Genomic DNA, 72089 nt, shown 5'->3' on the forward strand with positions numbered 1-72089 from the left:
AACGTGAGAGAAGAAGGGGACGACAGAGGATGAGATGGTTGGATGGCATCACCAACTCAATGGACATGAGTCTGAGTAATCTCCAGGTGTTGGTGATGGACAGGGAGGCCTGGCGTGCTGCAGTCCACGGCGTCACAAAGAGTCAGACACAACTAAGCGACTGAACTGAACTGAACTGAATCTAGGAGAATCCATATGGATTTTACAGATTTGTTATAAAAATATTTGGAGACCAGACATTGAACTAAATATGTATATACAGTGTGAAATGATCAAAGAAAAAATGAGAACGAGTTCTTGTGTGTACTCCCTAATATTTACAAAGCACTCACTGTGTACTACGCACTGTTGTAGGTGTTGGGAAAATGAAAGTTATCTGAATATTTCTCTGCTGGTGTTTAAGATGGGAGAGCTTACTGGTAAGATCATGGGGTGAGAAAATATGCTGTTTAGGCTCAAATCCTGGTTCTACCATTTCCTAGCTGTGTGACTTTGGGCCAAGATACTTTAATTTCCTTTTGCTTCAGTCTGCATATATATGTGTAAAATAGGAATGAAATGGTACCTATGTTAATGGGAAGTTTGTGAGGCTAAATGGGTTGATATATGCAAAGTGCTTAGAACAGTGTCTGGGATACTGTGTATGCTATATAAGCATTTTTCTTTTCCCGAATAGAGTAGATACTGCCCTCAGGAAGCTCCCAGTCTAGTTTGTATCACCTTCTTTCCCCCTTCCTCAGTCACCACAGTTATTCAGATGACTGCGGAAGCAAAAAAAGATAACTGTTCCTCCCCAAAGGCCTTTCACATGCTTGTATTACACATGACCTTCCCCTAGGTGCTGGAGTGCTGGAGTACAGCACTATTTTTCATTAGTTATACTCTGAACATCACAAACTTGAGGAATTGGGACACAGTGTGCCAATTTTATGTTAAAAAAAATTTTTTTTACAATGATCAATGTGGATTGAAGGAATTAATTTCTTTTTTGGAATTATATCTTTGAGTGAAGACATTTTGTTTTCCCAGAGAACCAAGAAATTTGAATTTCTCCAGATAATCTAAAACTCTCCTGATGCAATTAAAAATGCTTTTTTTTTAAAAAAAGTTTTTGTTTTAAAATATTTATTTGTTAGACTGTGCAGGATCTCAGTTGCTGTATGCGGGATCTTTAATCTTTGTCTTGGCCTATGGGATCTTTAGTTGCAGCATGTTTAGTTTAGGCATGCAGGATCTAGTTCCCTGAGCAGAGGTTGAAGCCTGGGCCCCAGCATTGAGAGATCCAAGTCTTAGCCACTGGACTACCAAAGAAGTCCCTAAAATTCTTCTTACCTGAGTACTCATGGCTGGCACCAAATATTTTTTCTCCTAAGGCCATGTTTCCTAATACCACATCTGTCCTATCCAAATATCTAAATAAATTAGGCTCAAGAACATACAAAATCAAACGTTATTGTTGATATTATTGTTCCTATCATTCCTGTTATACAGTAATAGAGACAGAGTACTAAGAAGAAAAATAGCTAACATCTTCTGTGTAATTACCATGATCTAGGCATTATATTCTAGATCCCATCCCATTTGCCTTTTTCAGAGTTCATATGCTAGATATGATTCCTCCTTCAGCTAACTTCTTAGGTTGGCCATTCCTATAATACAAGTGTGGTGTAAATTTAGACATAGCAGTAAAGCAGGGTGCAGGCCTGAGGCTTTGATTTTTCACCAAAGATCTTTATTTCCCCAACCCAGAATTCCAGCAGAAAAATTTTCTGCATTGCTTCCTTGTCCCATGGACAGAGTTTTTCTGGTTTCTGTACTGCAGCCTTTCCTGGTTGGACGTTGTGGTCCTGCCTTGAACCTTCCCAGGGTCAAGTCTCCTATCACAGCATGTTAAAACTCCTACCTTTAGCAGCTGGGACCTATTTCTGGTCCAGTAATTCCCCCACCCCTTCCCCTCCTAGCCCCATAGTGTATTCTATGAGTCTATCACTCAAGCTTTAAGCTTTATCTTTGCTTCTGGCACTAAAAAGTTTCTCCTATCCTTTGAATTCAGTATTTACTGTACTACTAACTTTTAAAAATTAGGCTTTATTTTTTAAGTGCTGTTTTAGACTATAAGGGAAATTGAGAATATAATACAAAATGTTCCCTACACTCCTGCATGCAGTTTTCTTTATTATTAACATCTTACAGTATGTTTGCTAAATATAATGAAGCAACATTGATACATTATTATTAACTAAAGTCTATAGTTTATTCAGATCTTCCTAGTTTTTACCTAATTTCCTCTTCTTGTCCCAGAATTCCATCCAGGATGCCATATTACATTTATTTGTCATGTCTCCATAGACTCCCCTTGGCTGTGACATTTTCTCAAACTTCCTTGCTTTTGATGACCTTGGCGGTCTCAGGAGTACTGTTCAGGTGTTTTGTAGGATGCCTCACTATTGGAATTTGTCTAGTGTTTTTCTTTGATTAGAATGGGGTTATGGATTTGGGGGAGAAAGATCGGAAAGGTTCAGTGCTATTTTCATCATATCATAAAAAGGCACATGCTATCAATGTGATTTATGGTCAACATGATGTTGACCTTGATTAGCTGGTTTAAACAGTGTTTGTCAGTGTCATCACTGTAGAGTTAGTCTTCCCCCCACCTTTCCTTTGGAAGGAAGTTACTATGTATGGTCCACACTTAAGGAGTGGAGAGTGATGCTTCCCTTTATTATTGGTTTTTTGTTTTTTTTTTTAACAGTTATATGTAACCAAGGGGTTTTGTGTTGGCTCTGTCAAAATGATGCTTACAGAAATTGAGTCCTTTCTCAGGATTTTATGTTCTCTTTAATACAGTTGACACTGGTTGCTATCTTACCTTATTTCTTCAGCGTCTCACACGAACAGTTACTACTTTCTTCTTTGACTTTTCTCTTCCTTTACTTGAAACACCACACTCTCTGAGTTGCCTTTTACCACTTTGGTTAGGCTCTCTCAATTTCCTTTGTCAGTTTTTCCTCCTCTCCCCATTTCTACTCACTGAAATTCCTTCATCCTACACCCTCTTATCTTCACTCTCTCCCAGCCACCTCACCTCTTGGGCTCTGAGCCATCCTGGTCACTACTATGGCTGACTTTACCATCTATGGGTTGATGGAGCCCATGTATTTATTTGCTACCAAGATTTATCTTTTGAGCCTCTCCCCCAACTCATTCTTTCCCCTTTCTTCTCTCTATCTACCTCTTCATTTATCCACATATACATCTATCCATCTATCTAATATCTCTGTCTATCCATCTATGTTCTACTGGACATCTCCATCGGGTGTCTCATATTTCACAAACTAAATCCATTATCCTCTCCTACAAACCTGGGAAATTTTAAGTGTAGCTGAACTCAGGGGACTCAGGACATTGTCGTTAGGAAGAGTCATGTTTGCTTCATCCTTTGGTTCTGCTTTCCTCAGCGCTGGCATCATTCTTAGACTATTTCTACCATAAGAACGACATGGTTCCTAGTAGATCATAGAAAGAGGTCCCCCTCTTCCCAATAGTTCTATTAAAAGTCCTGATATTGTGAGGATTTCCCTGGTGGTGCACTGGATAAGAATCTGCTTGCCAATGCAGGGGACACAGGTTCAATCCCTGGTCTGGGAAGATTCCACATGTTGCAGAGCAACTAAGCCCACACTCTAGAGTCTAAGAGCTGCAAGTACTGAGCTGGCATGCTGCAACTACTGAAGCCCATGCATCTAGGGCCTGTGCTCCACAACAAAAAAAAGCCACTTCAATGAGAAGCTCATGCACCACAATGAAGAGTAGCCCTCAGTCTCCGCAACTAGAGAAAACCTGCATGCAGCAATGAAGACTGGCACAACCAAAACCAAATAAATTTTTTAAAAAAGAAACCACCCAAGACCACTCAACTAGGTAATGTGAAAATTTGGAAGTTTTCAAATCTAGGAATATTTGCCTTAAAAGCAACTGCAGACTTGTTGCCTCATGAGGCCCCCAAGGCATTATCCTGTTTGGCTTTGAACCATTTGGTGTGAAGGTAAGTGTGAAAGTGTGTGAAGCAGGGATGGAAAGGGGAAATCAAATGGAAAGGAATCCACACTGCAGAGCACAGGAGAGCACATAAACAGTGAGGGAAAATATACTGAGAAGGGAGATTTGTCCCCAGGAAGAGACTGGGGAAGGCATGTGACAGGAAGTTGGATCCTGGAGGGCTAGAGGTGGAATTTGGGATTATGATGTCAACCATCATCAGGGAAATGTTTGACTCATCTTCCCTCACCCTCTTGGCATTGTTCCCAGGCCCTATATCCTTTTGCTGGCTCTGACAGGTTTTTCAGAATAGGACAAAGAACCGGAAAATAGCAAGAGCAAAAATAAAGTAGCCCCCACCTTACACTGAGGTAGTGGGAGTTACAAAGGTCTCTCTGCTGCATAGATCTTAGAATAAAGAACATTTCTCCCACACAGAACCAGTGTTAAGATAAGGGTGAGGTTCTCACAGTCCTCAGAACTCATGAGTCCTAATGAACTCATGATGTTCTGGAAATAGCACCAGTAACAATGCATCTCAATTCAGATAACATTTATTGCACCCCTTCTTTGAAGCAGGAGCTGCGAAAGTGCTGTATGTGACTTCCCCTGCCCTTGGGAAATTGTCAGTTATGTGATAATTTAGATATTTTGGAGCATCAGCCTCTTATCTTGGCCACTATTTCTACAGAAAGGTGAATTCTCAGTCACAGTACACAGGGTGTGGGCCATGTGTGGAACATACTGACCTTTCTTCCTCTGGTTCCCTTTGCTCACTCTCCCATTTACTGTCATTCCTTTAACTGAGTGCAGCCACTTGGCCTTCTAGTTCCTGCCAAGAAGGAAATTCAGGAGCTTGGCCTATCCACTGCACTGAATTGAAGCCCTGAGTCTGACTCTTAAATAGTTATTTGTCTATAAGGCAGTCACGTAGCATCTCTGAAGCTAAGGAGTAAGTTACAACCTTGGTTACCTCCCACAGTTTTGGGGGAATGTTAAATGATATATGTGCTTCATAAACAGTTAAGCATTACATAATGCAAAAAACTGAGCTGATCCTCAGAGAGTTAACTAGTTGGATGGGACCATAGAGATACCCTCTTGCCACCCAATATTTACTATGTGCGAGGCTTTCTTCTAAGCATTTCACATGTAGCGACTTGTTTAATCTGCAGAGCAGCCCAGTGGGGTAGTACTATTATTATCCTCATTTTACACCTGAGGAGCAGAGAAGTTAAATGACTGGTCCAGGGTCCCATTGTAAGTGACAGAGCTGAATTCAAAGTCAGGCAGCAGCAGGTAATCACCAAACCAAGCTCCCTCCTGTGTGCTCTATTACCACCCTCTCTATACTCCTCTGGGAGCACTCAGCAGGGTTATGATTGCTTGCTTTAGTGATAAATAAGTGACTAGAAGGCAGAAACCATACCTCATCATACACACACACGCACCACAGTGCCTGCCACATGGTTGGGGCTCAGTACATACCCGTTGAATGAATAAATGTCCTCAGGAGAGACACATAGCAAGTCTGATTCGATCTACTATGTTTTTCTTTAATCTTTTCTTGGCTAACTATGTTTGTTTTTTTCAACCATTACTAGTAGGAGGTTCTTTGGCATTTTTCACTTGCCCTGATTGCCCGCCTTTGCACTTGCTCAACTCAGCAACGAATCATCTAAACTGGTAGGAAGTGAACACACTGTCCTTGGGAGAATATTCTGACCAGCACCAGGTCCAGTATGACTATCCTTTCCTGCTGTCAGTAGGTATTCCTTATCCTGGACTCTCTCAGGAGCCCACTCCTGCCCCTCAACTATTTGTTTGCCTGGGCAGGTTCTTGACTACGAATACAACCAAGTACCCAGAGTGAACCTTGGGCCTTTAGTGATGATCTAGGCGGGTGAGAGGAATCCACTAAATTCTGCCTCTGCTCTCCTCCCTTCACCTTTCCTTTCCTGGGAGGAGCTGGAAGGAAGGGAAAGGGATTCCCTAAGTTCTTAAAGGAGAAATGAGGTTATGGCTGGTGAAGAAGTTGAGGGAGGCAACTGCATCTTCTAATCTGGAATCCAGAGTTTGTTAATTTTGTTTCATGGCCTGACTACAATGAGTTTTCTCGTAAGACAAAAAATGTATCAGCATCACTGGCCTCATCTATTGGACTATATTTAAGGGGATGATGGGACAAGATGTTTGAACCTGGACATATTTTGATAAATCCTGTATTACAGTGGGCAAACATATTTGCGCTGTGTCTGTTGGGTTCCTCAATTTGGAAAAGTACAGAGTCTGGTTCTCATCACAGACTAAAAAAACTGACGAAAAGTGAGATTCGATTATTGGATAAACCAGCACAATAAATTCTCTATTCCAAACTAGGGCTTTTATTTTTAGTTGTTTTGGTTAGAGATTACTCTAGGGAACCAAGTGCCCCGCTGGACACTCAGAACTCTGTTCTTTGGGTCGGGGTCAAAGCCACCAGTTTCCAGAGACATTCTCCTTAAGCGACGGCAACTCTTCCCCTGGAAGATGGGGCCGCGCCGGCGGGAGCGCGCTCCAGGAATAGACGGCGGGTGGAAGAGGAGGAAGGCGGCCTGGGGAAGCGCGCGAGGCCTCACGTGCGCGCTCCCGCCCGCCAGCCCGCGCGCTCTCGCGCCCACGCGCCCGCTCACCCGCCCGCCTGCACTCCCGGGAAGTCTCGCGATGTCGTAGCCGGGTGCTCCCGCTGCGGGAGGCTCTGGCTGTTGCTGTGGTTGCCTGAGTTGCTGCTGCGGCGGTCGCGGCAGTGCTGGTGGAGGTGTCGGCCCTTGGGCGGATGTTGACATTGTGTTGTTGTTATTGCTGACGGTAATGGCGGCGGTGGTGCCGACGGCCAGGACCCCATCTCCTCTGTAGCCGAAGCCGAGACTGCACAGAACGAACTCCGCGGCCTCAGAGCCCGCGGCAGCGACTCCCCTCAGCCTTCGCCGCCTCGCCAGCCCGTATCTCGGCCTCAGTCTCTGGACAAGCCCTTTCGGGCCGGGGGGTCTCGGAGTCTCAGGATGGCGGATTTCGACGAGATCTATGAGGAGGAGGAGGACGAGGAGCGGGCCCTGGAAGAGCAGCTGCTCAAGTACTCGCCGGACCCGGTGGTGGTCCGCGGCTCCGGTCACGTCACCGTGTAAGGCCCGGTGGAGGGCGAGGGCGAGGACGGGAGGTGCAGGGCTGGGGTGGGCCCTTTACTCTGAGGGGGCCTTCTCTCCCCGGTGTCCGTCGGATGTCTGAGGCCTTCGGGAAGAGTAGGCGACCAGGAAGTGAGAACTTGCTTTATTTTCATTTGTTTCTGTCTCCGGAGTGGGGACAAACGGTGCCCTCCGTCCCCCCCCAACCCTGTTAGCAGGCCCCACGGGCCTGGGCGCTCTGACGGATCTCAGGAGGAAGGTTGTTCTTTAGGGTCTGCCCTTCCGGCCACCCCTTCAGCTTTGGGGTGGAAATACACGTATTTCTCAGGTGCCTCCTCCGGTTTTCTCATCCATTTACCCTGTGGTTCTCTTTCCTCGTTTGTGCCTTTGAGCCTAGTGACATATGGCTCAGAGGCCGGATCTGGGCCGGGTGAGACCCTGGCGACTATCGGTAATGAGTGGTTCCCTGTCGTCGTGTCTGTTTCACGCATACCCACAAGTCTTCCCAGTTTCTTGCCGAGTCAGTTTCTGCGGAACTAATGCAAGTTCCTGAAATCGTATATGATAAAAAAAAATGTATGGATGAACATATGTATTTAAGATGCACAATCAATGATGTATGTTTACACATAATTTTAAAAAAATCTACGTGATGGGCACACACTGCTCAGGTTACTGAGGGTTCTCTGTAATCTAAGTCCTTTCTTGGGGCACGAACTCTGAGATGGCTTCTTCATTTGATAAGGGTTCCTGTAAGTTCATTTGGCAACATTTTAAAAGTCTGATATTATTCAAACAATAAGGAAGGAGCACTTTCTGAAAGGTCATGACTAATAAAGGAATGTGGAGACTTCAACCAAATAATGAGCTGTCCGGAAGCAGGAAGTTTTGTAATGTTTGTCTGAGAAGTTCAGAGTTTTGTACAAGTTGAAGAATTTATGCCTTTTCATTTTAGATCTCTGTTCAAATCCTAGGTCAAACTTCATGCTTGTCAGACATCTCACCACATCACCTTTTTAGTAAAATACAGAGGGCCAGTAAGTTTGAAATTGCCTGGAACACTTTATATTTTATTTTTGGATCAGGGTGAGTGAGATGTGCAGTGAATAACTTTTAGTGAAATAGTAGGACTTCTCATATAAGACTGTCAGCAAAATCCTTGCACTTCTCAAAACATGATGTGACCAGCCATATTGTTGTTTGGGTGTGCTTATGTAATGCTTTGATTTCTTTAGCACCTGTTAGTTTATATTCTGGTGACTTAGTATAAAAACACTGCATTATCTCTGTCACAATGCCATGAGAAGACAACAAAATTTATCACCATATTAACAGTTACTTAGTATTTTAAGTGTCATCACTAGCTTAATTAAGACATATAGCCAAATACTATGGGATAGTAAATCTTTTTAGCATATATCACAGAAATGTTTACATCTCAGAGCCTGCCATTTGTTTTTTTGACTATTTGAACCTTAATACATTCTTTTAAACCTAAGGAGTGCTTAAAGATTGGTTTTCAAACTTTATCATGGTATCTGTCCACCCTTCCCCTTAAATTCCTCATATCAAAGAAAAGCTGGCAAAATTTTATTTTAAAAGGTGCAGCTGTAGTTATAATGTTTCCTCTGTTTGAGTAAAAGAAAAGCTAAGTACATTGTTGGGCATGATGGAAAAGTCAGAGAGCTCAGAACCAAATAGGTGATTAGTAAATTTGATTTTAGTTGGCTACTTACAGAGGTTAACAGAGTGGGAGAGAATTATTAGTGGTTCCCAGTCTTAATTGCCCATTAGAATCACTTGGGGAGTTTTTATCTTTGCCCCAGTGAAAGCCAAGTATCTGAGTGAGGTCCTAGTTTGTTTAAAAAGTTCCACAAGTGACTCAAGAGGTACCCAGCATTAAAAACCGCTATGCCAGAGTATTAAGAGAAACTAAATGCCCCCAATAAACAGTATGCCTTTCTACATAGAAGTTAATTTTTCTGTGCTCTCTCTCAACAACTTCACTTTCTTTCCTGTTGCTTTGGTTTCTAGGCTCTGGGTTCAAATCTACCCTTTGCCACTTCTTGGGTAAATTATTTATCTGTGACTCTTCATTTAAGATGGGGCTAGTTGTAGTTCCTAATTGTTAAAATTAAGGATTAATTGAGACAGTACATGCAAAGAATTCATCACATTGTGTGGTACTGTGCTCAATAAATATAGCCTTTGTTAATTATCATCCACACATATAGTGTTCCTCTTTGAGAAACATAGATATAAAGCACAGTACTAAGAAATCCAAACTGCCGTTCTCAAACTTAATAGTGATTCGCTTTAGTCTTATTTTTCCATTTCTAGGTGATTTGTATGAGGGTAAATTGTGTGAAATATTTCAAGGAGAATTAATAAGAATCTTCTGCTTTGAAGACCTAATCCTGTTTTATGGTGACATAGATAAGTACGGTTAATAGTAGTACAAAACTTTTTGTATATGACGGTCATGCATCATTCACAGGCATACTATGCCAGTAGGAGCCATTTAATACATATAATGGTTTTTGAAATTGGTGTTTGTGGGTTGCTATAACTGTTGAGCATGTTCAGTTTTTCTTGCCTGCAAGTGTAGATGGGAAGAGCTATTAAAACAGTTAAAAGATTACTGGTTAAGCTTATCACTGCAGCTGCCTTATCTGCTCCTCCTCTATTTAAACTAAGGAGCTGCTCAGAGCTGTTTTCCCTTACCAGTTTGGAAGTCAATATAGTGTAATGTGGGCTTCCCTGGTGGCTCAGACGGTAAAGCGTCTGTCTGCAATGCAGGAAACCCAGGTTCGATCCCTGGGTTGGGAAGATCCCCTGGAGAAGGAAATGGCAGCCCACTCCAGTATTCTTGCCTGGAAAATCCCATGGATGGCGGAGCCTGGTAGGCCACCGTCCATGGGGTTGCAAAGAGCCGGACACGACTGAGCGACTTCACTTTCACTTTTCACTTTCATAGTGTAATGTATAGAATTATCTGTAATCCACATCAATCTGAAACTATATAGATCCATTCATGTGTGTTTTTCACAGATTTCACGTTTGACTAGACGCTTACAATTGATTATTTCTACTCTTTCCCCCTTTATGATATAATACATCATATTATAATATTGCTGTTATTTTAGAAGTCATTGTATTCTTGTATGACATAATGCGGCATGTCACTATAGTGATGTGAGAAAGTAAATCATCTTTCATTTTGTACTATACAGGCAGGGCTTGGTTAGTTTTGTGGCATAATCAGATTTTGGGGATATAGGTATTTAAAATGTATAATTTGCCTAAATGAAGTTTGCTTTAATGTAGTTTCTAGTATTTTCATATTGACCACAAGTCAGGCTTAAACTGTATACTTCCATTAAAATCAGTATTCTTTCTTGATATTTTTCTAGATGAGTATAATAATTTCCTTCATTTTTAGATTTGCATGTAGTAATATGGAACAAGGTGGCAGCTCCAATAGGAAAAATCTTATACAAAACAGTATTTTGAGGAAAAGTGGTATTTGAAGGAAGAGAGGGAAATGATAAGTTCCTGTTTCTGCATAACTTTTATGTACATGTACTTTAAAAGACTTGAACTCACACTTCAGTTAAAAGATTTTTCTGTGTGTGTGTGTACTTCTCAGTTTATTATATAATGAAGATGAAGGAAAGTTGATTAATTTATTATGTGTTAATTGGCAAAATTGGTTAATATTTTTTAAAATTATGACATTCTCTTCCCCTTAGAATAAATTTTTGTAACGATCATTTGTTAAAGAGTTTGATTTTTCACAGTGATGATAGCAATGTGTTTAATGTAAAAATCAGAATTTAAAACTAGGTTTTAAGCCAGTATTTCCTGTCTAATCTGTCATCATAACTTACATTATCAGTTCCTGTCTCATTTCATGCCCTCCCATATAAGAATCAAACTTGGAGCCTCTCTAGGGAATGTATAATTTTTGACTTCTAACATAAGCCTTGTCATAGAACCAGCTTATTTTCCTGAGGTTTGTTTCTAATGTTATTTGTCTAATTTCACTAAAGTACTGTGTCCTTGGGTACTTTGCTCTGAGGTATAGCCTTTCTACCATGACCACAAAAATTCCTCATCCTTTACCAGTTTTTATCGATGGCTGTGAGACATCACTGTCTTTATCATTCATCTCAGGTAAGCTGTGGAAAATTGAAAGATTTAGAAATGTGACTTGAAAAAATATGGAAACACTTTGGAATACAATAGGACCTTTGCATAGGAGACATCACAGAACATCTCAGTATATATTGACCTTTCAGATAGTAAAGTTAAAAAAAATTCTGTCTTGAAATGTACTGGACCAAGATTGCTACTGGATGCTGTGGTAAGCAATAGGAGACCTGAATATGATTTGCTCAAATAACAGATTCACTTCAGTTAAATAATTTTGTAAACTTTCGTAACTCTCTCACCTCCTTACCTCCACTCAGCATAATTATTTCATTTTTAAAGATTAAATTTTTTGTTTGGAGACTTTTATTAAGGTTCTTCATGATATTTCTCCACAAAGCTGGATAGTTCTCTGAAGGCAGGAATTATGCTTATTGGTTTTAATTTCTCCACTACTTAATATGGTGTCTGGAATAGTGAAGTGAAGTGAAAGTCACTCAGTCGTGTCTGACTCTTTGCCATCCTATGGACTATACAGTCCATGGACTTCTCCAGGCCAGAATACTGGAGTGGTAGCCCTTCCCTTCTCCAAGGGATCTTCCCAACCCAGGGATCGAACCGGGGTCTCCTGCATTGCAGGTGGATTCTTTACCACCTGAGCCACAGGGGAAGCCCAACAATACTGGAGTGGGTAGCCTATCCCTTCTCCAGTGGGTCTTCCTGACCCAGGAATCGAATCTGGGTCTCCTGGATTGCAGGTGGATTCTTTACCACCTGAGCTATCAGGGAAGCTCTGTCTGGAATATGATGGGTTTTGAAATGTTCTCTAAATAATTGAGGTAATTGCATGCATCTTTGGTTCTTGTCAAACTTGTCAAAAGAAGAACTGTTTTCTTCTTTTTTTTTGTACCTCTGAATGAAGGCAAACTATTTTACAATAGAACTCTTATAATCACATTCATAAGATAAATGGCTTATCATTTTTTACTTTATTTTTTTATTTTTGGCTGTACTTTCAGGATCTTAGTTCCCTGGCCAAAGATTGAACCCTGGCAGTGAAAGCACAGAGTCTTAACCACTGGACCTCCAGGAAGTTCCCTGGCTTGTCTTTTTCTGAAAAGCAAATTTGGTGATTGTGAGAAAATTGTCTATTTAAAGTAGATATTATTTTCCTAGAGATTTTTCTTGCTCCTTATAATTTGAGAGGAAATTACTTTGATTTAGAACATAGCATTGAGCATATTTCTGACACTATAAAGAAAAAAGTGCTCAATATCTTAACTGGACCAAGTGCTAAAACTTCTCAGTGAGTAAACTTACTTGAAGAAATGAGAAATATGGTAGTAAGCTTGTTTCAAAATTTTCCTATAATTTGAAATTCACATGATCAGTTCAGTCACTCAGTCGTGTCGACTCTTTGGGACCCCATGGACTGCAGCATGCCAGGGTTCCCTGTCCATCACCAACTCCCAGAGCTTACTCAAACTCATATCCATTGAGTCTGTCATGCCATCCAACCGTCTCATCCTCTGTCGTCCCCTTCTCCTCCTGCCTTCAATTTTTCTTAGCACCAGGGTCTTTTCCAGTGAGTCAGTTCTTCGCATCAGTTGGCCAAAGTATTGGAGTTTCGGCTTCAGCATCAGTCCCTCCAATGAATATTCAGGACTTATTTCCTTTAGGATGTACTGATTGGATCTCCTTGTAGTCCAAGGGTCTCTCAAGAGGCTTCTCCAATACCACAGTTCAAAAGCATCAATTCTCCGGCGATCAGCTTTCTTTATAGTCCAACTCTCACATCCATACATGACAATTGGAAAGCCCATAGCTTTGACTAGATGGACCTTTGTTGGCAAAATAACGTCTCTGCTTTGTAATATGTTGTCTAGGTTGGTCATAGCTTTTCTTCCAAGGAGCAAACATCTTTTAATTTCATGGCTGCTGTCACCATCTGCAGTGATTTTGGAGCCCAAAAAGATAAAGTCTGTCACTCTTTCCATTGTTTCCCCGTCTATTTGCCATGAAGTGATGGGACCAGAGGCCATGATCTTAGTTTTCTGAATGTTGAGCTTTAAGCCAACTTTTTCACTCTCCTCTTTCACTTTCATCAAGAGGCTCTTTAGTTCTTCTTCGCTTTCTGCCATAAGGGTGCTGTCATCTGCATATTTGGTATTTCTTCTGGCAATCTTGATTCCAGCTTGTGCTTCATCCAGCCCGCCATTTTGCATGATGTACTCTGCATATAAGTTAAATAAGCAAGATGACAATATACAGCCTTGATGTACTCCTTTCCCAACTTGGAACCAGTCTGTTGTTCCATGTCCATTTCTAACTGTTGCTTCTTTACCTGCATACAGATTTCTCAAGAGGCAGGTCAGGTGGTCTGGTATTCCCATCTCTTGAAGAATTTTCCACCGTTTGTTGTGATCCACACAGTCAAAGGCTTTGGCATAGTCAATAAAGCAGAAGTAGATGTTTTTTGAAACTCTAGCTTTTTTGATCCCACGAATGTTGGCAATTTTATGTCTGGTTCCTCTGCGTTTTCTAAATCCAGCTTGAATATCTGGAATTTCACGGCTCAGGTACTGTTGAAGCTTGGCTTGGAGAATTTTGAGCATTATTTTGCTAGTGTGTGAAATGAGTGCAACTGTGTGGTAGTTTGAACATTCTTTGTCATTACCATTCTTTGGGATTGAAATGAAAACTAACGTTTTCCAGTCCTGTGGCCACTGCTGAGTTTTCCAAATTTGCTGGCATATAGAGTGCAGCACTTGCACAGCATAATCTTTTAGGATTTGAAATAGCTCAACATGAATTCCATCACCTCCACTAGCTTTGTTCATAGTGATGCTTCCTAAGGCCCATTTGACTTCACATTCTAGGATGTCTGGCCTTAGGTGAGTGATCACACCATCATGGTTATCTGGGTCATGAAGATCTTTTTTGTATAGATCTTCTGTGTATTCTTGCCACCCCTTTATATCTTCTGCATCTGTTAGATCCATACTATTTCTGTCCTTTATTGTGCCCATCTTTGTGTGAAATGTTCCTTTGGTATCTCTAATTTTCTTGAAGAGATCTCTAGTCTTTCTTATTCTATTGTTTTCCTCTATTTCTTTGCACTGATCGCTGAGGAAGGCTTTCTTATCTCTCCTTGCTATTCTTTGGAACTCTGCATTTGGGTATATCTTTCTTTTTCCCCTTTGCCTGTTGCTTCTCTTTTCTCAGGTATTTGTAAGGCCTCATCAGACAACCATTTTGCGTTTTTGCATTTCTTTTTCTTGGGGATGGTCTTGATCAAAATTTTACTGTAATTTGAAATTATATGATATTCCAGTCCAAACAGTTCAGTGTGGGATTTCTGCCTGCCAACAGATGTGAAATTAATTATCTAGTACTTAAAATTTTATGTGTTTAGCTAAGTGGAATATAGGAACTAAATGGTGGAAAGTAAATGATAAGAGATTATTTATGATGGTAATCAGAAGCTGTTATTATTCTAAATAACATTATTCTAAAGAATAATATTTTTGAGAGCTGCTCTTGAATCCCAACTTGAGTTTATATTCCTAACAGGTTAAACGCCCAGGATATTAGATCAACTGTATACTCAGAAGGGAATCTTTTTTTCTTTTTTTAATAATTTTTATTTGTTTTATTTTTGGTGTTGGGTCTTTGTTGCTCTGGGCTAGCTTTCTCTAGTTGTGATGAGCAGGGGCTATACTTTATTGCAGAGACTGGTCTCTAGGGCTCAGTAGTTGTGGTGCACGGGCTTAGTTGCTCCATGGCTTGTGGGATCTTCCCAGGTTAGGGATCGAACCAGTGTCCCCTGCATTGGCAGGTGGTTTCTTATCCATTGTACCCCCAGGAAAGTTCAGAATGGAATCTTTTAAGTCTTTAGTATCTATGGCTTAGCTTTTTAATCTACTATAAAGCTACTTAAGATATGATTCTCAATGAAATTAAGCTTTAAAATATGACAGCAACAGATGCTTTTAAGTACCTTACTCTGGTGTCTTCTGTGTAAGATTTGTTGGTGACTTTTCATAATTTGTTTCAGAATCCATTTGTAAAATCAGATGTTATACCAGTATTTCCATGTTCATACAGTCTAGCTTAGTCTCAGTACACTATTTCTTAAACTTGCCGGATTATTAGAATCAGTTGCCCAAATATCAGAATCACTAAGGACATTTTAAAAGATACACATTTCAGGCATCCGCAATCAGAATCTTTAGGGGAAGAGTCTACGAATTTTTATTTTTGATAGGAGCTTGGGTGATTCTTAGACACGTTTGGAAAGCAAGAGATGGTTCTGTGAAAAGAGTGGTCTCTGATGTCAAACAGATTGATTTCAGTTCTCAGAAACTTCTGAACTGTAACCATTAACCTTTCTTAACTTTAGTTTTCTCATCTGCAAAAGGGATATCTATCTCAGGGATTAGGTGTGACAGTCAGAAATAATTTATCTGATTACCTGAACCCATAATAGACATTTGGCAAATTATTGCCATATATTTTTATATTTATCCCTTCATGCGTAGTTTTTGGTTAATCTTTATCATTGTCTTGAAAATCAGTCTGAAATATGCTCTCCTGCTTTAAGATCCTGTCAGAATTATCTGATTGAGTAGAGGAAACTTTTAATCAAAAGAAAATATTGACAGATTGGTACATAGTGATGTTCTTAGAGGCCACTAAGGTATTTTAAAGTTTGAGGATCTTTTCTAAATGGCACTTTCTTTTGAATTTCGCATATGAGAGCTTTTGCTTTCTGTTTATGTTCTTCTTTTCTTTCTAATTGATCAGCTGTAGGTTAGAAATGAGACAACCAACCTTATAAGACCATTGTATAAAGTAAGAGAAGTTGGTTCTGAGTGCTGGATTTAGATGCTTGAATTTTAATACTTGGGTTTTGAGATTCTTACCTCCTCAGAGTATTTTTCAGTTAATCCTTCATTATCAACTGGCTTGTTGAGGTTTTCTGATAAGTAATTTAACAAGTATTTATTAAATTTTATGCTCAGTATTATGTGAGGCTCTGAGTTTATAGTTATGAATGAAACATACATAGTTCCTCTGCCCTTCTGGAGCTTACAGCGAACAGATAAATTATGACTGAGAAAGTCACTGCGAAGGAGACATTAGCATCTGTGGCAGGAAATAATGTGATATAGAGAACCCTTCTGAGAAGGTAACATTTAGGAAGAGTGAAAGAGTCCTGTGAAGAGCCCCGCACGTCTGGAGAACAGCAAAGTAAGTTTGGCTTGCCTGAGGAACTGAAAGGATGCTACTACTGTATCGTGGTTAGAACATAGGAAACAAAGGATATAGTTCCTTGAAATGAGATTGGCAAGCTCAATAGGGACCAAAAAGGATTATAGAGAGATTAGGGTGAAACTGGGGAGAATAGTTAGGAGCTGTTGAAACAGTAAAGATGAGATGATAGTGGCTTGGTTTAGGGTGATGAACTTTGGATAAAGGAGGTATTACAATTCTGGCTGTAAGCCATCAAATTTAGCAACTTTTCTATGAGGTATGGAAGAACATTGCATCGGTCACTTTTGCCATCTCATTTCCCAGTTGTGTTATTTTTTGTTTTCTTTTGGTCTTTGTTTTGGCTTTGTGGAGGGTGAGGTCAAAAATCGGTGGCTGCCCTTACTATTTATTTACTTGAGACTGTCGTGATGACATACCTGCATTTCCTGTTCTGCTGCCACAGAGCAGCTAAGTATGACAAGAGAACAGTGGCTACTCCACAAGATTGTGGCTTTCCCACAAGATCGTAGCTTTTGAAGTGAGGACCTTTGTACCCTTTAGCTACAAGATGTGTGGAGTTTGACAGTGATCTGTTCATTAGATTTGAGGAAAAGACTGCTTTTTACATTTTTACTCTTAAAGCTGAATTGTCTACGTAAGGACTGAAATTTCCTCAAAGATCTGGAGAAATGATTTTCTTCTTCTTGACGCTCTTTTCCATTCTATATCTAGTAAGTGCAGTTTACCTAGCATAGAATTGGTTGGACTATTGTTTTAACTTACTTTTGTTTTTTGATTGATAAGTGGATATGTGTCTGTTTATCTCTGTCTGCCTCATCTGTCTGTCTATCTGTATGCTTCCTGCAAGAGTAACTGGTTTTATTCTCTTTCGTCATGCATTGTAATTACAGTGGAGTCCTTGATTAGTCCAGTGAAGGAGTTCCTATGTATCCAGCCTTCTTTCTCTGCCCTTTCTAAACTTTCCAATTATAAATGTTGGAGGTGGGAGGGAAGCTCATGAGGGAGGGAATATATGTATGCATATAGCTGATACACATTATTATATACCAGAAACTAATACAACATTGTAAAGCAATTATATTCCAATTAATAAATTTAAAAATATTTTAAAAATTGTAAATATTACTTGAAGTTGATATTTTGGTAGTCTGTACTCTAAACCAGTTCAACTATATATTGCTTCTTAAATGGACATAGTTTATCATCATGTTGCTCATAATGTTTATATAAATACGAAGCATATTCTAGACTGTATACAGATTAGATATATAAAATCTTTTTTCCTTAATCTGATGCAGATAATGTAAAGTAGTTGAATTAGATTAGTTGAATCCCTATATTATCAGAAGTTAATACCATGAAGTTTAATTACTATATATTTACAAAACTTGCAATGCTTAACAACATATGTAATTGTCTGTTGAAAATATAACCTTAATAGTTGAAAATTAGTAAAATTCTATTTGACCACCTCATGTGAAGGGTTGACTCATTGGAAAAGACCCTAATACTGGGTAGGATTGGGGGCGGGAGGAGAAGGGGACGACAGAGGATGAGATGGTTGGATGGCATCACCGACTCGATGGACATGGGTTTGGGTAGACTCCGGGAGTTGGTGATGGACAGAGAGGCCTGGCGTGCTGCAATTCATGGGGTCGCAAAGAGTCGGACACAACTGAGCAACTGAACTGAACTGAATACTAGAATATTATAAAACTGTATTGTGATGAGGTGTATGATAGAGTGTTTGTGGTACATGATTTAAGTAAATTTTTGATTTCACTAGTTTATGAATGAGATTATACTTTCACAGAGCTGGTTGAACTCAAATGTATAGAATTTTGTCACACAGTTAAAATTTTTAGAGTTATATTTTGAGACTCATATATTTATGTTTCCAACTCCAGGGGTTCTGTATCTTCTGTGTACACTTGCAGTTTTATCCTTCCATGAACCACATTGATATTTAGATGTGTATTAAGGCAGCCAGATGAACTTAAAGCATGATTTTTATGTATTAAAATCTGTTAATTTTTTCTTTGATTATGACTTCACCTCCCAAAATAGCTAAAAAGTTGACTCCATTGAACTCAGAGTTCAGAATTAGAAAATAAGTGCTGTCTTCACTTGCCATTTGTATAACCTACATGTTCAGATTGAACCTGAAATTTCTGGTTTATATCTCACACGCTAGCAACGTAATGCTCAAAATTCACCAAGCCAGGTTTCAACAGTACGTGAACTGTGAACTTCCAGATGTTCAAGCTGGATTTAGAAAAGGCAGAGGAACCAGAAATCAAGTTGCCAACATCCGCTGGATCATCAAAAAAGCAAGAGAGTTCCAGAAAAACATCTATTTCTGCTTTATTGACTATGCCAAAGCCTTTGACTGTGTGGATCACAACAAACGGCACAAAATTCTTCAAGAGATGGGAATACCAGACCATCTGACCTGTCTCCTGAGAAATCTATATGCAGGTCAAGAAGCAACAGTTAGAACTGGACATGGAACAACAGACTGGTTCAGAATTGGGAAAGGAGTACATCAAGGCTGTATATTGTCACCCTGCTTATTTAACTTATATGCAGAATACATCATGAGAAACACTGCACTGGATGAAGCACAAGCTGGAATCAAGATTGCCGGGAGAAATATCAATAAACTCAGATAGGCAGATGACACTTCACTTATGGCAAAAAGCAAAGAATAACTAAAGAGCCTCTTGATGAAAGTGAAAGAGGAGAGTGAAAAAGTTGGATTAAAGCTCAACATTCAGAAAACTAAGATCATGGCCTCTGGTCCCATCACTTCATGGCAAATAGATGTGAAACAGTGGAAACAGTGACAGATTTTATCTTTTGGGGCTCCAAGATCACTGCAGATGGTGACTGCAGCCATGAAATTAAAAGACATTTGCTCCTTGGAAGAAAAGCTATGACCAACCTAGACAACATATTATAAAGCAGAGACATTACTTTGCCAGCAAAGGTCCATCTAGTCAAAGCTGTGGGTTTTCCAATAGTCATGTATGGATGTGAGAGTTGGACTATAAAGAAAGCTGAGTGCCGAAGAATTGATGCTTTTTTTTTTTGAAAAGCAATTTTAACTGAAGAATTTGGAGGGAAAGTCTCATAATAGTAAAAATACTAGAGTATTAAAAAACGCCTTGGTGCAGCGCAGCATCTGGCCGGGATGCGCACAGGGTGCAGCGATGTCCCCTACAGAGGGCTTCGGGCAGGGTCAGGGTGACAGCGAGAGTGAAGCTTCTGTAAGGATGCTTTTTAACTGTGGTGTTGGAGAAGACTCTTGAGAGTCCCTTGGACTTCAGGGAGATCCAACCAGTCCATCCTAAAGGAAATCAGTCTTGAATATTCATCGGAAGGACTGATGCTGAAGCTGAAACTCCAATACTTTGGCCACCTGATGCAAAGAACTGACTCATTGGAAAAGACCCTGATGCTGGGAAAGACTGAAGACAGGAGAAGGGGACGACAGAGGATGAGATGGTTGGATGGCATCACCAACTCAACGAACATGAGTTTGAGTAAGCTCTGGGAGTTGGTGATGGACAGGGAAGTCTGGCGTGCTGCAGTCCATGGGGTTGCAAAGAGACATGATTGAGCCACTGAACTGAACTGATGTTCATATGTGTTATCATTTTGACAGGAAGATAAAATTCTTCTGAGTCTATAGGTTTCTATGGGTTGAGTGTCTCAGAGTCCAAAATATCCAAACTGAATTTGTATTCTTCCCCCCCAATCAGCTTTCAAGTGCAGCCTTCCCCTTCTCAGTTGATGGCAGACCTGGTATCCTGTTTGCTTCGAGTAAAAAAAGTCTTTGACACATCCTTGATTTCCCTATTTTTCTTTTACTGCATGTTATCTGTCAAGAAGTAAATCTCTTGACTCTGTCTTAAAAAAAATATCCAAAATCTGACCACTTTTTGCCATCTCTGTGCTCCTGGTGTGAGTTTTCATTGTCTCTCTTCTGCCTTATATTTCATACTTTTCTTCACCCTGCTCCCACCTTTGCCTCTGAGCCTTTACAATCTTTTTGGTATATTGGCCACAGTGATTCTTTTAAAACACGAATCAGATCATATCTCTTTTCTGTCAGAGTTCCCCATCTTCAGAATTAAAGCTCCTTTTAATGGCCTGTAAGACCCTACCTGATGTGGCCCATCATTATTTTTCTGACTTCTGCCGTTCTTCACTTGTTTACCCTAGTCTAGTCACACAAGCCTCCTTTGTATTCTCTGAATTATTCTAAGCACACTTCTGGCTTAGGGCTTTGCACAGTTTGGTTCCACTTTCTGGAATATCTCTCCACCCCAGATACTCAAATGGCTAGCTCCTTCACCTTCTTCAACTCTTTCACAGTTATCTTAATGAGTCTTGTCCTCCTTTCTACTTAAAACTCATCAACTTCCCCTTACTCTGTGCTTCCCTTTTTTCATAGTGCTTCTTCTGTCAGAATGTGAGATGAGCCACACTTGGTAAAGAGTGCAAACTTTAGCAAAGAGGAAAACTCTCAAACTTTGTTGACAGGAATAAAGTTTTAAAACTTTGTTCCATTGTTTTGTAGTAGTTGTTCTACCTATAAAATGTGAATCCAGAAAACCTTGCTATTTTTTTTCCTTAAACATTTTGAAATTGCATTTGACCTTTGGGCATAAGTGACCCTGAGAACAGGTTGTTTTATGTGAGGCAAATAAACCCAGAAAATTTGCTTTCTTGAGATAATATATCTAGTTGATATCTGAACCAAGGTTAGAATTCAGGCATTCTGTCTCTCCATTGTGTTGCTCTTACATTTTCACCACAGTAACTTCTTTGTGCCTTTCAACCTTTATCTTACCTGCGTGGATTCCTGGCCTGACGTTTGCCCATATTAGCTCCAACTGTTTAATTTTTCCTAGCTTTCCTGAGGGGCTTCTCTGGTGGCTCGGAAGGTAAAAGAATCTGCCTGCAGTGCGGGAGACCAGGGTTCAATCCCTGAGTTGGGAAGACACCTAGAGAAGGGCATGGCTACCCACTCCAGTATTCTTGCCTGGAGAATTCCTTGGACAGAGAAGCTTGGTGGGCTTCCTGAACCCAGCACTTCTCTGTGTACCTTGTTTCCTCCACATTACCCCTGACCTTGAAGAGGATGGCAGAAAGTTGAAATATTTTTGACAGTTAACGTTAGTTAGTTTTATCATTGACTGTCTTATTTGCTAAAAAGCTGTTTGAAGAGGGTGTTTGTGAAGTCATTGTGATCTGAACATTCTCTAGTTTATCATTATCTATAAAAAGTGAAAGTGAAGTCGCTTAGTCTTGTCTGACTCTTTGTGACCCCATGGACTGTAGCCTACCAGGCTCCTCCATCCATGGAATTTTCAAGGCGAGAATACTGGAGTGGGTTGCCATTTCCTTCTCCAGGGGATCTTCCCGACCCAGAGATCGAACCCAGATCTCCCACATTGTAGGCAGACGCTTTACTTTCTGAGCCACCAGGGAAGCCCCTATCATTATCTATAGTGGACATTAAATGATAATATTGTCAACTTTATTAGAAGGGTAATAACCGTAATAAAAACATAGCATACATTTGCATTGTTTTATAATAATAAAAGCAGTTAAACATATGGAGTTTATGCAATGCATTGTTGGTGGTTTATGTATGTGAACTCATTTAGTGAGTCAGAGGTTGTTATTATCCTTGATGTATAAATAGGGAAACTGAGGCTCAGAAAAAGTAACTAACTTGCTCAAAGTGACACTTCTGGAAAAGGCAGTGTCAAGATTTCAGTCCAGGCAGTCTGGCTCCAGAGTCTTGTTTGCTTAATTGCTTTTATTGAACCAGAGCAGCAAACTCAAGTGTTCTCTATATAATTCGTCAACAGAAATGCTTATAGGAAAATTCTATATATTTGGGGATTTTAGATACAAATGTGAAAAGCTCAAAACCAGATTTTTTTCCCCTAGAGCCATATGATAATGTTAACATTTATTGTGTGTTATTTTTTAATGCATTTTTGTAGTTTATCAGCATTTTAAAATTTATTTTTTAAATATTTATTTGGCTGCGCTGGGTGTTGTAGCTTTTGGGATCTTTAGTTGCAGCATGCGGAATCTTATAGTTGCAGCATGCAAACTCTTAGTTATGATGTGTGGAGTCTAGTTCCCTGACCAAATATTGAACCTCAGGCCCCCTGCATTGGGAGCGTAGAGTCTTAGCCACTGGACCACCAGGGAAGTCCCGCGTGTTATTTTTAATTTTATAATTTCTGTTTGATGGAAAAAGCTTTTTTCCCTCCAGTTCTTAAATATTTTCTCAATTTAGAGTTTCTGGTTCAAGGAGATAAACATTTTCTTTGCTTACAGAGAAAGTTATTATAGGCATTGTCCAGTAGTAGAAATTACCCAGGCTTGGGTTCAGGAGAATAAGGCTCTAGCCTAGATCTTACATGTTAATTAGTTATGATATCCAAGTTATTTGCATTCTATGCATTAATTTCTTCATTTGTAAAATTAAATATTTGGACCAAATGATGGTCGTGGTCCCTTTTAGCTCTCAGAATCTAAACATGTCAGTTGCATGTATATTTCCTTAGGCAAGGTTAAAAATAAAAAACTCCTTTATCTACTTTTCTTCAGGTTTAATACTTTTCCTAATTCTAATGAAAAGCATAAAGATTATTAAAAATTTAAAAGTAATATTTCCCAGTGAAGCAGAAAGTGAATAATCTGTTATCACTAAGTGGAAAAGGTCATTTAATATTTTGATATATTTGTTCCTTATAAAATATTTGGTTTAAAGTACATATATGTAATTATTGAAGTTTTAGAGAATATGAAATTGTGAAACTGAAATACCACCCGTAATATTATTGCGTAAGGTTAATCACTATTTTGATAAACTTTTTCTGTTTTTATGTTTATATAATTATTTTTGTTAAAAAATTGAGACCATACTTATAAAGTACTTTGTATTCTGCATTCTTCATTTAATATATTGGGAACATTTGCCAATGTTATTACAGGTTCTTACATGGTCTGAAGTATTAGGCTCTATTAGATTTCCAAGAACAGAAACACTCAGGGGTCCTTACGTAGTGCAAATTTTTTGTAAGAGTGCATGGAGACTAAAGAAGACAGGAAACCTTGTGATTGTATAGCCAGACTTCAAGGAGACTGGAATATTATTGTTTTGGGTAATTGAGTGCAGCTCTGGTGATGAAGTTACTGTGTCATTTTTCTCAGCAGCATGTGTCCTTTCGTCTAGTGGTCTGTCACAGCGACTTACCTTTCAGTTCTAGCTTCTGCTGTTGCCATGAACTGGCAGACCTCTTTTTCCTTTTATGTTAACAGTTATTGTTTACTGTTGGCTTCAGCCTATTTTTTTTTTTTAATTTGTTTTAACCTCTACTTACTCATAACTTTACTATATCTAGGCTTCCGTTTCAGCTTCTTGTTACCATCTGTTGTTTCTTTCTCAGATACCTCAAGAAAGAGGATCAGATTGAATTAGTTAATGTTGTCTAGGTTGGGTAGCCCTGGCCATCCCACAGCCCAGGAATAAAGCAGATGCCCATTTGTGATCTAATTCACCAGAGTTTAGGGAGATCCTAATTAGGCATGCAGACTAACAGGCTATTCTCTAGTGTGAATGGTTTTGAGCTGTGTAGTGTCTTTCAAATTAGTGTATCATAATTAATTTCATACAATTGTAGTCTTTCTACTGTTTTAAAACTTTCACTGTTAAAAGTAGCACTGCACTCAGAAATAAGGAAAATAAACACAGCACAAAACAAAATTGAAGTCAAATTGTTATACTTCCTTTATTTAAAAGGCAAAATTCACTTTGAGTTCAAAACATGTTTTAATTTAAAATAACAGTGCATCACTGGATTCTAAGAGACATTAATATGAGGAGATACAAGGAACACAGAAGAATTAAAAATCAAAGTTAAAAAAAAAGGATGAGATTATGTGGGCTAGAACTATAGAAAAGGTAGAAATGCATCCAGGAAAGCTGTTGATTGCTGCTAAGTCGCTTCAGTCGTGTCCGACTCTGTGCAACCCCATAGACAGCAGCCCACCAGGCTCCGCCGTCCCTGGGATTCTCCAGGCAAGAATACTGGAGTGGGTTGCCATTTCCTTCTCCAGTGCATGAAAGGGAAAAGTGAAAGTGAAGTCGCCCAGTCGTGTCCAACTGTTAGCGACCCCATGGACTGTAGCCTACCAGGCTCCTCCATCCATGGGATTCTCCAGGCAAGAGTACTGGAGTAGGGTGCCATTGCCTTCTCCAAGCTGTTGATTAGTGAACCCCAAACTCCTTTTTTACTTATGATAACATACCTAGTTAATACCAAATAAAAGATTCAAATAGAAGAAATTATGTTGATGTTATTATATGTTATAAAATACTTTTAATATATTTGCTTATATATCTACTGAAAAATAGATCCTATTTTAAGAAACAACAAATGAAACAAAATGTGTTTAGATCTCCCTCACCAAAATAACACTGCAGGGACTTCTCTGGTGGTCCAGTGGTTAAGACTCTGGGCTCCCAACACAGGTGGCCCAGATTTGATCCCTCCTCAGGGAACTAGATCCCACATGCCACAACTAAGACCCAAGGCAGCCAAATAGATAAATATTTAAAACAAAAAAACCAACAGAAAAACACTGCATAATACTTGGTTATTCATGAACATATCTGTGCCACTGTAAGGAATTTTTTTAAGACCCTTTGTGTGTGTGTGCACTCAGTTGTGTCTGACTCTTTGCAACCCCATAGACGGGTAGTCCAGGCTCCTCTGTCTGTGTACTATCAAATTGTGTGCTTGAAGGGTTTATGATTTTGTAAGATTTTCTCCTTTACATTCTAGATCAAATGCTATGTGTATGTTTTTGTATTTTTTGCTTAACAGTGTATTATATATGCTTTCCATATTATTAGTTTGCAACTTCATTTTTAATAGTTGCCTAGTATTCTATTATGTTGAGATACTGTAGGAGTTTACTTTACATTCCCAGTATTTTATTTTGTTTATTTTTCTCTATTGTGAATAAAGTTTCAGGAAACTCAATTATGCATATATTTTTATTCACATTTCAGATTACTTTTTAGGCAAGATCCCTGAAAGGAAAAATTACTGTACCAAAAGTATAAATATTTTTAATGCCAAATTAATTTCTGGAATGGTTATAATAATTTATAGTTCACTGACAGTACATGGATATTTTCCATCTTAAGACCTTCTTGCCAACATAAAATGTTTTTTAGTTTTATCTCATCTATTAGTCTTTGTAGCTAACTAAATTAAGACGCCACCCATCTTGAATTATATCTTAAAATTATTAAGTGCTGCTTCCAGTTTTTTGGATTAATAAAATGTTAGGTTATTAGGTTGAATTCAGCTTCCTACCCATTATTCTTCTTTCAAGCATATTGAATTATTATTTTAAGAAATTTGACCTTTTTATTACTGTCCATGGCCAATTATACTTTGACTTAGAATAAAGTAGATTATTATTATTATATTATTATATTTAAAAACCTCAAACTTGAAGGAACATAATGGATAAAAGGAGTAATTTCTAATGCTGTCAAGTTAAACTGAAACATATGTCACTTTCATTGCTAACAAACACTACCTCCTGCCAAACTTAAAAAAAGCAAAAAACCCACCCCCTCTCCCCCAACCCTGCTGCTGATCTAGAACTAAGGTAGTATCAAAACTAAGTAACTTATGTCACATAAAAATCATTAAAGATGGTATTTTGTAGTTATCAAACATGAAGTATGTGGCTTTTCTTATCCATTTAATAAAAAAGGATGGTTTCATTAAAACTTTATCTGACAATGTTGCTTTGGTTGGTGTAGAATAGATTAAAAAAGCAAAAGCTTTGGCAGAAATAGAAGATATAGCAAAGAAAGTATTTGCTGTATTCTATACCAAATAAGACATTCCATACTCTGGTAATCAAGCTGTTTGCTAGGAGAAAGCGTGGTCTATAAGTAGGACTCAACTAGAGTGTTTTCAACTAATCTGTTGAGAGCAATCTCATCAGTAGAGAAATTAGATTGCATCCTGGATTGTAGTGGTTTGAATAATGAATGGGAGGTGAGATAAAGAGATGAATGTGGAAGACTTTTTCAAGACACTGGATGAGGAAGGAAAAGAAATGGATGCCATTATATGTTGAGGGAGAGGAAAATAGGAGTTCAGATTCTCAGGCTGAGTAGACTTAGGCAGTTTTGTAAGCTTCGTGTAAGGAGCCCCAAAAGAGGGAGAAATGAGTGGATTGCAGAGGAGACTGAAGGAGATGCACTGTAGCAAATGATTAGCTTGCCTCCATTGAGAAGGATGATAAAGTTACTGAAGACATAGGTTAATCTAAACATGAAAGGGAGAGAATGCAAAGCAGTTTTTTATTTCATTGGTCTTTTTTTCTTTGATTGGAGTTAAGGAACTATGGTTATCTGCGAAAAGAGAAAAAGTGGGTTGTGAGGATAAGGCTGAGCATACAGAGGGGTAGTTGTGAAGTATGGAAAAGGAAGCTGATTATGAATGATTTAAGATTGTTACAGCATTAATCCAACTGAAGTTAGATGTAATTATGTTTTTTTTTCCCCCCTAATGTAGCTCCAGGCAGTGGAAATTGAAGTGAAGAATGTAAACATTTCAATTGGATTGACAAAAGACCCTCTAGAGGTGCAGAAAATAAAGGGTTTTTTTTGAGTATGGTTAAATGATTGACTGTGTATTTCTGGCAGGTAAAGGGAAAGTAGAGTCATAGGGAGCAGATTTAGAATGGAAAAACAAGGAGGAGTAGTGAGGAGTGGGCTATAACCAGACATGAGGAAACAAATTTAATGAAAGTGGGAGAAATGAAATGATTGATGGTTTAGTGGTAAGAGGAGAAATTCACAGTTCCGAATTTCAAGATATACTTCTAAATGTTGATGTTGGTTGCTGAATTAAATAGAAGTGAATTTCCTCAGAATAGATAAGGTCAGTTAATAGTTAGATTTTGGTGCTGAATATTGAATTATTGGTGATAAAGACAGGAGTTGTAGAAAGAAAAAACTATGACATAATTGTCTGTGTCCTTAGAGAGTGTGAAGTTGTGCAGAAAAGAACATAGCAGACTTGAGACTGCTATCTTGAAAAAGCCTTGTTTGCTGTATTGGTTTTTGGTTGGTGTCTGAGAACTTGTACTTTGGAAGTGTTCCCAGTATGCCCAGAATTGATAAGAATGGCTCACTGTGCCTAAACTGTTTGTACAAATAACGTGGTTTATACTGAACGTCTGCTTTCCTTCTGGGTGTCTGGAATTTTTGGTACATGCTAAGTAGAGGGGCCCTATGTCACCAGTCCTTGGTAAAAGCTTGGGTACTGACTCTCTAATGAGCTTTCCTGGTAGACAACCTTATATATATGTTGTGAAAACTAGTTCCTGGAGGAACTAAGCACATCCTGTATTCTTCATTGAGAAGAGATTCTTGCAGGCTTGTCTCTGGTTTCCTCTAAGACTTCACCCCATATGCCTCTTCCCTTTGCTGATTTTGCTTCGTACCCTTTTGCTGTAGTAAATCTAGCTCTGAGTACAACAGTATGTTGAGTCCCTTGAGTCTTCCTAGTGTATCATCAAACCGGAAGGTGATCTTGGGGATCCTCAACACAGAGGGAGTGACCTGGAATACTGAAAATGATTGTTGGGGCTTGGAATAATTTGAGAATCATGTGCATCAGAAGAGAGAACAGTGGAGTGGAAGTTTGCAGTGAGGAGTTAGTGAAATGTAAACCATTTTTCTGGCTTAGAAATTAATTTATTTAGCAAATATTTATTGAATATTTATCAGGCATTGGGCCAGACATTTAGAATATAAAGATAGTTAAGATATCATGCCTACCTATAACCATCTCACTGATTATCAAGGTAGGGTATTAGGCTTATGACATTATTATAATGAGACATGATAATTGGCTATGCAAGAGAGAATATAGTCAAGTATTATGAGAACATGGAAGATGGAGTCTGGAAGATGGACTCCAGGGAATGAGTTGTAGTTGAGAATTTCTAAGGAGAGATTGTCATTTCATAGGAGAAAATATACCTATTTAAGGTATCCAAGTAGCAAATCAATGATTAAAGTTTCCAAAGTTAAATATTAAAAGAAGTTTGGAAAGGGAAGGATCTATCATGAAGAGAGGTTCTGAACTAGATGAAGATGAGAGTGCCGGGTAGCAGATTAGAGTCGCTTACTCTGAGTTTTGGCTGTAGATTAGGAACGAGGTGACAGTGTTCTGAAAGTAGGTCGGGTATGAATAAAAGAAGCCTATTTCAAGATTCCACTTAGACTTAGGTGTAAAGTTTCAGTCCCTTTACAGACCTTTACCAGGTATATTATAAGAACTTCCAAGAACTTTCAAAATTACCTCAATTTATATAAAAGTAAGAATTGGAGGAATTTCCTGGCAGGCCAGTGGTTAGAAGTCTGTACTTTCACTGCCAAGGGCCTAGGTTCAATACTGGTCAGGGAACTAAAATCCACTACATCCTCCACCCCGACACACATGCAAAAGCTAAAAATCGGTCTCATAAATGCTTCTTCCTTAAAAAACTTTTAAAAAGCTATGCAAGCCTTCCTTTGTAGGACTTTATGATCATGAAATCTTACATAGAAGCTGCTCGATAGTTTGATTTGAATGAATTCTCTTTTTCTCCAAGTTCTAGTAGATTGTAAACTTGTAATATGTAAGAGTAAAATAGGCTAAGTTTGATGTGTTTTATCTTCTTGCCATTCTTTGAAAACAGTTTAAATCTTTTATCACTTCTAAAGGAATGATTATTTTAACAGTGATTCGGGACAAAATCTTTCAGGTAATAGGAATAGATGTAGATGTAGCTCAACTCAGTTCAGTTGCTTAGTTGTGTCCCAACTCTTTGCGACCTCATAGACTGCAACACAACAGGCTTTCCTGTCCATCACCAACTCCCAGAGCTTACTCAAACTCATGTCCATTGAGTTAGTGATGCCATCCAGCCATCTCATTCTCTGTCGTCCCCTTCCCCTCCTGCCTTCAGTCTTTCCCAGCAACAGGGTCTTTTCCAGTGAGTCAGTTCTTCGCATCAGGTAGCCAAAGTATTGGAGTTTCAGCTTCAACATCAGTTCTTCCAATGAATATTCAGTACTGAATTCCTTTAGGATGGACTGGTTTGATCTCCTTGTAGTCCAAGGGACTCTCAAGAGTCTTCTCCAACACCACAGTTAAAAAGCATCAATTCTTCAGTGCTCAGCTTTCTTTATAGTCCAAATCTCACATTGATACATGACCACTGGAAAAACCAAAGCTTTGACTAGATGGCCCTTTGTTGGCAAAGTAATGTCTCTGTTTTTTAATATGCTGTCTAGGATGGTCATAACTTTTCTTCCAAGGAGCAAGCATCTTTTCATTCATAGCTGCAGTCACCATCTGCAGTCATTTTGGAGCCCCAAAAAATAGTCAGCCAGTGTTTTCCACTGTTTCCCCATCTATTTGCCATGAATTGATGGGACTGGATGCCATGATCTTAGTTTTTTGAATGTTGAATTTTAAGCCAACTTTTTCACTCTCCTCTTTCACTTTCATCAAGAGGCTCTTCAGTTATTCTTCGCTTTCTGCCATAAGTGAAGTGTCATCTGCCTATCTGAGTTTATTGATATTTCTCCCGGCAATCTTGATTCCAGCTTGTGCTTCATCCAGTGCAGTGTTTCTCATGATGTACTCTGCATATAAGTTAAATAAGCAGGGTGACAACATACAGCCTTGACGTACTCCTTTCCCAATTCTGAACCAGTCTGTTGTTCCATGTCCAGTTCTAACTGTTGCTTCTTGACCTGCATACAGATTTCTCAGGAGACAGGTCAGGTGGTCTGGTATTCCCATCTCTTGAAGAATTTTGTGCCGTTTGTTGTGACCCACAGAGTCAAAGGCTTTGGCATAGTCAATAAAGCAGAGGTAGATGTCTTTCTGGAACTCTCTTGCTTTTTTGATGATCCAGCGGATGTTCGCAATTTGATCTCTGGTTCCTCTGCCTTTTCTAAAACCAGCTTGAACATCTGGAAGTTCATGGTTCACGTACTGTTGAAGCCTGGCTTGGAGGATTTTGAGCATTATGTCGGTAGTGTGTGAGATGAGTACAATTGTGTGGTAGTTTGAACATTCTTTGGCATTGCCATTCTTTGGGATTGGAATGAAAACTGACCTTTTCCAGTCCTGTGGCTACTGCTGAGTTTTCCAATTTTGCTGGCATATTGAGTGCAGCACTTTAACAGCATCATTTTTAAGGATTGGAAATAGCTCAACTGGAATTCCATCACCTCCACCTAGATGTAGCACATGTCTACATTTTCTTTCAGACATCTAGTGGACTGATAGGTAATAAGTATTGAATGGTAATTAAGACAGTTGTTGGTAACACTTTGTCAGTCTTTACTTTCTTCTTTGTTTCTTCTCTCTTTCCTTGTACTTACCCTTTCCAACTTTTCCCTGCATTTTTCCTTCTTCTTTTATTGCTTATGGATGCAAAAAGTGAAGTCTTTCAGTTGTGTCCAACTCTTTGTGACCCCATGGATTGTAGACTACCAGGTTCCTCAGTCCATGGAATTTTCCAGGCAAGAGTACTGGAGTGGGTTGCCATTTCCTTTTCCAGGGGATCTTCCCGACCCAGGGATCAAACCCAGGTCTCCCACATTGCAGGCAGACGCTTTACCGTCTGAGCCACCAGGGAAGCTGGATACGAAGGACACTTGTTAAAATCCACAGCTACTGCCTGTCTCCAACAACAACATTGAAAGCTAGGGAAAAAGTCATCTATTGAAATAATATGCTTTGAAGTTAGTTTTTAAATTAAAGCAACCATTTTCTTTTCTTTTTCTTATATAGTGCTGGTTATTCAGCCTCTTTTTTTTTTTGAAAGTAAAGCAAGACTCACTTCAGGTAGAACAGCTGATAGCATTTGTTGTCAATAATTCCAGCTTTCAGATGAAAATTAGAATTTTTGGAAAACTTATATCTGCCACTGTGAGCTTGACAACTTCCCAAAACTTTTGATGAGATTGGTAGTTATAGTGTGATGATTCTGATATCACACAATGACGTGTATCAACATTTGGAAATCTGCATCACTCAATCTACCAGTGTTTTCCAAGGTACAGATATATGAACTTACAGAATCAGTTATGGGTAAAAAAAAAAAAGCTAGTAAAAAAATGATATACAGTGGATTTTAATTTAACAGAGTATTAAAAGTTCATTGATAAAATTTTTTTCTGCCTTGCAAAAAATTCTTAATAAGCTACCACTTGTCAATTGTTGTTAAAATAGCAAAGAATATACATAATTTTCCAACCACATATCTGGTGAAACTCAATTTTCTTTATAAACATTAACCAAAAGAGCATGGGGGATTACCTGGTGGCTCAAGTGGTAAAGAATCCATCTGCCAATGCAAGAGACATGAGTTCCATCTCTGAGTTGGGAAGATCCCCTGCAGTAGGAAATAGCAACCCACTTCAGTATTCTTGCCTGGAAAATTTCTGTGGACAGGAGAGCCTGGCAGGCTGCAGTCCATGGGGTTGCAAAGAGTCAGACATGACTGAGCTCTCTTGCACCCAAAAGAGCATGTTACTACTGACTGAATGCAGAAAGAGATGTAAAAATTCACCTGTCTCCCATTGTTGGACATTAAAGAGATGTGTGAAGATCTCATTAAATTAAAGTTTCTTGCTTTGAAAAATATTTCACATAAACACATTTTCATTAGCATATAGTGGACTCATTTATGAAAAAATATTTTAAATGTTTTAGGGGTTTCATTTCTAATGTATAATCCAAAATAGTGATAAATATAAATTGCATAAACTTAAGTTCAGTGAAGTCCTCAAGGGTTTAAGAGAGCAAAGAGGTCCTGACACCAAATGTTTAAATATGGCAGAGCACAAATGGAAAGGGTGCCTGGTTATCATGGCTCCATCTGCCTGTAATCATGAAGTACTTGATTCAAATGTAAATGTCTTTTTAAAACTGTTAAAGGGAAAGCAAATTGCTGTTGGGATTCACTCCTGTGGGCTGGGGAGACGCCAGGCTCTTCAACAGCAGTATCTTTTTGACACTGTTTACAGGTATTCTTGTTCAGAAGGTGGGAAACCACAAGTGAGGCAAAATGGAAACATCATTGGCACGAAGTTAAAGTCTGGTGGCAGAGCTAAGCACTCCCATCTATTGTGAACACGTCATTCTTTTGGGGGCGAGATGAAGAAAGAAGAAGGGTTACTATCTGTTCTTAAGACACATCAGAAGTATTACTGAAGAGGGGAGTGCCTAAGGAAAGTCCTTGTAACTGCTAGTTCTTACTCAGAAGAATAACTACTAGCCTGACTTAAAAGGAACCTTGACTTACAGGAACAGCAGGGCAATTAGCTGGTAGTGCTCCCTGGGTAAAGCATCAACACCCAGCCACTCAGGCCTATTGTAAGGAGTATGAGTCTTGGGAAAGAAAGGAAATTGATGTTTATACTCATGCTGGACTGCTCCCTCCAACATAGCATATTACCCGGCAAACTATTGGTATGTGATAAAATAATGTTTTAAATATTTAAATACATTAAATATTAATGGCTGAAGATGGTAGGGGAAGACACTTATCTTTAGGAGACTAGGAGGTATCTGGTTGTTGCTTTTCTAAAAAAATTTTAAAACCAGTTGGAAGGAGATGGTTAATTGGAATAAACATGATTGAAATGAAACCTGTTGATTGAAGGAGAAAGTCATCAGGCAAAAGGAGATGACACAAGAGATGGAAATGTATAATTTAGGAGCCAATATTCAGTAAACATTTGTTGAATTATATCTCCTCTAAGAGAAATAGATGAAAAGGAAGTCCATTATGTAGAGACCTCAGAACTATCAGCAAGCACTATACACCTTTTTCTCGTCCCAGGACCTTTGCAGTTGGAGGTGAATTATCTATAGGGGCAATTTCAAGTAGAACCACATTGTTCTGAGGCCCCCATATTAAAAATAGATTTAGCTCAGAGTCTTGGAAAGAGACTATCATCAATACCAGAGTTATATTAAATAGTAATGGTTTATGTTTAGTGTGAAGAGAACTTTGTCTTGGACCTAAGTAATTGTATTGTAGTTTTTTTCATAAATAGTATCCATTGTTTATAAAGACATATTGATGTTATTTCAATGCTATTAAATAATTTTTGAAAGTACTTTAAGATGATGATAGAATGGTCTCCAATGCCACCATCTAGATGTTGTGGAGAAGTCTAGGTCATGATGCAAATGACAACCTGACCCACAGAAGTGCTGTGATTGACTTGCACACTATTTTAAAGGTGGGAGATTTTGCATAGAGGTCTGGTTTTCTAGCTCCTCCTAGAAGAAGAAAGTCATACAGACTGGTAAAGGTAGGCCTGCATTCTAGCGTGACAGTAGTCAGCTGTATCTCACTTGTTACATTCACACACTACCTGGCCAGTCTCCACTGCCCCTTACTGCCTTAACACAGACTACTTACTTGATTTCTCTCTGTGGCTTCACTGTTGGTTGAGTCAGAAACCCTGGCCAGCTCTTTCATACAGAATATCCCAGGGGATCCCTCTTATCAGTGCCAGCTATTTAAGATGCAGTCTTGTGTATTCAAGGGTTGCTAAGACAGTGAATTTTAAGCATTTTCATCACAGGAGAAAAAAAAAATATGTGCGGTGATGGACATGAACTAGTGAACTTAACTGTGGTAATCATTTCACAGTGTATGCATGTATCAAATCATTTGGTTGATAAAACTAATACAGTTTTATATGCCAAGTAAATCTCAGTAAAACTGGAAAAAAGATTTGGCTCCAGAATCCAGTAAAAATTATCATATATAAGCATCTTAATTTTATTTCCAGGGTGCAGTCTGCTGTTACCAATGTGTCTGAGTGTTTTTTTCCGTATGCAAAGAAATAGTCAAGTGCCCAGTCAACCTTCATGATCTATGCAAACATTTAAAAGCTTAAAGATGTTAAAATGTACTACCTTGGTTTCATCTTTTTGGAAATATGTGTAGCAAATGTCTTGGTATTTAAAAGTTAAAGTAGCCATGTTGTTCCAAATATTTTTAACATTCTCTAGGTGTAATAGTAGTGTAGATATACTGGTCTTAGAAAATGTTATTTGCATTCTTAGACAAGTTACTACTTTGTTGAGTATTAACAAAATGCTCTTGACCTAAAGAGTAATTAATAGCAGAGATTTTAGCTTTCTGTTACTTAATTGGAAGAATCTTAGTAATTTTGACAAAGTTGGACAGTTGTGTTTTCCGTTTCGTTAATACTTGGCTCACAAAGATAACTCCAAAAAAAATGATGTATATACATGTTCTCAACCTCTTATATAAAAGTTTTGATTCAGCTGCACAATTGCTTTTTGCATTTCATAAATTGCTAATTATAATGTCTTAAGCTTCTGTTGTTATTTTGTGTATAAAGTTATAAAGTTATGCTCTTATTTGCTTGACCTTTTATTAAGCTAAATGATCTATTTTTTGCAACAGTGACATATAATAACATATTTTTCTTTCTTTTTTTTTTTTTTAAATAGATTTGGACTGAGCAACAAATTTGAATCAGAATTCCCCTCTTCATTAACTGGAAAAGTGAGTGTCAATTATTTAGACATTATTGTTTATATGCCTCAAAAATAGTCTTTTCCTAACAAATTAGAAAAAAAATTATGTTAAAGAGACATGTTTATTGACATTAATATTTCAGTATTGTTATTTCTTAAAATTTTTCTTTAGGTAGCTCCTGAAGAATTTAAAGCCAGCATCAACAGAGTTAACAGTTGTCTTAAGAAGAACCTTCCTGTTAATGTACGTTGGCTACTTTGTGGCTGCCTTTGTTGCTGCTGCACTTTAGGTTGCAGTATGTGGCCAGTTATTTGCCTCAGTAAAAGAGTAAGTTGAATTATATATCTTAATTTAAATTTAGAAGTAGACAAGCGAGTTCTTGCACTATCTAGTTTTTATTTTTTGTATTGAATGAGTCACCATTCTGAATAATATACAAAAATAATTTGATCCAGTAGAGAAGTGAGTCACCATATACTGTTATATTCAATAGCCATCTAAAAATAATAAGTAATTTTTATGATGTAAGGCATTACATTGGAGTAGAGTACAGCCTTGTCTATATATCCATTGGTGATGGTAATTGAAAATATGTATTAAGGTCTGCCACTTATCTCTGTGACCACCTAGAATGTGTTTTCTAACCTCTTTAAACTCTGGTTGACATATCTGTAAAATGGCAATATTTATCTCCCTACTGAATAGGACTATTGTAAGGATGAAATAGTGTTTGTAAAGCTTTTAGCTGAGTAGTTCAAAGTAAGTCTAATAAATACTGATTAATAGCATTATTACTGATCTATAAGATAGTACCTCAGAAAAAAAATGGTAACAATGCTTGTTTTTATTTGTTAAAATTATGGAAAATTTGATTTTCTCTTTTTATTTAAAGAATTTTTGTTGCTGTTATTTTACAAGTTTCCTGTGATGAATTAGTAATCTTATAATATGAAAAAAATGATCTGATGGTGGTAGTGGTTTAGTTGTTAAGTCGTGTTTGACTCTTGAGACCCCATGGACTGTAACCCTCCAGGCTCCTCTGTCTGTGGGATTTTCCAGGCAAGAATACTGGAGTGGGTAGCCATTCCTTTCTCCAGGGAATCTTCCTGACCTAGGAATCAAACCCAGGATTCTTTACTGACTGAGCCACCAGGGAAGGTGAACAAATGATCTAAAAGACTAATAATTTTGACTGCTTATAATAAAAAATTTCCAAGATGTAGGTAGAGGTATGGCAAATTAGTACAGATTGAATGTTACATTTTTTAGTTATAAAGCTTTAAAAAATCATGGTAATTATATGTATAAAAATGAAATACATGGGAAGTGAATGAATAGTTTTGTGTGGCTATATTTCATTTTGTCATCAAATAATCATAAGAAATATAGAAAAGCAAATTTTATTTGTCCTTTTTTTGTCTTACAAAATAAGATGTATATTCTACTGGAAAAGGTTTTTAACTAGTGCATTTTATTGATAGGAAGTAGATACTGCCTTGTAATAGAATTGCTATTGTAATATTTAATTTTTTATATTCCAAGAATATTTCTTTTTTCCCCCCATATAGTACTCACCAGATCATATTCCTACCATAGATTAAAAGAAAAAAATCTGGTTTTTCCTGCATCCACAGTTGAATTTGTAGCGCTTGTAGTTAGATCCCCTCACTACCTCTTACTGTTTGGGCATTTCCATTGCTTACATGACTGCTGTATCTTCCTTGCTTGGTTGGTTGCTGTTATTTAACCCAAGGAATTAAAGAGTATTATTACTATAGAAACCTTTGAAACAGTTATTTTTATTTTTTTTAAAAGAATAAACAAGATATTGTAATGTGTGCACAGTGTAGGATTTAGGAAACAAAAAGAAACTTCGTACCCTTCTCTATGCATTCTTAGTAACAAGATCATATTTTAGATGCTTTCATTGAATTCTTTCTTATTTGAGACATAAGGTAGATTGACTTTTTTAGGTTATTTCAGTCTGTAGTTTCAGAAAGTACATTTAATCATTTAATTCAACTTTGTATTATTACCTCTGAAGTCTTTCTTGTATATATGTTTATGATTTAATTTTATATGGACTTTGCTGTCCAGTAGGCATAAACAAATAAGAATAAAGTGAATAATTCAGTGGCATTTTGTACATCACAGTGTTGTGCAACTATCACCCCTGTCTAGTTCCAAAACATTTGCACCACTCCAAAGTAAAATCCTTTACCCATTGAGTATTTTCTCCCCATTATCTTTTCCCTCCAGCTAACACAGTCTGTGTTCTGTCTCTGTGGATTTATTTATTCTGGTTATTTCATACAAGTGAAATCATACAGTATATGACCCTTTGTATCTGGCTTCTTTCACTTGGTGTAATGTTTTTAAGGTTCCTCTGTGTTGTGAAAGCGAAAGTGAAAGTGAAGTCGCTCAGTTGTGTCTGATTCTTTGCGACCCCATGAACTGTAGCCTACCAGGCTTCTGCGTCCATGGGATTCTCCAGGCAAGAATACTGGAGTGGGTTGCCATTTCCTTCTTCAGGGGATCTTCCTGACCCAGGGATTGAACCCGAGTCTCCCACATTGCAGGCAGATGCTTTAACCTCTGAGCCACCTAGGAGGTCTCAATTCTTCATTCTTTTTTATGATTGAATAATATTCGTTTTATACACCATGTACACTGTGCTGTGCTTAGTCACTCAGTCTTGTCTGACTCTTTGCAACCCCATGGACTGTAGCCTGTCAGGCTCTTCTGCCATGAGGATTCTCCAGGCAAGAATACTAGAGTGGGTTGCCATGCCCTCCTCCAGGGTGTTTTCCCAACCCAGGGATCAAACCCAAGTCTCCTGCATTGCAGGCAGATTCTTTACCAGCTGAGCTACCAGGGAAGGAAGCCCATGTATACACCATCATAATTTGTTTATCCATTCATCCGTTGATGGACATTCAGGTTTTTTCTGCCCAAAAGGTGACTTGTGCTGCTATTATGAACATGGTTGTGTATGTATTTGTTTGATACTTTTTTTCAGTTCTTTTGGGTATGTACTTAGGAGGGTGCTTAACTTCTTGAATATCCATAGCAGTATTTGATCTAGGGCTAAACACTGGTAAGGTAAGATCTTTCTGGTTCTTCTACTCAGTAGCTTGTAAATTGTGATGTTCTCTAGTCTGGCTGATGGAAAGAGGCTTTGTGCTGTATCTTTGGACATTCTTACCTCATCCTTTATAGTAGTTCTTTGCTCTACCTTTGGTAGTTCCCTTACCAGCATGTACTGCTCAGCAGTCACCTTAATACTCAGTATGGACTATCTGCATGCAGATCTTTGGAGTTCTTTGTTGTTTTTTTTTTTTTTTAAATAAATACAATTTTTTAAAAAAGATATCACTAAAAACCTTCTAAACACCTATAAAACAATTCTTCAAACATTTCCACATAATATAAACATTTTAAACACTAATTATATAATTATTTAATGCTTAATGACCTCCATAGTGATTACATTTGTTGAGCAGTACATGACGTGCACTATATTTGATGAGAATTAAATATTACCTTTAATAGACATGTAACATAAAGCAAATAAACAATGTAAATGTGTAAAAGACATATCATTAATGCAATAGGATTTAGCAAAATAAATATGACAAATGGGGTAATTTCTTTTAATGGTTACTGGGACCTCCCTGATGGTCCAGTGGTTAAAACTCTGCACTTTCACTGGCAGAGGAAACTAAGATCCCACATGCCACATGGGGTGGCCAAAATTTTTTAAAAAAATGAATCCAAGAGAAGACCTGAGAACTATTATCCTTATTTGACAGAAACTTAGAGAAGTTGATTGACTTGCCCAAAGTTACATACGTACTGTAGCTGATAAACTGCAGTCAGAGTTTGAACCCAGTTCTATTTATCTCCAAAGTTAATGAACTCTTTTAAGCTATCATACTATCTTTTTTTTTTAAATAATAGATTGCATAAAAAACATTTTAAAAATGTGTTAGAAACAAAATGTGTAAGAAGTGGCCCTTCAGGAGATTTACAGGCTGGTGACTACAGATTTCACTTATCAAATTATGAAAATGATACTTTGTATTCATAAGTATGCTTATATGCTTGCTCTTCTAAGTATGGTATTTGTGATAGTATGCTATTTACATACATCTGAGACTATCTTACATCCCTAGACATCCCAGAAACTGGTCCCATCCCTGCACTACAGAAATGAACTGGATGATCAGCCTTTGAACCACTTTGCTGAACACCTGAAACTAACACAACATTGTAAATCAGCTATGCATTAGTCGCTCAGTCATGTCCAACTCTTTGTGACCCCATGGACTGTAGCTGGCTTCTCTGTCCATGGGATTCTCCAGGCAAGAATACTAGAGTGGGTTGTCATTTCTTTCTCCTTTGGAGTTCTTTGAAACACTTTCCTCTTTGGTACTCTGTTCTGTGGCTTCAAGTTGCCTTGGTTTCTCAAATTCTCAACTCTGTCTCCTTAACTCAGAGTTGCCAGGCTTTGTCTAGGCTCTCCTTCCATTTACTGTGGCCTGGAAGCTCTCTGACATCAATAGTCTTGCTTTTTGAGTTTTTGTTTGTTTTGGTAGTCTCAGGCCAGAGGGTAAATCTGGTGGCTATTGCTGCATCTTTGCTGAAAATGAAAGTCTAAATGTCCTAAAAGCATTTTTGACAAATAAGTACTGTGCTTGAGATTGAAAGATTTATATAAATGCTATATTGAAAGAGTATGTAGTCTGTTTGGAGAACTGGCTAGGTGAGCACAGAAATAGTTCAAGTTTATAAGGACTTGTTATGTTTTTCATGAAGTAGCTCTAATAACAAAAGACAATAAATATATGTCCTAGAAATATGTAGTAGCCACCTGCAATAACAAAATATTTTTGAAGTCTTGTGTTATATCTCAGACACTCATTTGAATTTTACATTCTATTATATAATATTTATTTGTTTTAATAGAAAATGTTTAAAATGACTTACTGAATAACATTGATACTCTTAGAGTATAAACATATCTGTCTTATGAAATTGCTGATTTTAGCTGCCATTAGTTTAAGCTGTTGGAGAAGGAAATGGCAACCCACTCTAGTATTCTTGCCTGGAGAATCCCATGGATGGAGGAGCCTGGGGGACTACAGTCCATGGGTCCTCAAAGACTCAGACACGACTGAGGGACTAAGCACTTTAAGCTGTTACTATGCCATTCTCTCGGAGAAGGCAATGGCACCCCACTCCAGTACTCTGGCCTGGAAAATCCCGTGGATGGAGGAGCCTGGTAGGCTACAGTCCATGGGGTCGCTAAGAGTCGGACACGACTGAGCGACTTCACTTTCACTTTTCCCTTTCATGCACTGGAGAAGGAAATGGCAACCCACTCCAGTATTCTTGCCTGGAGAGTCCCAGGGATGGCGGAGCCTGGTGGGCTGCCGTAGCCTGGTGGGCTGCCGTCTATGGGGTCGCACAGAGTCGGACACGACTGAAGCGACTTAGCAGCAGCAGCAGCAGCATGCCATTCTCTGGAAGTTACTTTTTCATTAATTCAATTAATTATTTGTAAAGCCACATTGTGGGCTTGGTATTGCTTCAGATGATGTTAAGAGGTTATGTGTTTACTCTTGTGGACTTAAAAAATAGGCAAAAAAGCAATGAGGTAATTACAAATAGTGATAAATGCTTAGGTGAGTAAAGTCGCTCAGTCGTGTCTGACTCTTTCTGACCCCATGGACTGTAGCCCACCAGGCTCCTCCATCCACGGAATTTTCCAGGCAAGAGTACCGGAGTGGGTTGCCATTTCCTTCTCCAGGGGATCTTCCTGACCCGGGGATCAAACCCGGGTCTCCCGCATTGCTGGCAGAGGCTTTACCATCTGAGCCACCAGGGAATTCCTTGGAAGGCAATAAAACAGGAAACCTCAGCCTTTTGGTAGTTCTTAGTATGAGTCGGAGAAGGCAATGGCACCCCACTCCAGTACTCTTGCCTGGAAAATCCCATGGATGGAGGAGCCTGGTAGGCTGCAGTCCATGGGGTCGCTAAGAGTCGGACACGACTGAGCAACTTCACTTTCACTTTTCCCTTTCATGCACTGGAGAAGGAAATGGCAACCCACTCCAGTATTCTTGCCTGGAGAATCCCTCCCGTCTAAGGGGTCGCACAGAGTCAGACACGACTGAAGCAACTTAGCAGTAGCAGTAGCAGCAGTATGAGTCTGAGGAACTTACAAGCAGGTACAATGCTTCAGCTTCATTAAATAGATTTTATGACATTTACTTTGCAAAAGCTTATTTTTGTTTATACTTTGCTTCTTGATAGTGCCTTAATTGTAGTATTATAGTTTTGAAAATTGATGTCTAAGTAAGTGAACTCTTTATGACTTTTTTGCTTTTAGCCTGGCTCATTTATTGAGGAAAAAGTTTCATAATTTTACTGTACATTGTTACAGTGTTTTTTGTTTTCCATTCTAAAGTAACTATTAGTTTCAGTCTTTTGAGATTTTGCATATATATATATATATATATGATGTACATGTATAATATCCCAACTTTAGTGATTTTATGGACTTTGTTTATATGTATGCTCAGCCATTGTCCTTTCTGATTGAAGAACTCTAAGTTTTAGAATGTTTATATACCGATTTCTTAATCTTGTGAGTTGTTGTACCTTTTTTTTTTTTTTTAAGTGCTTTAACCTTCTGTTACCTATAAGGAATAAAATTGTGTGGCTTTCTAAAAGTGTTCTCAATATGAATTTGTTGTACGTAGTATATATTTCCATTCCCTTTATACTCTTCTGTATTTAGACCTATATCAGGGAATCATTTCTTTAGGAATAGGGAAGTAGGCTGCAACATGTGGTAGCTGGGACCTGCAGTTTGATGCTAGAAAAAACTGGTTTGAAAAGTGTCACTTTGAACATTGATCAGTTCACTCTCTCTAAACCTCAGTTTTTACCTCTCTAAGATGAGGTTAATCTCTTCCTTGCAGTATTGTTTTAAAAATAAGAGCAAGTACCTTAATATAGTTTTTGGCTATAGTATTTGCTTAGTTAATGGCTGTTGCTATTAAAATCACTTTATTATTATTCTTCCCAGTGTCTGTCTTTCTAATCACTGTATCTCCAGTGCCTCCCACAGTGCCTCTCATCTGTTTTGTGTTCAATAAATGTTTGCTGAGTGTAACTTTTGCCTTTTGTCTTGAGTAGTAAGATCATAACATTTCAGAAGACATAGTCCTCACTATTAAAAACAAGATTCCTAAGAAAATGAAAGTGTTTTGTCTTCTAGAGTAAATAATGGACATTTTTTCCTGCAGGGGCAGTGTGATAAAGTACAAAAGATAGTAAATCACTGTTTGAAGCTGAGTGACTTTAAGAGAGTCACTTAAAACCTCTCTGAGCCTGGAGTTTCACCACCTTACCCCCTACTTTACTTTTCTTTTAATCTCAGGAGAGGAAAGGCTGACTGATCTCTCTAGGTACTCTCCAGTCCTGAAAATCTATAATCCTTTGAAAACTGAGCTGTGTAAGTCAACAAAAACATCCTTATTTTCAAGCTCTAAGTAAAGAAGTTCTCAATATTGATTTTTATTTCCAATCTAAAGATTGACATTTTAGTAAAGTATTTTCTTTATTTTTAAATTTTTTAAAACTTATTTTTTTTTTAATTGAAGTATAATTGCTTTACAGAATTTTGTTGTTTTCTGGTCCTAGTTTTTCTTTTACTTTTTTGGCTTCTCTGAGGTTTTTTGTTTTTGTTTTTTTTAGATAATTGCTATTTAGTTTTTAAACTTAGATGAGATACAAGTCTTTTTTTTAATCAAACTTTATTTCTTTTACTTTAAGTTGTAATGTGCTTAGATTTACTTCTAAATGTCTTTTCTCAAATTTAGTTATTCAATAATAGTGAGTTACTTTGGTTGGGGTATAGTAGGAGTAGAAATCCAAATGGAAGAGGTCAGGAGTCAAAGGTTTTAAGTGAGAATGCAGCCTTGTAAGATTTAAAGAAATTCAAGAGAAAGTGAGCCTGGGAGAATCATAAACAGAAAGCTGCAAATATTTGTGTATGTGAGGAACTTGGAGTTTACTTACTCAGTTACAACAGCAAGATTAAAAGTTACCTAGAACTTTTAGAACTCTAATTTCTGTGTTTGGGATTTGAGCAATTGTATTCACTTATTCTGAATCATAAAAAGAGAATTGCAGTGAACATTTAGATGAAGAATTAGAAAGATGCTTCTAACATGCAGATAATGAAAGCAAAACAAACTTAAAAGCATCGTAACGAATTTTAGAGAAGGGAGGGGATCTTGAAAGGTTTCTTGGTAAACAAGAGATGGTGAACTAAATGTATTCTTACGACATTATTATAGACTGAAGGTTTAGGAAAATCAGTGCTAACATTGTTTTAAAAAGAATGCTATCCAATTGCTTTATTTCTATAAATACAATATATTTATTAGAGTGTTCATATGTTCAAAATAAGTATGTACTTGTGACACCATCATTATAAACGATACCATAAACCTAACCATTGCCTCTAATAATTCACTCCTTTCCTCCCTCTTTTTTTGTATGTGTAGGTGTGATGAGAACATTAACATAAGATCTACCCCATGCATTCTTTCCCCCCCAGCTTTATTGCCCCAGTGGCTCAGCCGTAAAGAATCCGCCTGCAACGCGCGAGCCGTAGGAGATTTGGGTTCGATCCCTGGGTTGGAAAGATCCCCTGAAGGAGGGCGTGGCAACCCACTCCAGTATTCTTGCCTGGAGAATCCCATAGACAGAGGAGCCTGGTGGGCTACAGTTCATAGGGTTGCAAGGAGTCAGACACAGTTGAAACGGCTTAGCACTCATGCACATGCACACACAATTGACACATAACACGATGTAAGTTTAAGGTGTACAACATTGATACAATATTTTGATATACATATATATTGCGAAACCCATATATTCTCTTTTAATCTTTACAACAATCCTATGTGGTAAATATCATGGTAACATCTAATAACTACTTACTGAATGTTCACTGTACACCAGGGATTGAGTTAATCAGTTTTCTTGTACTGTGTCATTCAGTCTTCCCCAAATTCCAAGAGTAGACATTCATATTATTCTTGTTTTAAGGATGAGAAAACTGAAGCTCAGATCAAACTGAGATTCCCACTGTCTACAAAGCTAGGCCATAGTTAGAACCCTAGGCTTAAAGCTCCAGATCTCATAGTTTTTTTTTCACTCTTTGATAAGGATACAAAGTCAGTTATTTTTTTATGCTTTATTATAGTTCAGTTTTACATCAAGAAGCCAGGGCTATTTTAGAGGGTTTTTTTGTTTGTTTGTTAAAGTGTTTTATTTTTTAATTATTTATTTATTTGTCTATGCCGTGTCTTTACTGCAGCACGTGGGATCTTTAGTTGAGGCATGTGGGATCTAGTTCCCTGACCAGGGATTGAACCTGGGCCCCTCTGCATCGGGAGCGCAGAGTCTTAGCCACTGGACCACAGGGAAGTCCCTATTTTAGAGATTTTGAAGGAACTTAAAAGATCGTTATTTCACATGATAGGAAATTCAGGTCCATAGAGTGTTGTATAATAATTTACCTAAGTTTATCCAGTTGATTTAACAATGGTAGTAATGTTCAAGCATTTAATATCAGCTTTTGCAATACTTCCAGTTTTTTGGCAGATTTAACTTTCCCGTTATTTTTTTCCCTAATAGTTAAAACAAATTTGTATTTCTTGAAAATACAAACTCACAGTAAAGGAAGGAGGCCATAAAAGAAATAAAGATGCAAGAAAACAGTAGATTTTAATCAGATTTTATACTAAGTTCCAGTTGGACAAATGAGAGTTGATATATTGCTTTTGCTTCTATTTTACTTTTATAAAAACAAAAAAATCAGTATCCCTGTATTTGAAAAATTATCAGGTTCTTGCTCCCTAATAAATAAGTACATATTATTTCTGATAAAGTTTTTATTGTTTCTAATATTATACCCTTCCTTAAAACTTGTATATTCGCTCTTAGATTGAGAATGTCTTGTAGTGAGTTAATGCATTGTAGGAGGGACAGAAACTCACTGAAGGTAGAGTTGGGTTTTCTGTATCTAATGCTAGGTATTCCGTTTGCAGTTTTTTGCCTTAATTCCTCCCATATTATCATGATAAAGAAATAGGTTTAACCTCTTTCTAATCTTTAAGTTGCTGTGGGAAAGGGATCTCATGTAAAAATTTTATGACCAGAATATATTTATTGCTGTTTCATTTAAAAAAGTACTTTAGGCTTGAAACTTGGAAAACATTCTTACATAAACTAAATTACTACCATTAGTGTGAATGGCACTGATTATTTGTTTTTAGTTGGAGGGAGACCCTGATGCTGGGAAAGATTGAAGGCAAAAGGAGAAGGGGGCAACAGAGATGAGATGGTTAGATAGCATTACCAACTCAGGGGACATGAATTGGAGCAAACTCTGGGAGATAGTAGAGGACAGAGGAGCCTGGCATGCTGCAGTCCATGGGGTCACGAAGAGTTGGACACAATTTAGCAACTGAACAACAACTTAAGAAACTTGTTAAGGCTTCCCTGATGGCTCAGTGGTAAAGAATCTGCCTGCCAATGCAGGAGATGTGCATTTGATCCCTAGGTTGGGAAGAACCCCTGGAGAAGGAAATGGCAACCCACTCCAGTATTCTTGCCTGAGAAATCCCATGGACAGAAGAGCCAGATGGGCTACAGTTCATGGGGTTGCAAGAGAGCTGGACACAATTCAGCAACTAAACAATAAAAACGTGTTACTAATTTCTCATTATAAAGGAGGATAATGCAAAAAAGCGAACTTTGAATCTTAAATGTGCAGAGACGGCACTGGGACTTTAAAGATGTGCTAGACTTCTTTCAAATGTGTTTTGCTGAGAGCTGACCGACATTCAGTTCTTTCTGAATATTTAGGACATAGTATTGATGTGGTGATTTGTAGGATTCGTTGCTCATCTTCCTCAGTGCCCAGTCTGTTCTTACCCTACGCAATGAGTTCTTAATTTCAGACACAATTTTTCAGTTGTACAGGGTACATTTGATGTTTTTATAGTGTAGTCCTCTTTTGAAATTCTTCATTTTTTCACCCATTTTGTCCATTTTCCACTATAATTGAACATACTAATCATAGTTAATTTAAATTCCTGTCAACTAACACCAATACTTGGAGAAGGAAATGGCAACCCACTCCAGTGTTCTTGCCTGGAGAATCCCAGGGATGGCGGAGCCTGGTGGGCTGCCGTCTATGGGGTCGCACAGAGTCGGACACGACTGAAGCGACTTAGCAGCAGCAGCAGCAGCAACACCAATACTTGGATTATCTCTGGATTTGTTTCTGTGGGTTTTTTCTTTGGATCATTGGTCATATTTTCCTGGCTCTTAAAGTTTTTAATTTTATGTTAGATATTATAAATAGAGTGAAGTAGAACTTCCAGAAGAAATCTTCAAAAGCAAGGGTCCCATCTATCCTCTTTCAGGCAGATCAGTTCAGTTCAGTCACTCCGTCGTGCTGACTCTTTGCGATCCCATGGACTGCAGCACACCAGGCTTCCCTGTCCATCACCAACTCCCAGAACTTGCTCAAACTCATGTGCATCGAGTCACTGATGCCATCCAACCATCTCATCCTCTTGTCGTCCCCTTCTCCTCCTGCCTTCAATCTTTCCCAGCATCAGGATCTTTTCTGATGAATCAGTCCTTCGTATCGGGTGGCCAAGATATTGTAGTTTCAGCTTCAGCATCAGTCCTTCCAGTGAATATTCAGGACTGATTTCCTTTATGATTGACTGATTTGATCTCCTTGCATTCCAAAGGTCTCTCAAAAGTCTTCTGCAACAGCACAGTTCAAAAGCATCAATTCAGGCAGATAGGGTGAGGAAAAATGATCACTTTGATCTAATCAGAGATTGAGCTAGGTTGGACTGGTAAGTGATTCATAGTCAATACCTAGTTTTCTGCTTCTTGGGTATGGCCCTTCTAGACTTTTCACTGAGGCTTAGCAGGTCTTTGCCTCCTTTTCTCAGAAAGTTGTATGTATTCTTTGGATATTTTGAGTTTAGATTTTATGTATATTTAAGTGTTTTGAGGAGTATACCAATTTTGAGTTTGTTGCAGATCCTCCTCCCTCTAGCAGAATTTTGTCTCCTAAGTACTGAGAGACTATGAGTAATCTCTTTCTGCCTGTTTATCTTGGTCCCCCACCCTTTTATGCTGCCCCAGAAGCCAGTAATGTCTCTTGGGAAAACTGGCTTTGCATTTTAGGGTACATCTAATTTCCAGTCCACTGAGCCAGGCCGTGCAATCTGTCAAAGCTCTCTTGATTTCCTCTTCCTTAGTAAGAGTCCCACTGGTTGTGCCAAACCTAATCCTCAGCTGATTTCTCTAATCAACAAAGAAAGAACATGGTTGGTACATAATCATCAAATGATTTAGAAAGGGTGCTTTCCTTCTCTGGATTTTATTTCATCTAGGCCTTGTTGCTTCCAGAATGTTCTGATGTTTTAAAAATAATGTGATTTTTTTTTGTTTGTTTTTGTTATTTCTTCAATTTATCCATTTCAATTTGTGGTGGAAGTGTTGGCTTAAGTTTTCACATCCTACCCAGAAATAGAAGTCTCTAGTTACCCTGACTTTACATAAAGAATTGTGCTGTTCTTTGCATATTGGGAGGGAAAGAACTGTGTGATTATTATTATCTTGCTTTTTAACATTTTGTTTGAAATTTCTTCATATTTGGAATTAAATCATATTTTAAGGACACTGTTCATTTTATGTTAGTGCCTTGAGTGGAAGGATTTAAAATTGATTTCACTTAATTTAGATGCAAGTGAAAGCAGTTAATGCTTGCTGATCCCAGGTAGAAAGTGTGTTCGGTTTGGAAATCTGAGTTTGAATCCTATCATTACCCTTATTCAGAAAAGGCAATGGCACCTCACTCCAGTACTCTTGCCTGGAAAATCCCATGGACGGAGGAGCCTGGTGGGCTGCAGTCCATGGGGTCGCTAAGAGTCGGACACGACTGAACTACTTCACTTTCACTTTTCACTTTCATGCATTAGAGAAGGAAGTGGCAACCCACTCCAGTGTTCTTGCCTGGAGAATCCCAGGGACTGGGGAGCCTGGTGAGCTGCTGTCTATGGGGTCGCACAGAGTTGGACACGACTGAAGCGACTTAGCAGCAGCAGCATTACCCTTATTGGTGTGTGACCTTGGGCAAACCATTAACTTTTGTAAATCTGTGTACTTAATCTATAAAATAATGATATACCTCAATTCATGTTTAGTTGCACAAAGCAAGTTATAAACAAAAACAAAATACGTTTTGGATAAATCTCATTGAGACTTAAGAATAGAGTAGAATGAGTATTTCCTAGACCTCAGAGCTGGAGAAAATTTTAGTTTTAGATTAAGTTGGCTATTCAAGGCCAATAGCTGAGTTAGTGGTTTAAAATACTTTGCATGTCATAGAGCTGTTATCCAACAAACTACAAATTCTTTACAAATTTGTAGCTTCATTGAGTAATGGAGAGAGCATGTTATTGAAATCCTGTTTCAAATCCCAGTTCCACCATTTCCTAGTGTGGCTTTTAAGTTTCTTAACCCCCGTAAGACACAGTTTTCATATGTAAAATAAAAGTTACAGCAAGCTTCCTTCTAGGTTTATTGTGAAGATTGATTGAGATAACAGGGAAAACAGTTAACATGGGGTCACATCCAAAGTGAGGATCAACAGATATGATTCCTTACTCCTTTGTTTCTCCAATTGTCATTATAATCAATCAGCAGTATTTTTCCCCCTGCCTGTTGTGAAGTAATTCTTCCTTGTGAAGTCATACAGGTTTTTAAAATCTCTGATAGTAACATATTTGACTATTACATAGTCATATTATATATATATCATATACAAGCTAATATATATATTAGCTTAGTGAAATTCATTTGTCTTATGAACAATTTTTCTAATTTTCTTCTGTCATTTGAAACTCAGTTTTAGTTTTCTGAGATGTTATCAGTATTTTCTGAAAAGTTATCAGAGACTTATGGATAACCTCTTAAAATTGTGTGCAAAATTTTTATATATTGGTGCATAAATGCCTTTTTCATCAAATCCCAAAGTAGCCAGGGTAACCTTAAGAAGTCAAGAACCACTAGCCTAGTCATAAACTCTTGATTAAATTGTGCTTAAGATTAGTATTTGTAGGTTACTGCTCAGTACTAAGTTAAAGGCAATTTTTGATACACAAATATTTGCAGTTGTTTACCTTATCTTCATCTGAAAATAGTATTTTTAGCAAACAGTATGAAACGATTTTTTTGAATATACTTTGGTGAATATTTAGCTTCTCTAGATTACATAAAAGTTAATGTTCACATAAAATTGTTTTCCTCTTTACATACCATACTTTTTATTTATTATGGTTTTTAAAACTTTTTATTTTGTATTGGGGTATAGCCAGTTAACAATGTTATGATCGTTTTAGGTGAACAGCAAAGGGACTCAGCCATATATGTGTGTGTGTGTGTGTATGTATATATATATATATATATATATATATATAAAACCATGTATCCGTTCTCCCCAAAACTCCCTCCCCTCCCATACAGGCTACCACATAACATTAAACAGAATTCCATGTGCTATACAGTAGATCCTTGTTGGCTGTCCATTTTAAATATAGCAGTATGTATATGTCAATCCTAAATTCCCTAACTATTCCTTCCTCCATCCTTCCTCCCCCTCCCCCCAGCCATAAGTTCTTTCTCTAAGTCTGAATATTCACATAAATTTTTTTGAACTATTTTTCAAGTCTTTATTGAATTTTTTTTACAATATTGTTTATATTTTGCTTTTCTGACCGAGAGGCATGTGGGATACTAGCTCCCTGACCAACGATTGAACCCACAACACCTGGATTGGAAGGTGAAGTCTTACCACTGGACCACCAGGGAGTTCCTTCTCACATAAAATTTTTAAAAGGGGCCTTTAAGTACAGGAAGGGAATTTTTTGAGGAATTTAATCATATTCTAGTTTGTCTTTTGGTGAATCTAGATTTTTCATGCATTATAATACTGAGATATGCCATTTAATTTTCTGCATATTATTGCAATATAAAATTTATATCAATCCAGGACAGAGATAAATCAAGTAATTTCTCTCATTAAAATAATTCATTTAAAATTTTGCAATGCTTGCTTTCTAATGACTTATAACTAATAACATTTTTGTTTCACTTATTTTAATGATTTGAATTTGCACAGATGTCAAAAGATAAGTATAGTTCTTATTTGAAAAATACTTAAAAATTTAAAAAATTATGGATACATTCAAAGCATTATTCTAGTTAAAGCTTAATTAATACATTATAAACTTAGGAGTTTAAAATTTGTTTTAAATAAGAAATTGAACATTTGAAATTGCACTCTGACTTCTCTGATGTGAATAAATCCTATTCAAAAAGCTTTAATTTTAAGTTTAAATAGTTAAACTTTTATAAATAGTTATTAGTGAGCTACTCATACATTTTGTTAAATATTTTAGCATCTTATATTCTAAAGACTGATAAGAATTCTCTTTCTTTGGGGAAAATTCAGAGAAATTTTGTTACAGCTTCCACATTTAACATTTTTCCTTTGGTTTTAAATACTTACAAATCCATGAGGTTTCTATTGATTTTATCAGGAAGTTCTAGAAAAACCACTTCTTTGAAAAAACATTTTTTCAAAGGATTGTAAGTCAGCGAATCATTGGTAATGAATATACTGTTAAGTAAGAGTGGTAACAGTGGTAGCAAAGTAGGGAAGTAATTGCTGGGCATACAGGGAAAACTTTCTAAATGATTTGCTGTCCTGAAAGACTTATTTATATCTAATTGTGCATGATTCATTTATAAGGAATAATAACATATTCATTAGTAAGTATAATATTTAGAAAAATTACAAAAATGTTTCTTCTCATAATAAATCAAATTTGAATTTTCAGAAAATCCTAATTTTCAGTTGCAGTAGCTTACTATATCTGGATGTTTCATATGTATTTTTCTATTGTAAGCTTACTTTAGATGCTTCTTTGGAAATTGATAGGGATGTATCAACCTAATAAGTCCATTTATAATTGAAATGATGTTTTTTAGTTTCTGTTATTTTTTACTTTAACATTGCAGAATGGTTATATTAGAATTAGTTCACCAGTGAGAAAAATGCAGTTAGCAAAGTGTTGAAATGAGGGAATGTGTGAAAAAAAGTAAAGTGAGCTCTGTGAAGAGGGAGGGGATTCAGAGTCCAGATGCTTAGAGTGGTCCTTTTTCCAACCAAGTTAGTTGGCATGATGTTATTTTCATAAAAACCTTGTTTTGATTACATGGTGTGGATTGGTATCTTGGTCCTTTTAACTAAGGGTAAAAATCCACGATACAATTAGATTTCTTGTTGATCATCTTTTGCAGAAGGACTGAGAATTCATTGGTTAAGAACTGCTAACCTGTCCTCTAGCCTCCAGGGTGGGAGCACTGAAAAGGATTAAGGCCCACTGTAGGGAAGCTTGCACTGAAGCCTGCACTGCCCTTTCCCCTGTTCTTTCAGTTAAATAGAAGATTTTTAGTTCTCATGACTATCAATCTGGTGCTTTTCACAAGCACCAAATTTTTTTAAGAAAATTGATTATTTTTAGATCCACTGGCCTAGAACACTGAAAGATGATTTTTTTTTTTTTTTTTTTGGTATTTCCTGTTGATAGACCCTATACATACTGTTTTTTTCTGAGGCATATTATTTTCCTTTAATTTATGTCGATTTGGTGAAAAAATCAAGGACAGGTTTTTATATGGTTAAGTTTGTTTGTCCAGTAATAATTATAGAGTTTGGCAGTGTTTATCTTATATTTTTTTATAAATAGCTATCTGACAACCCTGTGGACATAAACTTTTATTTCTAGAGTATTGCAGTAATAAGGTACTTTCTTTTCATGTTTGAAGGCTTTTAAATAGATTTTTATAAATGCTCATGTCATTTCTTTAAATATCTGCCAAATTGGTGTTGTATTTAATCGTGAAAATATATTTTGATTTTGTTAACTGAAAATAATTTCAAAGTATTAAACATTCTCAGTAGATAAGGCTTTCCCCCCCCCATTTAATTTGAGCTTTTGTTGTTACTAGCAAATAATTTGTGGCACAGTTTCTTTTATTTTTAATGACTGTTACAATCTATATACTTGTCACCTTAGTGTGCTAGAAATGTTCCACTCAGATCAAGAGTTCCTTTCGGGTTTTGTATGTTCTCACCTGCCCCTCACTGTAAATCATTGAGATGTCAAGTGCAATGATTAATTAAGCTGCACGTGCATGTGCTTTTTTTTTCACCTGTCAAGCAGGAAAGAAGTCTTATATCAATAGCAAGATTAGATGCTGTGAATTCACAGCTATTACTCCAGACTGTCAAGTGTATAAAAATATTTTATATTTAGATGCTTATTTGGAATATGGCATATCACCGTTTGTTTGGATTAGAATTCTTAAATATTGTAAGATACAATTATTATATCAAATCCTGTCATTAAACTTCCAATTAGAAGCAAAGGATAAATTTGGCATTTCTACATAAATATTTTGGAATTTAAGGTTCATACTTTATACTTGTCTTTTATTCAAATATGGGTAGTTGATTTGAGTTATTTAAAGTAAATATTTTAAGTTTCTAAATTGATGTGTGTTTGTGTGTATGTATCATATACACCATGAGATCTATTCATAATGTTTGTTCTTGTTATAGTATGGGTTTAAATTCGTGACGAATGATTGTGGAAACTACACTTTTTTTCTATGTGTAATGAGTATTTGCAGAATGTAATGTTAAACTTTTAATTTTTATATGTTAATATGAAACAACAGACTTGAAAGCTTGTTCTCCTCACTCTACTTCTTTCATACCCCCTGCCCCCTTTTTAAACATCAGCAAAAGTAAAACCTCAAATTGTATAGTAATCTTAATCTATTATTAAAAGGTCCTAGAAAGGAAGATTACAAGGTAGATTCAGGTTTTGAATCGGTTTTGCCATTGGTTTAGCAGCGGGTGGGCAGGCAGATGCCTGCTCAGAGTAGAACCTATTGCCATTTTTCACCATTGATAGAGTAGCCTTTCAGAGTCAATGAGCTCTGTCAATGTGAGCTTGTCAAGGCTACAACTTCATAGACCTGAGAGGCGGTTTGAGAGGTCAGCCCTTTTCAGGTTCGCTGTGATGCAAATGAACTTTAATGCTTAAACAACTATTGGAATTTTTATGTCTGCTCCTTGTTCTTTTTTCTTCACAAAGTCATTGACGAGACATTCAGTGCTTTTTAAATTGGAAGTTGCATTGTGCTAAAGACCTAGTACAGATTTACGGAGGGCTGAAAGCAGTTAGATCATGTTCTTTTCATGGTGCGATTAGAATCAAATCGATTTCCCTACAGCCTTCAGCATTCAGATGGCAATTTTAACAAAGCTTGGGGGCTAGACAAGGGACAAAACGACTGAACTGAATGTTAATTACACTCTGCAGCCTTATTTTCTTTTGATTTGGGGCTGACTGGCAACTAAATTAACAAAAAGTGTGACCATAACTGCTGCCCTATTTTCATTTAAAAGGAGAGCTGCCTCTAAAAGGCTATCTTTACAAAGAAACAAGTGAGGTCTGCTGATCATTGTTAACAAGGGCACTTTTTTTCCTTTAAAATTCTTGCCAAAAAACTGTTCAAAAAAGTAATGTAATAAATTAGTCATTGGCATATTATTACCCAGGGAGTTAGTTGAGTTTCTGATTTTTATGACATAAGCTTGGAAAATGTAAGGCAGTAAGTGGTAGTTATGAATTATAATTGGCACCTCTGTGACTGTGGTGTTGTCTTTAGCATGTTCCACATGCTAAAAGGTAATATGGTAACTAGATTACAGTAGATACCTTAAATAGATATTAAACATTTTATTAGGTAACATTAGAGTATTCAAAATCAGCTTGACCCTAACAATTTTCACCTCGCTTATCCTTGCTTGATAGGCAGATTTTCGTATTTGATGATTAGTACTTATTTAGTTGTGCCACATTAATGGAGCTGTATGCTTTTTTCCTTTCCTTGCAAGGAGGCTGCAGCTGCAGCAAGTTGCGTTTGCTTCTTGTGGCAAGACTGTCCTGTTTGCACCTGCAGCTGTGTCAGTCTCATCCTGACACCTGGCACCATGAATTATCCCCTTTATTCCTCCCCAAGCAAGAAACGTTTCATGCTGCATAGTGTGTGTATACTGCAAAAATCAAGTGACCGTCAGTATAAATTTCTTAGTTGATTCCTTTAGCAGTAGTATTGAATAAAGTTTGATTTTCAAATAAAACCAATTTTATTTGAAAACCAACAAAAATGATTGGATTAAATGCAGTTTTGCCTCTGAAAATCTTTGTGGAATAATAAGTAAGCTTAGCTTTTAAATTTGGACATTATTTTTAAGTACGATATAAAAATTAGTTTGATACCGATTGACTTTTTATTAACTTTTAATCATTTCCTTTTTAAATTTAGACTAAAGACCCTTTCCATTTTGTTAATGTATAAATAGCTTTGTTTTAAAACATATATTAAGGCATTCTTGTTACTACTAAATATTACAGAAATATTTTTGAAAGAAATGGGGATTTAAATTTGTATTTTTTGGTGGATAACATTAGCTTTTTAGACTTAAATAAATCAGAGACTAGTACGTTTGAAACAGTTAAAAAATACAGTGCCAAAAACCAAAACCATATCTTCATCAAAACAGAGTACTATTTCTGTTCAGGCTACTATTTAGTGCTAGAATGTCGCTAGTGTTATAGACCACTCTATACTCAGTCACTGTCTTATACCTCTTTCCTTTTCACACAAAAAACAGCTGCAAAACCAAGTTTTTCTAAAACCAGTCAAGAGTAAACTTTTTTCTCATTTGTCTTCTAGACACGAAGATCGATTGAGAAGTTATTAGAATGGGAAAACAATAGGTTATACCACAAGGTGAGTACCACAGGGAGCAGCTTCGTACTGTTGGGGTCTGAACTGCACAGTATGGAAACAGATGCTTTTGTTGAACTAAAAATATGAAAGATGGACAAATGGGTTAGTCTGTGTGCTGCAATAAAATAGAGCTCATTTTTCTTCTTTTACTCTCCTACTTGTCTAGCTGTGCTTGCACTGGAGACTGAGCAAAAGGAAATGTGAAACGAATAACATGATGGAATATGTAAGTTAAAGGGCTGTTTTGTGAGTTTCTCTATTAAATGATCATTTATTTTGCTTCTGATCTTATTCTTTCCATGATTATTAATCAGCAAAGGTGTCAGAAGCTTAATCTCCTGAGTGCAAAGATTTTCTACGGTTCACAGATGCGTGGTTTCATGTGCAAGACTGATTTATAAAGTTATGAATGACTTGAAAACAAGGCTTCACTGTGTTCTGAAAAATAATAAATTAATTGCCAAGATAAAATAGGCTGAACATGTGTTGATGGAGTGTGAAATTTTAGATGCTGTATAAAGAATAACCACAACTTTGGTTACGCAGCAAGTCAGATATGGCTTTTTTATATAATGCTAATCAGGTTTCCAAGTATGGAAGAAAACCTTTCAGCCAAGCCGCTGGAGCTTAAGAAACCTTTAGCCTTTATAGATTTTAACTGCCCATACCTCAGTGGCCTTTAAAGAATCTTTCAAAGTGTTGTTGGAATATTATTCTGTAAAAATTACTTTAAAAGTAAACAGGAGATAAGATGTTGCTCACCCTGTGTTTATTCTTTAAAAGGTATCTAATGGTTATGTGTATACAGTGAATTTTAGAGCTTAGAATGGGATTTAATTTACCAACTGCTTGATTTACTTGAAAATTTTTTCTCAGTTTGAAAAGTTCAGAATACTATAGAAAAAGTATGAATCTTTATTCTCCCTTGAGCCTAGGTGTTTTATGTTAAATATGAAAAGATTAATATATGAAAAGAAGAAGATCTGAGCATGGGGTTAAGTATCTAGCACATCATTTCTGACAAATTCTGTCTATTCCTTGACACAGTATAGCCATCATAGGTAGCATGTGTGTGTGTGTATAAAAAATTAATGAAAACAGTGCCTGGATACTGGAAATAGTTGGAAATTATCATAAAATCATTTTTCTCTGTAGCATTTTCTATTTCTTTCATTATCGCACAATCAAATCCCATTTCTAGCCTTGAACATAAAAGATGTCTTTAAAATGTCTCTTTTTTCATAGAATAGCTCTATTCAGTGAACTAAATAATGTAGATTTTATCATTATCTATTATATCAAACATGTTAATTTATGATGGTAAAAAGGGTCTTGATACTTTTGTATAATAATAAAAGCACATTCAAATAACTTGTTTTGAGATTGACCTATGAAAATACTAGGCTTGTATTTTCATCATAGATGAAAACTCACTGGTGAGCGAGTTTATGTATTTTGTGAGAAAGGATGGATATGTAAGTGATTCAAAGGATTTTGTGAGAAAATATTTGCTATATTTATAAACCCAAACACTCAGCTTATTAATAAAATAGAGGCTTTTATTTATTTATGTAGCACACTTCTAAATTTACTTTGGAAAGCAAAGCATAAAAGTATTCCCAATACTATTATTTCCAGATAGAATTGTAAGATCATTCATTCATAAAATATGCTCATTCTATCTAATGTTTATTTTTATGATGTTCTAGTATTAATTAAAATAATGTAATTTAACCTTCCAAAACATTCTGAACTTATGTGCTCTGTAAAATATGTGCTCTTATTGCTCTGTTGAATTGTCATTACCAAATTTTCTTTTATTCAGATATGGCAGAAGAAATGAGACAAATGGTTAACTTCTGTGTATGGCTTCTAAAGGGAAAAAGTTTGTAGGATATATTATTTTAAAACTAGTAATAATTCAGATAGTCAAAGATATCTTTTACTATTCATTCTGCAATATATCCTGGAAAATATAATTTAGTCATCAAATTTTAGAGCTGCAAAGAATCTTGCCATCTCTCCAGTCCTTTCATTTTATAGGTGAGGAAACTGAGAAACAGAGGACTCTTGCTCAAGTAAAGAACCTGGGTAGGAAGCTAGTGAACATTTTATAGGCAAATAACAGGTCAGGAGAGTGGCACAGGGGGCACCAAATGATGAGTCAGCTAAGGGAGGAGTATATTGGAGCCACGTATAGAAATACCTTCTTTATTGAGACAGGTCAAAAACCAGGAGAACTAAAGAGTGAAAATGAAGATTTGTGGCTCAGATGGCTGAAGGTAGAAAAGTATCCAAACCTAGAGGTCATATCAAGACAGTTTCTAAAAAGACTGAGGAGTTCCTCAAACTGGAAACTGTTCAAATTGAATAATTTTTTGTTTAGCATCCGTTCCATACAGGGTTGAAACAAGGGGAAAAATTGATTATAATTTAAGACAGTTCCAAGTTTGGAATAAAAATTAGCTCTGGTCAACTTGTGTCTTTCTGTGTTACTGTGTTTTGGTTTTTGATTGATTTTCATTTAATTTTCTAGTAAAAAGTCCTTTGGAACAGATTTTAACCTTTAATTTTGCTAGCCTAACCTTTAATTCTGCTAACCTAAAAAGAAAAGAATGTTTTTAAAAAAATTAAGAGAGAGAGGACCAACACTTTGTCTAGAGATCACATGTCCTGGTACAGTAAAATGAGAACAGCTCTAGAACCTAAAGACCTGTGGAACTGGGCTGTAAATAAAAGGGAGGAAGCCTGTGGAGCTGAATATTAGCGTCAGCTGCAGCCACCACAGGGGAGTAGAAAGGGCAAGGCTTTGGAGTTAAGACAGTCTTTTGTTCATATACGAACTAATCTATGGTGTTATACTTCTCAAATCATCAGGTTGCTCATCTGTAAAGTGAGTATGACAATACTTGCCTCATAGAGAATTGTCGGGATTAAATAGATGCACATAGTATGAAATACTTGGTATGTAGTTAGCTCTCAGTAAATGCTAGCTCCCTTTTCTCATTCATTCATGCATGCGTTCTCCTCTTTGTCAGAGATACTATAAAAATTGTTTTAAGTGATGGAATATAACTGAAGTTTTTTTAAGATAAGATTTTAAAGAAATCCTTTTAAAACTTGTTTTCTCCTTCTACAGGTCATCCTCATAGAATTTTTACCAAAGACACCGATTTTTCGACCAGATTAGCATTTACTTTATTTATAGAGACTTTCCAAGTATGTTGTCTTTCCAATGGTGCCTTGCTTGGTGCTCTCCTGGTGGTGACATAACATTGGTTCTACAGAATCGTGTGGTGTTTTTTTCTGTTTTTTTTTTTTTTTTTTAAATAACCGCATGTTCTAAGTGTGCATTTTTGTCAAACTTTGCAACAGTTATTTCATACAGATGTTTAATACTTAAGTTATTGTGCTCTTTTCTGTTATGTATTCTGATTTTCAAGGATTACTTTTTTGTATTATCAAAAAAAAATACATTTGAACTTAGCATAAAAAGTGGCCAGCTTTTTTATTTTACCACCAAGGTATACACAGTCCTTTATTTATTAATTCCTTAATATAGAAAAACACCTTTGTAAGGCTCTACTTATCTATTCTAGCAAGCACACTCTGTATTATTTCTCTTGCTTTTTAAATTTGTCATTATTTTAAAATAGTGTTTTCTTTCATAGCTTTTTGAACCATAACATATTCCTTCTCATACAATTCCTAATGCTATGTTTACAGCAGAAATATCTGTAACATTATAAAGACCTGTCAAAAAGTTTTGAAAGTATTTCTGTCTTCAAAAGTCATAAGGCGGGATTAAATTATTTTCATTAGAATAGACAAATCAGTGAATGGTATGCATGCATCTAATGTTTGCTAGAGCTCAGGATCACAAAACATAGTAGCGTTACAATCTATATATTTTTGATCAAGGTATTAATAATGGCCTTATTTGGATTATTTTTTATTGTTTTATCAAATCTTATATACAAAAGTATAGGAATACTAGAAATACTCCTTTAAAAAATTTCTAAGGAAAATATTTCCCAATCTAACAATTGTAGAATGCGTATGTGCTTCTGAAAAGTTTTTGAAAGAAAACAAACATTGTAGAATTAAACTGGTGTTTAATATCCCATTGATATTTAAAACAGAGCATTACTAAGAAATGGAGGGCATATCTAGTACTGTTTTAATCCACTAGTTTGCTTTCAGTCCAGTTATGTATACTTTTTTGATTAAGAGTATGATATACAAGTTTGAGTCAGATCAGTTTGTTTCTTTAAAATATGTACAGACATACATTTTTTTTTTTCCTCCTCGTTTTGGTTGTACATATCTCCATGCATTTTAAAACTTTCTAAATTTCTGAATGGCCTATGTGTAAATTTTTGTTTTTATAAACCTTGAAATTATACAGATTTTGTGTGTGTATGCAACATGTTCCATACAACTGTGGTATCGAGCAATAATGTGAATAACTTTTGAAATTATATAAACTATGCTTAATTTGTATTAAGAATTGGTACCACTATATAATACTTTTTTCCTTGTATTAAATCTTTTAAATACCAGTTTCATTAATTTATATACCTGTATTTTTAAAAACTATTTCTTTGTACTTCTCCAAAGTACTGTAATTTTATGTAAATTTGAATAGTTTAATGACATATCTTATATCAGGTATTAGGAACTATCTTAAAAATTAGGATTTTTGGAGAGGGGTGTGTCCTGAGATTTATTTGTTTCCTTTGCTTCCCAAAACACCAACTTGAATTTATAAAACACTTTTCCTATGAAGAGCTCAAAGTACAGAGAATTCATACACTTCTCATTTTATTTACCTTGTGTCTTGGATATGTCCTATCACCTTAAAGTAGTGCAAATTAAAAGATAATGCTATTCAGAAACTCTAGTATTCCTCTGTGGTTTCCCAGTGACAAATTATCTTATGGAGAACACTAATTTTGCCTCAGGAGAATTGTAAAAGAACAGAAAAATATGACTGTGTAGACTGTGCAGCACAGTTTTTCAAATCTTAAATTTTGTAAATTTGTGGAGCATCATGTTAATCAGCTTTATAGGAAGAACTGTACCCATTTAGGCATAATTCTTTTCTCCTATTATTCTTCTATAAATTGTAATTTTAACATTATTCCCATAAGAATATTAATACTTTTAACAGGATAGTTTTCATACTTAATAATGTTGAGTATAGGATTTTAAAATATTTTCCTGATTTAATTGAGAAATATGTTGCCTAAAGATTCCCTAGAAATGGGCACTCATATTTCTAATGAATATATGGAAAAGAGCTGTGAATGCTTAATATGTGACATTACCATAAGCCAGTTATGTTTTGAGCAGTTAGATTTCCATGTTTGGGTTTTCATTAGTAGCCCCCAGTGTAAGCCCTTTGGTTTACCCTTTCTTGAATCATGAATTTAAGTGTCCATGTTACTGGAAATTAGGAATGTCGGAGATGCCTGCGTTATATGAACATTAGTCCAAAGGAAATGTTTTAAATGATGATCTTTAGTTTCTGTTTTCTAACTTAAAGTTTGTGAGACATGAACCATAGTACATAATTATAAAACTGGCCAAGAAAAGCTATTATCGGCAGAAAATCTAATGTATAGATTTTACATAGGTTAAGTGAATATCTTATGATCTTCATTCATATATTACTGGCATTTTACAATTAGTCCAGCATTCTTTGTGGAAAGAAACATTCCTTTATCAAACAATGTACTTTGCAAACCCTATTATATTTAGTATATGACTTTTGTATACCTGAATTAAAATATATGGTCATCCAAAATCTAATGACTGTAGTAAAACTGAAGTAACAGTTAGCTTTTAAGGTAAATATGCCGCTCTCTCACAACCTTACTTATATAAAATGCTCTATTACAACTCTTTAATGACTAGGTTTCATCCATTTGAAATACAAACATGTAATTTTGGCCTGAAATCAAGAAGTGTTCAACCTTTAAAACTAGTAAACAGTGATTTCCTTTCCTTACTGGAGAAGCTAGTTTTGTAATTGAATAATTTAAAATCAGGAAGAACCACAAGTTTCTCCATAGTTGTACTTTCAGTGTTACACATAGAAAGCTTCCGATTGCTTCTTTATGTTAATAGACACAGACCAACCGTATAAAATATTGACAGCATTCCATATCAATCTTTGGCTATAAAATAATGACATTAAGTAGTAACATGTACAGTTGGATCCATAACTGCCTCCATAGCTGCGATTTCAAACTACACTACTTTTGTTATTGTTGTTGTTCAGTCGTTCAGCCATGTCCAACTCTTTGCGACCCCATACTTTTATTTAGTATTATGTGTATAGACTGTTTCAACTTTTATGGTAATTGCTTCACTATTATAACCATTAGCTGCTTGCCTAATGTTTCACTGTAAATATTTGCTTTGGCTCTACTCTTGGTCACTAGTACTTAATCAGAAGTACAATGTGTTTAAAACTGTCTTTGAATTCTAGCATTTAGTCCTGGACTCTCTTTCAAGCTTCTCCTATCCCATTGAAGTATGGTGGGTCCTTTTGCTGCCCTCCTGATGTCTAGAATCTTCACCCAGGTGTGGACATAGTTCAGAATTGCCTTTCTATCTTCCTTACTCAAAGCTCCCAGTAAGAATGTTAATTTTTGGCACTGTTAGCTAGGTGTTTAGAAAGCCAATTAAAGTGAGTCAGTGACATTAAGTGATGAATGGCTGACACTCTGAATTCTACTAAAGTGGTACTTGCATTTTTAAAAGGGAATTTCTTAACTTAAATTTTCAATAGGTTTTCCTTTTCAAAACACCCTATCAGGCTGGACTTTCCCAGGAAGGAAGTAGTAGAATGGTTGCATGTGAGGCTTCTCAAACCACTGTTTCTGAAGAAAGCCGATTTATGTCTAGTAGTAGGGTGGGAAGAAAAGGCTCAAGACCAATCCCAAACTAAATTATTCATTATCCCATAATAGTTGGTGTCAAGTAAACTCAAACTTTTTTTTAAATAAAGAAATTCTTAATTTTCCATAGATATAATTGCCAACTGTGTGTTGTTTTTAGGATCAGACCTTTTGTAGAAGTTGAGATTTGAGGAGATTTGAGATCTGAAGGAGATCTTGATACATTGTTCTGTACTTTCATAGACTTTTTAGATAGTTGAGCAGAAGTTTAGCTAGTGTTTACATTATTAGTGTAATTCTGTGTACTTGATTCTGTTATAGGGAGCAATACCCCCCTCCCCCCCACCCTCACCGCCTCACCTTGGTAAATTAAAAGAACAGAGATTGATTGTAGTTTTAATAGACAGTAATGAAAACAAGTTCAGATTACTAAACCTGATTTTGAATTGATTTCTCATGTTCTGCAAGATCAAGTTTACTTGGCCTCTTCACTTTTCATTTTCATGGAAGGATACTACGACTACCTCATATTTTTTAATCATTTATTTTGCTGTTGTTTATTATGTCCTATATGGAAATAAGTAGCTAGATGTTTAATAGTAATGGTTGAGTAGCTTTTTTAACTTACAGTGTCAGCAGAAACTTGAGTTATTATCAAATTTTGCTTTTAAAATTGAAGAGTTATAGTGAGTACTCCCTATATATACTTAAAATAATGTCTGCTTATTTAAAAATCAGGTAAACATTAAATATAATACTTGAGAAAAATTTCTTTCTAATGCCTTTTAAAATGTAGTTATATCTCTGGTATTTAAGCAAAATTATGCCTTTGTTTTGGTGTGTTTTAACATTCTACGTCATAAATATTGTGCTCTGAATTTAAGAATTGACAACTTTTTTCTCTTCATGAAAGATACGTTGTATATTGCTTTCTTAGCTCTTTGTCTCAGAAATATTTCATTGAACTGACTATACTAATTAATTCTCAACTTTGGCAGATAAGGTATCTATTCCTTAAAAAAAAAAAAAAAGAAAAGAACCATAATGTCAACCAGCCTTCAAGAGAAGATGAGTAGCAGTTCACTTTTTGGCCACCCTCCTGTACTGACCATAATGTCCTTAAACTGCAGATATTTCTTTCCTATTATTTTTCCTACTGGTTCTTAATTTAGTAGGAGTGGTTAGATTTTAAACGTTTTAGAAGATAAGTGCATTCTAGTTTGGCAAGAAACCTTTTGTACTAAATAAAAGACCACCTCCTCTTAATTCCCTTTTAATAGCAGCTTATTTAATTAGGTAATTACTCCAATCTCATTGTATTGCCATAAAGTCTTCATAAACAGGAGTTTGTTGTAACTGAAGTTATCAAAGCCCTTTTAAAGTCTCTATTTCTTTTTTACATTTATTAGAGCTAATGACATTTTGACCTCTCAGAAGAGTTAAGCATTGTAGACTAGAGGTGGAAAGCAAGGTAGACATGATTGGAAAAGTGTGTGCTGAATTCTCCTGTTGGAGAGCAATAACTGCATTGTTATCCTACAGTTTGGTTTACAAAGGGGAAAGTTATGCAATGGCCAGGAATTGCACACAGCTTTATACTTCCTTTTATGTATTCTTTATGTATTATAGGGCACTGGAAAGTATTTTTTTTTTTAAGAAAAATATTGTTCTAGAGTTTTCTTCTGCTATATAATGTTCTTTGAGAAGATTGGAGGCTACCTTGAATACAGTATTCTTCTGTTTATCTTTTATAATCTAAGTGTGACAAGCAATTTGAAAAGTACCAAATAAAAGATTTTAGGAATTTGTTCCTATGTCCTTGATGAGCATGGAATAGTTTTCAAATAAAATAATTCATTAGAAATATTTGATGAGTGAGCAATTATGCAGACCCATGATCAAGGTCCCTATTAATTATACTTTCAGGTTATTCTAATTACACCCAGCTAAGTCTAGTAATGAAAATAATTGGTAAATTGATAAATATGCAGTTGAATTTTAAAGATTTATATTTTTCTTTATTGAGAAATTAAAACCATTTTCAAATGAGAATCATCTGTTTTTGTTGATGCGATTTTTTCTTTGGTTAGATAAAAATTTGTTGGTTTTTATAATTGTGAAAAAAAAATCTGTAGACTTCACTTTCACTTTTCCCGTTCATGCACTGGAGAGGGAAATGGCAACCCACTCCAGTATTCTTGCCTGGAGAATCCTAGGGACGGTGGAGCCTGGTAGGCTGCCGTCTGTGGGGTCGCACAGAGTCGGACACGACTGAAGCGACTTAGCAGCAGCAGCAAGGTGTCTTGGTCTTTGTTCCAGTCTTTGCTGCAGAATATTTAGTCGTGTAAAATTAAGTCTTCATTGGCATGATTTTTTTCTAGTAAACAAATGGAGACCTGATTTGAGATAGGTGGTGTTTTTTTTTTTAACTTGCTTACTTTGCCTAGTTGAGTTTTTATTATTCTTAAGTGAATCTGTTGTAGCACATGACTTCAAAACAATTCTATGCTCACAACTGAAATATAGGCTAATTCACAGCATTTGGTCTCCAAAGACTATATAACATGTTAAATAAAATTTTAAGCCAATTTAGGTGAAGTTGGAAAAGGGAGTCTGGAATTTATAGAGCAGATCACTTTAAAAGAAATTGACCAAAGGTAGTCATGTCTGTTGAAATGACTGTGTGAATGAATACACACACACATATTTCTGGGGACAAAATATTAGACATTACGAATATGAGTTTAGGAACTGTGAGCAATAAACTTATTAACGAAAATTTTATATTATTGTGTTCTTGAACTTGCTTTATAGTTGGAAAACAAAAGTACAACTTATATATTACCTTTCTTTTCCCTCCAAAGATCTTATTTAAGTTGTCCTTAAGTTTTAAAAGCCAATATAGCTATTAAAGTTTAGCATTGATTTTTAAGTTTTTTTGGGAAACATATAATTCTAATCACTACTCCTGTAAATAAACATATTTAGCATTTAGGTAAAGTTTGTTATACTATCAAGTGACTTTCTGTCATATAAGCTATTTTTTTCATTTTACCTGATTGACCCAGGTTCCAGTGCAAACCTTTAAAAAGCTCCATATATGTGGAAAAAAGTGTATATGTGTGTGTATATACATACATAATTCTAAAATAGAATATTTACAAGTAATTATATCTTGGTTCACTAGGACATCTCTCCAGTAAGCAGTAGAGATGCTTTTACACTCTATCACCTGGATTGTTGTAGTTAAAATGCAAAATGACAATTGATTCTATTTAAAGCATTTAAAAACTAAGACAGAAATTTTGTGCTTGTGGATTATTTTTGTTTCCTTGAATCAACTCAGTATTGTAGTTTTGAAAGAATTGATTTCTTATTTTCTGAATTTTTAGTCCTTTATTCTTTTTTCTCCATGCTAACAAGAAAAATGCAAATGTTCTCAAAAGTAATGAAGTTTCCCTTTTCACAGATGGAGACCTAAGCAAAAATGCCATTACTGCTTGCATTAGTTACTATCTTAGAATCCATCACAGAAAGCCCAAAAGATAGCCCAACCTTTTGTACCTATAGTCTTAGATACTGTTAGATAGCCATTCAGTTTTCTTTACATCATGTGTGAGATGGATATTTCTTTAGACTTTTTTGTTTGCTTTACTAAAGAAATCAACGAAGGGAAAAAAAAAGTCCCCAAAACAAAACAAACAAAAAACACCCTGTAACTCATGTGAAGCATGCAGGGTGTTGTAATTTCAGTTTGCAAAGTGGTGTGATACAATGTTGCTGAGGTAAAAGCACACGATAGATTTAATGTAGCCAATTGTATACTTTTGAAAAAAAGAGTAACTGTTCCCTGTGAGTTAATTTTGGATTTTTTCAAAATCTCTCTTTTAGGCTTTGTGCTGGATTCTTCCAGACAAATGCGTATTCCATGTGGGCCACTGTTCTGCTAAATGCTCTCAGTTCTCCTTTTGCAATCAAGATTATGTTGCTAAGGAGATTTTGCTTTTATTGGTGCCATTGATTTGTGTTAATACGTTTTGAATACCTCTCCGTATTCTTCCATAGACAAGGCCAAAAGAAAAACTTCCCCGAGTTTCCCAATTTACATTACAAATGGAGCGGTGGTGTAATGAAGCCGATATAAAGTGGGCAGTTGAAAGGGAACTAAAGAAGGGCACTCAAGTGAGAAATGAAGAAATGTGCCGGGTGTAGTCTGTGGGCTGCCTTTGGTCCAGCTGCAGGAACTGGCTCAGGCCATAGGTAGACTGAGTGAGCACCTCCCTCTGCAAAGACCACCCACTTTTTGGAGCCCAGGCTAGCATACCGCAGATTACCTCGTTGACTGATACAGGGCCATTGAAAAAGTGAGAAACTCGTCTTCTGAAGTGGCAAAGAGATGATTCTCACCCTCGGGTCTCTTTTTGAGCCCTTCCTAGAGCATAACTGAGGCTAGACTTCCTCTGCCTTATGAGTTTAAGTTGTCTTTTAAAGAAAGCCTTGTGGATGATTGTGAGGACTAGCATTTTCAAGTACTGCTGGTATGTCTCCAGGTGAGAAGGATGGTAACTAGATTAAGGGTTTGGTTATATGCTCCTTCCTTTGCATCATATTCTGGACTCCAGAGACGGCCTTCTTACTAAAAAAACTCAAATGTTCCGCTGTGAATGGAAGGGGAATCCAACTTGACACGTCTTGGATCAGTGACTTACTTATAGTGTGGTATCTGAAGGTGCTGAAGAATACCTCTGTGGCACAGTCACACCCTTTTAGTGGTTTACATTGTTCAGACAATCTGTTGTTAACCCATATGGTTTTGTTTTGTTCGTTTTTTAATCAAATCACAAATACTGCACTGATCCAACATGAAGAATTTTCAGACATTTTAAATTAGAAATGCAAAGAATAATAATATTAGGAACTATGAAAAAAATTGCTATATAAGTCTGAGGAAATAAACTGATCACAAAGAAAGCAACTCAGGTGTTACAAGAACAAGCTTGCGTTATTTAGAGAGGAAATATGACTTGTTTCTGTCAAAATAACTTCAGCAGAATAAAAGTCTAAATTATCAGTCCTTTGATGTTGTATGTATGATCTGGGCAAAAAGCATAAATTGCAGGGGCATTCTGCTACAATTTGGAAATATAAAATTCATATAAACATCTGAAAAGGAAGTCTTATTTCCTACATTAATGGTGTCTCCTCAGTAGTTTCTTTTCCCCAAAAGATGTTTGTCAACCACTGTGTTTCATGGTTAAAATTCCAGTTTGCACACCAAATAGGGTAAGAATTTTTGTCTTATGTCCCAGGATCTTTGTCTACTTGTACTTCTGGGGCATCTTTCTCCGGTAATTTTTTTTAAGGCTTTTAAAAGTAATTAACTATAGTTTAAAGACTAAACTTGAAAAACACAGGGATGAATTTATATATTCTGCCTGGTATTTTTGACTGTATTTCTCAATGATTTCTGTATTAGTGATACCATTCTTCCATGGTATAATCTTAAAGAATTTATTATAGGTAAAAGGTAGTGAGACAAATAACGCGAATACTTTTGTACTATGTATTGAGAACTTTTTCCCTCCAAATTGGAATTAATCTATGGAAATGGACTTAAATTACTTTAAACTTATGCTTAGAAAGACTGACCTGAAGAGATAGGCAAATGTGTTCTATTTGTGTACATAAAGCATAAGCAATATAGTTTTACTCTGTACATCGAACATGTAACAAAAACTAATGAAGTTATTTTCCAAGTATGACTAAAATTTATCAGACATATTCTAAGGTTTATGAGCTTTGAAAATCCAGTTCTTCATAGTCTTCTGTTTATAATATACTATTCCTGCTGGAAGGTGTTTCTGTAAAAGAATGCAAGGGTAGCAAGTCAGTCATTCCGCTCAGCTTGTCTGACCAATGTTTCTTCTGTCTACTACTTAGAGCAAAGATGAGTTAGATGCTCTATGAACACACAGTACGTGTTTAAATACTATCAAAGCCATCGATAATGAGGCTGCACCAGGAGAACCTTGCAGAAAGTGTGTATGTAGTAGGGCACTATCTTCTTTTCCAGTTCTGTCAGCACTGGGTGTTGCTCTTAAGCCATATAGCCCACATCCATTTTAAAAAAGAATTTCAGAGCTGGAAGAAACCCCAGTGGTGATGTACCTTGGAATTAACTGGGGAGTGTTTTGTTTTTGTTTTTTCAAGTTCAGTTGGCTGTCCTGTCACTCCCACCCATTAGAATTGGGAGGAGAGGGAATGAGAACATGTATATTTTGAAAGATTTTTCTCAGTTATGATGACATCGTCCCTCCCCATTGTAACCTTATAATGACCTAAGGAGTTTGTCATTTATCTACGCTCACAGATTGTTTGTGACAGAGCTTATGTGTGGGTGTGGGGTTTCCTGCAGTAAATGCTATAATATAAATAGAATCTTCCTTTTTGCAAATTTAGCAATTTGAAAAAAATCCTAAAAGCTATTTATTATTTGAAATCAAGAAATGTTACCAAAATTTATTCTTTGCAACTGAAAGACTGTCACCTATGCCTAGAGCACCTACAGGCAATTTGTTGAAGAAAAACAACCCCAAATTGTTATCTCCCTGAGTGGTGAAATTCTAGCTCTATCTACTGTCCAACTTGAAAACTGTGACTTAAACATTTAATTATTTATTGCTAGTCCGTGTGAAAACATTTAGAATGGCTGGCAGCCTACCAGGCCCCGAGTTAAACATTCTACAGTCTGACTAGATTTGCTGGGTAGCCAACTTCACATCAGATTAAACACATTCTCTTCATGATGAATAGCTTGGAACCTAAAAACTTGATTTTGTTACAAGAAAACGCAAGGGGTGTGTTGTTTTTGAAATTAAAATTATTTTATATTTTCCTGCCACCATTCTATTTGTGATTGTCAAAAGTATTTTCTTTGGTGGTGGTGAGATGGAGGAGAAATGGACAATGAGGGACTTTTGGTACTAATAAAATATAAAAAGGACTCCAACAAGGTTGGACACAATGCAGCTTAGAGATGAACATTCATGAATTTTGTACAGAAAAAATTTACATTTCATTAACATTTTAAATTACAAAGGCAAGTCTACAAATACTCATTTGTGTGCTTGTGTGTTCTCATTGATTTTCCAAGCAAATGGTGAATAATGTAATGCTAACTATATTCTGTTTCCTTACCATTAATTTCCCTTTTTATTTTAAAGTTTAAGCTAATTGTAATGTGTAGTAACTAGTAGCACTCATTTCAGTGAATCATACTTGATGGATCTATGCACATAAGCTCTATGTAATGTTCCCTTATGTAATAAATGCTTAGGGATAATGAAGGGTACTCTGAGCATCACTGCTCAGTTATGTAGTACACCAGTTCTCCACAGACTTGCCTTTCTAGTTCTGCATCCACATGGAGAGAAATCAATGACTGTCTTGATAGTAAATGACAATAGGAAAATATAATATTTGATGATGAAATTAACTAGACTAGGATAGAATTCACTCAAGTTTGCTCTTCTTTCAAATATGTTATACTTTGGGAAATTCTGTGAAATTACAAAGAATTCGAAAGGGTTATGGAGGAAATGGTGACTAACTCTGTAATGAATTGAAATGTTGGAACTAAGAACTCTGCTCAAGGGAGCTGGCTGTCCAGCAGGCTGCCAGTTGAGGATAATTGACAAGCAGGTGCCTGAAAAAACGGCAGGAAAGGTCCTATTTTTAGTTATTGGCATCAATAATAACATTATGGCTTTAGGCCATGATTGAAGAAGATATTTTCTGAGAGTAGTGTATCTTGAATTTAAAGTGTATTAACTGTTCAACTGCAGAAAGTTACAACGTCTAAAAATTTTTAGTGACTGAAAGCCTTTCGACCAGAGTCTTTCATTTAAGAACTTATTCATGTGCAGTTTAAAATTTTAGCAGCTTAAAGAAAAACCAGCTTTAGATATATTTTTGATAAAATGTACTTTTAAAATCACAAAATGTTTAATACTCTCATAAATGTGTTGTTTCACTTATTAAATATTTGGAGCACTCAGAGATACACCTAGTTTTGGAGTTATCAAGGAAGCAGCTATTAGTCAAGAATATTGCTATTGCAGACTTAGTGAACTCTGACATTTGTTTTTTTTTTATACTGTCTTCTAGCAGTATGGAGTCCTTATAACTATGCTTCAACTGTGCTATGATTCTTTGTTTTTTTTTTCCCTAAAATAACATTTATTTCTTAAAAGTTAACATGTGCATAATAGGAAATCAAAAAGCACAAGAAGCAAAAAACAAAGTCATTCATAATCACAAGCAGTTTACTCTTTGATGTGCTATGATTCTTAAATGCCACGTTTTCAACCATGAAAGGGTAAACATGAACAATTTCTTGGTTATCTCCTTTTTTTCCCTATTGAACTACTCTGATTTACTCATCAAAATTGCATTCTTGGAATAATTTATATCAAGATCACAAATGAAATTTATTAAACCATTCAAAATCAACTGGAAAATGTTTTTAATTAGGAAGATGAAGTAGAGGAATTGGCAATGTTGAAGCCTAGATTCTTAAATAGTATGTTAAAATTTGTTAAAGTATGCTTTTGGGATAAATTTGCATAGCTTAAAAGGAATAAAAGAAAAATGATTTTTGTTTTTAAATAATTCTAAGTATTGGCCAGAGATAGAAAGTCAGTGGTGGTCCTACTTTGAAATAATGCTTAGATTTCAAAATTAGATTTTTATTTTTATTTATTCTTACAAAAAGGGTACTTTGCTTCCTTCAAGAGAGTGTTTAAGGTTGAACTTTTTGAAACTGCTAGATGTAATTATTTTTTTAGAACAAATCCTGTAGAAATAAAGAGAATGTCAAATATATTTCAAACAAATTTATAGCAAATCTATTTACTCAGAATTTCTTTTCAAAGATATCTCAAAAGGGAGAAACGAATTTTTAAAATTTATTGTCATTTTAGTTCCATTTAAAGCATGTTTTTGGTTTCCCTGGTGGCTCAGCTGGTAAAGAATCTATCTGCAATGCAGGAGACCTGGGTTTGATCCCTGGGTTGGGAAGATTCCCTGGAGAAGGGAAAGGCTACCCACTCCAATATTCTTGCCTGGAGAATTTCATGGACTGTATGGTCCACGGAGTCGCAAAGAGTCAGACACAACTGAGTGACTTTCACTTCACTTAAGCATGTTTTTGACCTATTTTGTTCTTAATAATTTAAAAATAGATGATGGTAATATTTTTTCCTGAAACAAAAAAGGAATCCAGCTCAACTTTTAAAATCTACTTTTAAAAGCTGCCCTGTTAATACACTTTTCTTCATAGGATTATCCATCACATTTGAGTGGATAAGTTGCCTCTTAATTGTTTCACACTATCTATATGACTTTATTTCATTACCTCCAATAGTTGCAACTTTAGCTTTAAAGAATAGTTTTATCAGTTTTTTTTTCTTTGCATCAATTCAAAATTCAGAAGATAAAAAAGAAAAGTAAAAAGAATAGTAGCTAGTTTCTATTCTCTTTAGTTTGCTTTCACAAATTGATCATTCTGTTGTGAGTTTGGTTTTATTGTTGTTATTAGTATTTATTTTCCATTGTTATGAAAGAGACTATTACTGAACTATGTCCTCAAATCGTGTTAACAGTCCGTGGCCTGAAACAGCAGATGAAAACTTCCTTTAAAAGTATATTAGTAAGTTTATTTCCAAGAGATACCACTGCTGTTCCTGGGTGAGAAAAATAATCCAGTTAATATCTTCCACAATAGATCTTAGGAAAATAGTCTGAATACCAGTTGTCCACCATCATGGCTAATGCA

The 72089-nt window shown here is 36.5% G+C and overlaps 1 protein-coding gene across 2 annotated transcripts; it reads left to right on the forward strand.

Moving 5' to 3' along the window:
* The first annotated feature begins 6740 nt into the window (after positions 1–6740).
* On the forward strand, positions 6741–58841 carry CHIC2 (cysteine rich hydrophobic domain 2). 2 transcript variants are annotated; one of them, XM_081509731.1, is made up of 6 exons: positions 6741–7198; positions 35267–35321; positions 35466–35621; positions 55290–55346; positions 55513–55572; positions 58486–58841. In XM_081509731.1, the coding sequence occupies exons 1-6, from the start codon at positions 7080–7082 to the stop codon at positions 58534–58536; spliced, it is 498 nt and encodes a 165-aa protein (XP_081365857.1). In that variant the 5' UTR covers positions 6741–7079; the 3' UTR covers positions 58537–58841. The 2 variants fall into 2 exon arrangements, with proteins under 2 accessions (XP_081365857.1, XP_081365946.1); XM_081509820.1 differs by having other exon boundaries at positions 35466–35537.
* The last annotated feature ends 13248 nt before the right edge of the window (positions 58842–72089 follow it).

The sequence above is a fragment of the Giraffa tippelskirchi genome, chromosome 1 (genome assembly GCF_054371585.1).
Source record: "Giraffa tippelskirchi isolate mGirTip1 chromosome 1, T2T-mGirTip1v1.2.pri, whole genome shotgun sequence".
Lineage (NCBI taxonomy): Eukaryota > Metazoa > Chordata > Mammalia > Artiodactyla > Giraffidae > Giraffa > Giraffa tippelskirchi.

What these genes read in the sequence shown, in the direction of transcription:
- CHIC2 (XM_081509731.1), top strand. Translation starts at nt 7,080, where the DNA reads ATGGCGGATTTCGACGAGATCTATGAGGAGGAGGAGGACGAGGAGCGG. An exon ending in GGCTCCGGTCACGTCACCGT is followed by an intron (nt 7,199 to 35,266) that starts GTAAGGCCCGGT and finishes TTTTTTAAATAG; the next exon opens with ATTTGGACTGAGCAACAAAT. An exon ending in TTATTTGCCTCAGTAAAAGA is followed by an intron (nt 35,622 to 55,289) that starts GTAAGTTGAATT and finishes TTTGTCTTCTAG; the next exon opens with ACACGAAGATCGATTGAGAA.